Raw genomic sequence first — 72,089 nt, 5'->3', positions numbered from 1 at the left:
GGTTGATGTATTTTAATTAAGTCAAGTGACAAGTGCTCTACAACCGGACATTAACAAATTCCCATCTGCCTCATAACCGCGGGCATGGCTTTCGAAAGATAATACCCTGCAGGGGTGTCCCAACTTAGCCCATCATAAGCTCTCACGGTCAACAAAGGATAAACCTTCTCCCGGAAAGACCAGATCAGTCTCGGAATCCCGGTTTACAAGACATTTCGACAATGGTAAAACAAGACCAGCAAAGACGCCCGAATGTGCCGACAAATCCCGATAGGAGCTGCACATATCTCATTCTGAGGGCACACCGGATTGTCCAAGCTTCCGATAGGCGAGCCCAAAGTTGCCCCTGGTGGCCACCGGCGACTGACAGGTTGGACCAATACTCAGAGGAGCACTGGCCCGGGGGTTTAAATAAAGATGACCCTCGGGCTCGCGAAAACCCGGGGGAAAAGGCTTAGGTGGCAAATGGTAAAACCAAAGTTGGGCCTTGCTGGAGGAGCTTTATTCAAGGCGAACTGTCAAGGGGGTCCCATAAATCACCCAACCGCGTAAGGAACGCAAACTCAAGGAACATAAAACCGGTATGACAGAAACTAGGGCGGCAAGAGTGGAACAAAACACCAGGCATAAGGCCGAGCCTTCCACCCTTTACCAAATATATAGATGCATTAATTAAATAAGAGATATTGTGATATCCCAACATATCCATGTTCCAACATGGAACCAACTTCAACTTCACCTGCAACTAGCAACGCTATAAGAAGGGCTGAGCAAAAGCGGTAACTTAGCCAAACAACGGTCTGCTAGGAAAGGATGGTTAGGGGCTGACATGGCAATATGGGAGGCATGATATAGCAAGTGGTTGGTAGCGCAGCATGGCAATAGAGCGAACAACTAGCAAAGCAAAGATAGAAGTGATTTCGAGGGTATGGTCATCTTGCCTGCAAGGTTCTCAGAGTTGTCGAAAGCTTGATCCTCGTAAGCGTACTCAACAGGTTCCTCGTTCACGAACTCGTCTCCCGACTCTACCGAAGACAAGAACACAAGCAATGGAACCACAATCAATCACGGGAAATGCACAAGCAACATGATGCAATACATGAATGATATGCAAGATATGATATGCGATGCGTATGCGTGCTCCGGGAGGAAAATGATGAACAAGGCAGTAACTTGGCAAACCAAGCATGCCACTGGAAAGATGAGATGATTTCGGTTGAAATCGATATAAAGATCACCGGAAACGGATGCACGGTTTGCAAATGGCAAGCAAAACAAGAATGACACAAATCTGCGATTAACAGCCTGATAGCACATAGAATGCAAAAAGTAAGTATGCTACAGCACTCCAACATAGCAGAAAAGCATATGGAAGTAATCTACAGGAGATGCTTGACAAAAGATGAACACTGATCTACGGCTAGATCACAACATAACAAGCTCAAACAAGCATGGCAAAAGTGCAAAAGATAACAGGTTCACAGAGTTGGCGAAATTACTGGACATGCCTGAAACAGCATCAGGTAGCAATGTTCAGAGCCCGAAAACAACATGCTACAGGAACTTAACATGGAAAAACAAGGCATGAAAGTATTCTACTAACTGCATATGACAAAAGTCCCTTACTGACCATAAGCCAAAAAGGAACAGAAGATATGATGGCAACCATGTAAACGTAGCAAGTTTCGTTAACAGGTTTCAGACTTGGCAGAAAACAGAGCATGGCAGAAACAATAATATGAAGTCATCTTGGTGAGCTTGATGCACTCACCACAAAGAAATGCATGACAAAAAAATCATACCTACAGCAAGATGGCATGTTTATGAAGCTATCCATGGCAATAAAAAAAGCATAGCATGTATGGATCAACTACAACAAGCTTGGCAAAATTGAATAACACGTAAACAATATGCCAGAAATATTTTATAGCAAAATTAGAGCAAGATTGAGTCATGCTATGGCACTCCATAATTGCAAACAAGGGCAGGAATGGATCAATTACAACAACATCTACAAAACATCCTTACTGAACATCTCCAAAATATGCATGGATCTCTCTGTAGCATCAAGTTTACATGGCAACAAAATAACAACAGACAAAGACTTGGAGAAATTACTAAGTCCCTGAAATCAGAAACATTACGGAGCCTAGTTTGCATGCTTGTGCTACTCACCATATAGATCACAAAAATACATGGCATACCCCACTGTAAATATGGCATGGCATACAACAAAACACAAGTAAAGCTCATGCCCCTAAGATGCACAGATTACATGATACAAAAATAACAAATCTCCAAGTTCTACTAAGTAACAGCAGACAACAGCAACTTGCACTATTGCACCAGAGATTTGGGCATCAAGACGAACTCTAATCAACATGGTGCAATGGAACAAAATGTAGAGCATCACGAGACGAACATTTCAATATATTAAACGCATGAAACGGAGCTATATGCAGAGAGTTATGTCAAGATGAACAGGACAAGATATTGTATAATAAAAGACTTGGAAGTTTCTGGGGGGGAGAGAAAAAGTCAACACACTGGTTTGGATCGAGATCTGGCGCTTGAGCTCGAGCTCGAAGCTGCCGGAGTGGAGGAAGCCGCGGTGGCCGGAGGAGAAGAAGGAGAAGGCGCGGGGCACGGCGCCGGCGGGCGGAGGCGACGGCGTGGCGCAGGCGAGGCGGCGGCGTCGAACGGGCGGCGGGGCAGCGCGCGGAGGCGGCGGCTCGCGGGCGGCGGGGCCGGCGATGGCGGCGCCGGCGGGCGACGACGCGGAGGCGGCGGCGCTCGGGCCTCGGCGGTGCAGCGCGCGGGAGGCGCGGGCGAGGAGAGGCCGGGCCGCGGGGGCCTGCTGCGGGCCTCGCGGGCTCGGCGGCGGCCGGCGTACGACCCGCCACGTGGCAGCTCCGGAGTGGCTGGGGGCGGCGGCGCCGATGTGTCCGGCCCTGGGCGGACACGTCCGGCGGCGCGGAGGAGCGGGACTAGGGTTTGGACTGCGAATGTTTTCGGGAGGGGATGCATATATATAGCTAGAGGGAGCTAGGAGAGTCCAAATGAGGTGCGGTTTTCGCCCACACGATCATGATCGAACGACCTACAGCATGGAAGAGAGTTTGGTGGGTTTTGGGCTGGTTATGAGGGGGGTTTTGCTGCAACACACAAAAGGACTATGCGGATGCCCGGTTAACCGTTGGAGTACCAAACAACCTCCAAATGGAACGAAACTTGACCGGTGGTATACCAAGGCCACTTGACAAGCCTCGGTCCATTCCGAGAACGTTTGACACCCGCTCATGAAAGAAAACAAGAGGGGTGTACCGGAGGAGGTGGGAGCGCCAGATTGCAAAACGGACAACGGGGAAAATGCTCGGATGCATGATGAACACGTATGCAAATGCAATGCACATGATGACATGATAAGGGATGCATGACATGAACAAAATACAAAACGAAAGACAAAACCCGACCACGAAGGGAATATCATAACACATAGCTGAAAATGGCCAGAGTTGGAGTTACAAATATGGAAAGTTACATCCGGGGTGTTACAGATTATCTCTAGAACAGCAACATATATTGTCATATAATTTCTTATTCCAAAGTAACAATTCATTCACAAGGTAAAGTATGAATTAGAAACTACATTGAAAAATAACAAACTATGATCTCAATATTGAAGCAATTGCAATTTGTCATAACATTAGAAAGAATCAATACAAGAGCTTTTCAGCAACTCCATATACTCAACTATCATCACAAAGAGTCAATACAAGCACCATTTGTTTTAAACTTTTTCTTTTTGGCAAGCACTATGTGTTGGACAAAGATCCAGATAAAGTCCACATATATATGGATCTTTCTCCAACACATAGTGCTTGCCAAAAAGAAAAAGTGTAAAAATGAATGGTGAAGATCACCATGACTCCTGTATAAGGGTAGAAGATAAAAGTAAGAGATAGGTCCTTCGTAGAGGCCAGAAGAGGTTGTCATGCACTTTTATGGTTGGATGCACAAAATCTTAATGCAAAAGAACGTCACTTTTTATTGCCTCTTGTGATAAAGAACTTTATTATGTAGTCTGTCGCTTTTATTTCTTCCATGTCACAAGTTCGTATACAGCTTATTTTCTCCACACTAAAAGATCATACATATTTAGAGAGCAATTTTTATTGCTTGCACCGATGACAACTTACTTGAAGGATCTTACTGAATCCATAGGTAGGTATGGTGGACTCTCATGGCAAAACTGGTTTAAGGGATGTTTGGATGCGCAGTATCTCTACTTGGAGCAAATGATTTGGCTAGCATAAGAGGGAAAAGTAAGCTCAACATGTTGGAGGATCCATGACAATATAACTTCTATTCGGATATAAGAAAACATAACCCATTACGTTGTCTTCCTTGTCCAACATCAACTTTTTGGCATGTCATATTTTAATGAGTGCTCACAATTACAAAATTTGTTTAATATAGTATATTTATATGTGAAACCTCTCTTTCTTTATTGCTTTCTATTAATTGCAACAATGACCAAAATTATGTTTGTCAACTCTCAACAACTTTTATTCATCATACTCTTTAAATGTGAAGTCATCACTCTCCATAAGATCATTATATGATCTTTTTATTTTTTTCTCTTATTTTATTCCCTCAAGATCATAGCAAGAAAGCAAAGCCCTCAACTCAAAACTACTCTTCATTATATACAACTCACGTACTCGATTACATAGATAGATCTCAAAACAAAATTCAAAGCTAGATCATATGAAAACTTTATTCTACTAGATCAAGATATAACCAAAAGGATTGAACTAAGAAAAAAGATAAAATTAAAGGTGTGATGGTGATACGATACCGAGGCATCGCCCCCAAGCTTGGCACTTGCCAAGGGGAGTGCCCATACCCATGTATTCATGTCTCTTTCTTCAAAGGTGGTGATGATGGAGTTGTTGATGATGAAAGAATCTTATCCTCCGTCTTCCAAGGCATAGGTTCAGCATCATAAAAAGACGAACGAGTCTCCGTGTAACGCCCCAGGACCGACGCTCCAGACGCCTTCCATGTATTTCGAGTTTCGTTGTGTGTATTTATTTGTTCGTTGCATTTCATCATGGCATCATCCGCATTGCATCGGCACCTCGTTGCCGTCATTGTTTTTGAAACATGCATCCGCTCGTAGTTGCCGTGTTCCCCCTTGCTTTCGTTGACCGTTCCGAGTCAAACCTTGTTATTCGTTTGCCCTCTTGCCTAAACCGGAGTCTCTCTGTACACTGCACAAACCCCCTTGTGTGCGTGTCCGAAGTTGTCCCGAACCCGAACCGGACTTTCGTTACCGTTGGGTCCGGATCATCCCCTAATATCTATAAAACATCTTTGTTTTATTTACTAGACTCCCTAACCTATTTATTCTCGACCGCCCGATTACGATCGTACGGACTAAACCCACTCTATTTATCCTATATATAAACCAACCCCACCCAAATCAGACCAAACCCTATTTTCTAGGGATCCTCCCCTGTCCAATCCCCGCCGCCACACTCCACCTTGTCGTCTCCCACCTCGGGATCCGTCTCGATCCCGCAGCCAATCCACAGCCTCTCCTCGATTTCAGCCGTGGGCCAATCTCCATCGATCCCCTCCACAACCACCGAAGCCCGCAGCAGCTTCTCCTACTCCACCAACCAATGCAGCCACCTGCCTAAACTCTGAGACCCCCCACGATCCAACCAGCAGCCGCAACACTGCACCACTCGCTCCAGCGTGCCCGTGCCCGAGAGCCTGCCTGCTCGCTCGATCTGGGATCGAGAGGGAGCTCCTCCTGTTTGCTCCTCCCTCCGTGGCGCTGTCGCCGCCGGTGAACCCAACACCGGCCTGCCGCGCTCTACAACGTTTTCGTCCAGCCAGGTCGCCCCATCGCGTCCCCCCTCCTTCCATGGTTCTCCTTTCTCATCCCGGTGCCTCGCCTCTCTCTTTCGTGGGTTTCTGCAGGAGCAGCAGCAACCGCCATGGATGGCCGCCGCCCCGGGCGTCGCTCGGAACCTCCTCGTCGGTGTGATCCCGCGAGTCTCCACCGCCCGTGCTCCACCACTTCCCCTCGAGCTCCTCTAGTCCACACGAGCGCCGTTGCCCCGCGCCCCTGTCTCCCTGACTCGCGCCGTCCAAACACCGGCTGCCAGGCCGGCGTCGATCTCCACCACCGCTGCCCTGATCCGGTCGCTCCGCCTTGGATCCGGCCGGTTCCGTGTCGCCTCCCCATGCCCGATAGCCCGCGCCGGCCATCTTCCCCGCCGGGGTGCCCCACCAAGTTCCCTCTGTTGCGTCGCCTGCCTGCGTCCTCCTCTGCTTCGAGCCGCATCCTGCATCAAACGAACGCTCGTCCTTGAGTGTTGACTGCACACCCTCCACCTCCTCGTTCGATTCAGCAAGGCCCAGCGCGTCTCCAGCCCCACTTCGCCCTGCCTCCTCCTCTCCAGCAGGGCTTGGCCCATGGGTGAGCAGCCCCAGCCATCTCCTGTGCACTGCTGGGCCAGCCAGATTCGGCCCACGCATATTTTTTTCCGTGCCCTGCGAATTTTGCCATTTATCCCAAAAACTGCATATTTACAGATTGGACCCTAAACTTCATGCGTTTAATAACTCCACAACCGTGCATTGGATTAAAATGAATTATATATGTAAAATGCTTAGAACTTTATCTAGTTTCCTAATACGCCGCTTGCATCCATGTTTAAAATGTTTAAAATGTGCTGTTTGATTTAATCTGCTTAAATGCCATGTTAAAATGATTTATTTCATAACTAATTAACCGTAACTCGGATTTAAATAAACTTTATATGTAAATGGGGTAGAAAAATGCATAGATTAACGTGGTGCACTTTATTTTGCTGTTTATCAACATTAAAATTGTGTTTATGGCAGAAAAGTACCAAATCTAAAATATGCACACGGGGATTTTCCGGAATTGTTGCTTGTTGTTCCGGCCTCATTTAAACTTGCCTAGATAGATAGTCTTACTATGCTTCACCTCTTGCCATGTTTAATAACATTTAATATTGTTGCGTACATAAACAAAAGAGAACTAAATATTTGATGTGGTGTTTCGTCAATATGCAACTCGTGGCATATCGAGCTCCACTTAATTTGTAGTATTGTTTGTTGCACTTTGCCATGCCATGCTCATTAAAACGGACATGCATCATACTTGTTTGTGTATCATGCCATGTGTATGTGATGGTTGTTTACTATGTTGTTTGTTTCTTTCCGGGTTGCTTCTCTCGTTAGATTCGGTTTCGTTCCGGAGTTGTGAAGATTTGTTCGACTACGTCCGTTTGTCTTCTTCATGGACTCGTTCTTCTTCCTAGCGGGATTTCAGGCAAGATGGCCATACCCTCGAAATCACTTCTATCTTTGCTTTGCTAGTTGTTCGCTCTATCGCTATGCTTGCGCTACCTACCACTTGCTTATCAAGCCTCCCAAATTGCCATGAACCTCTAACCTTTGTCACCCTTCCTATCAAACCGTTGTTTGGCTATGTTACCGCTTTTGCTCAGCCCCTCTTATAGCGTTGCTAGTTGCAGGTGAAGTTGAAGATTTCTCCATGTTGGAACATGTTTATGTTGGGATATCACAATATATCTTATTTTAATTAATGCATCTATATACTTGGTAAAGGGTAGAAGGCTCGGCCTTATGCCTGGTGTTTTGTTCCACTCTTGCCGCCCTAGTTTCCGTCATACCGGTGTTATGTTCCTTGATTTTGCGTTCCTTACACGGTTGGGTGATTTATGGGACCCCCTTGATAGTTTGCTTTGAATAAAACTCCTCCAGCAAGGCCCAACCTTGCTTTTACCATTTGCTACCACCTATCCCCTTTTCCCTTGGGTTCTGCAGACTCAAGGGTCATCTTCATTTTAGACCCCCCGGGCCAGTGCTCCTCTGAGTGTTGGTCCAAACTAGAGCCACTTGCAGCGCCACCTCGAGGAAACATGAGGGCTGGTTTTAGTTGTACGTAGTGTTCATCCGGTGTGTCCTGAGAACGAGGTACGTGCGACTCCTATCGGGATTGTCGACCCATCGGGCGGCTTTGCTGGACTTGTTTTACCATTGTCGAAATGTCTTGTAACCGGGATTCCGAGACTGATCGGCTCTTCCCGGGAGAAGGTTTATCCTTCGTTGACCGTGAGAGCTTGTAATGGGCTAAGTTGGGACACCCCTGCGGGGTATTATCTTTCGAAAGCCGTGCCCACGGTTATGTGGCAGATGGGAATTTGTTAATATCCGGTTGTAGAGAACTTGACACTCGACTTAATTAAAATGCTTCAACCGCGTGTGTAGCCGTGATGGTCTCATTTCGGCGGAGTCCGGGAAGAGAACACGGCTTTTGGGTTATGTTTGACGTAAGTAGGAGTTCAGGATCACTTCTTGATCGTTACTAGTTGACGACCGTTCCGTTGCTCCTCGTCTCGCTCTTATTTGCGTATGTTTGCCACCATATATGATTAGTGCTTGCTGCAGCTCCACCTCACTATCTTCTCCTACCCATAACCTTAAATAGTCTTGATCTCGCGGGTGTGAGATTGCTGAGTCCTCGTGACTCACAGATACTTCCAAAACAGTTGCAGGTGCCGATGATACCAGTGCAGATGACGCAACTGAGCTCAAGTGGGAGTTCGATGAGGACCTTGGTCGTTACTATGTTTCGTTTCCTATTGATCAGTTGTGGAGCCCAGTTGGGACGATCAGGGATCTAGCATTTGGGCTTATCTTCTTTTCTTTTGGCTTTGACCGTAGTCGGTCTAAGTGTGTATCTTGCATGATGTATGAATTTATTTATGTATTGTGTGAAGTGGCGATTGTAAGCCAACTCTTTATCCCATTCTTGTTCATTACATGGGATTGTGTGAAGATGACCCTTCTTGCGACAAAACCACAATGCGGTTATGCCTCTAAGTCGTCCCTCAACACGTGGGAGATATAGCCGCATCGTGGGCGTTACACTCCGGGATCCACAAATCTGCTGCCAAACTCATCTTCTTAAATCTGTATTCATACTCACAGTTTTGGTTTTGTAGGTCATAGATCTGGGCTTAGAGATGCTCGATTCTCTCATGAAGCTTGAAGATGGCCTGTCAGATGTTCTTGGCGTCCAGCTTGTGGTCACGGGCTAATTTCGTGATCATCAAGTGATTGGCATTGAGTCCACGTTCCACCATCCCTTGGCAGTTGAAGACTTGCTGCTCCATTTTTTCGAGACTTGCCTCCACGATTCGGTCTTCTTTCTCCCTTCAACATCGCGGATGTGCAGCACCCCCTCATGCATCTCAATGGTTTGAGGGTGTTGCAGCACCTCCGCGAGGTAAGGGTTGATGACCTTCTTGAAAAACTTGTCCTTGGGGGCGCTTGGAGATGTCATGATATCTAAATCTATCAGAAAAACAGCTCAAAAAAAGAACAAAGGATTTTGTCGTGGTACCGTGGTCAAAAGTTTTGGGAGATTATATAACGAATTTTTACCAACCAAAATAATTATTTTGCAAGAAAACGGAGTCCTGAGGGCACACGAGGTGGCCAGAAGGCACAGGGGCGCGCCCCCTGCGTGCCGCTTCCTCGTGCACTCTTCAGACTACTTTTAATTTTCCTATTTTTTAAATATTCCAAAACAGAGAAAAATTGCCATTAGAACAATTTTCGAGTCGGTTTAATTACCGTACCACATACTTATTCCTTTTCGGAGTCTGAGATGTTTTGGAAAGTATCCCTTATGTACTCCTCCGGTGTTATGGTATTAGTAATACTTGTCTCAACATTTATGGTAGTACCTGAAATATAATATTTGATTCTTTGACCGTTTAACACCTTCGGGTTAGTGCCTTTGGCGTTGTTGATCTTGATGGCACCGGAACGATAAATCTCCTCGATAATGTAAGGACCTTCCCATTTAGAGAGAATCTTTCCTGCAAAAGATCTTAAATGAGAGTTGTATAGCAAAACATGATCACCTACATTAAACTCACGCTTTTGTATCCTTTTGTCATGCCATCTTTTAACCTTTTCTTTAAACAACTTGGCATTCTCATAGGCTTGGGGTTCTCCATTCATCAAGCGAGCTTATGTCAAATAACCTCTTCTCAGCGGCAAGTTTGAAATCATAATTGAGCTCTTTAATTGCCCAATAAGCTTTACGTTCTAGTTCAACAGGTAAGTGACATGCTTTTCCATAAACCATTTTATATGGAGACATACCCATAGGGTTCTTATAGGCAGTTCTATAAGCCCATAATGCATCATCAAGTTTCTTAGACCAATTCTTTATAGATCTATTAACAGTCTTTTGCAATGTCAATTTAATTTCTCTATTGCTACATTCTACTTGACCACTAGACTGAGGGTGATATGGAGATGCAATTCTATGGTTGACATCATATTTAGCAAGCATTTTATGGAAAGCACCATGAATAAAATGTGAACCACCATGAGTCATCAAATATCTAGGGACTCCAAACCTCGGAAAAATAACTTCTTTAAGCATTTTGATAGAAGTGTTATGATTAGCACTACTAATTCTAATAGCTTCTACCCACTTAGTAACGTAATCAATAGCAACTAAAATATGTGTATACCCATTAGAGGAAGGATAATCAAAGCCCCAAACATCAAATGGTTCAATTAGAAGTGAATAATTCATAAGCATTTCCTGACGTCTACTAATATTGCCAATTCTCTGGCTTTCATCACAAGACAAGACAAACTTACGAGCATCCTTGAAGAGAGTAGGCCAATAAAAATTAGATTTTAATACCTTATGTGCGGTTCTATCTCTAGCATGGTGTCCTCCATAAGCCTCGGAGTGGCACTTGCATAGGATCTGTTCCTGTTCATGCTCAGGTACACAACGTCTAATACTACCATCTAATCCTTCTTTATAAAGGTGTGGGTCATCCCAAAAGTAATGTATTAAATCATAGAAAAACTTTTTCTTTTGCAGGTATGTGAAATTAGGTAGTATAAATTTAGCAACAATGTAATTAGCATAATCAGCATCCCATGGAGTATTTCAGGAAGCATTTATGACACCTAATTGCTCATCAGGAAAGCTATCATCAATAGGCAGTGGGTCATCAAGAACATTTTCTAACCTAGACAAGTTGTCTACAATGGCATTCTCAGCTCCCTTTCTATCAATAATATGAAAATAAATTCTTGCAGCAAGAGAACCCATCTATTAAGTCTAGGTTTAGCATCTTTCTTTTCCATAAGATATTTAATAACAGCATGATCAGCGTGAACCGTTACTTTGGAATCAACAATATAAGATCTAAACTTGTCACAAGAAAAAACAACCGCTAAAAATTCTTTTTCAGTAGTAGCATAATTTCTCTGGGCACTGTCTAGAGTTTTATGAGCATAATGAATAAAATTCAATTTCTTATGAACTCTTTTCCCTAGAACAGCACCAACAACATAATCACTAGCGTCACACATAATTTCAAACGGTAAATTCCAATCAGGTGGTTGAACAATAGGTGCAGAGAGCAAGTCTTTCTTAACTATTTCAAATGCTTCTACACAATCATCATCAAAAACAAAAGGAACATCTTTTTGCTCGAGATTTTAGAGTAGTCTTTAATAAACCTCCAATACAAACCAACATGACCAAGGAAACTTCTTATACCTTTGATATCTTTAGGACACGGCATCTTGTCATTAGCATCTACTTTAGCTTTATCAACTTCAATACCTCTTTCAGAAATTTTATGCCCCAAGACAATACCTTCATTAACTATAAAGTGGCACTTCTCCCAATTCAAAACAAGATTAGTTTCTTCACATCTCTGCAAAACTCAATCAATGTTGCTTAAGCAATCATCAAAAGAAGTTCCGTAAACGGAGAAATCATCCATGAAAACCTCAACAATCTTTTCACAAAAGTCAGAGAATATAGCAGTCATACATCTTTGAAAGGTAGCAGGTGCATTGCATAAACCAAAAGGTGTACGTCTATTACAAAAAGTGCCGAAAGGGCATGTAAAAGTGGTCTTTTCTTGGTCCTCTTTTGACACAGGTATTTGAGGAAAGCCAGAATAACCATCTAGAAAGAAAAATGTGTATGTTTGAACAGTCTTTCTAGCATTTAATCAATAAGAGGTAGAGGGTAATGATCTTTTCTAGTATCTTTGTTTCATTTGCCAAAATCAATTACCGTTCTATAACCTGTAACAATTGTTTGTAGAATCAATTCATTCTTATCATTAGGAACAAGAGTAATACCTCCCTTCTTAGGGACACAATGAACATGACTTACCCATGTACTATCAACAATAGGATAAATTATACCTGCCTCCAGAAGCTTTAGTATTTCATTTCTTACCACTTATTTCATCTTAGGATTTAACCGTCGTTGATGATCAACAATTGGTTTAGCATCAGGCTCCATATTAATTTTGTGCTGACATAGAGTGGGACTAATGCCCTTAAGATCATCAAGAGTATATCCAATAGCAGCACCATGCTTCTTCAGAGTTTTCTATAATTTGTTTTCTTCATGCTCTGAAAGGTTAGCACTAATAATAATAGGATATATCCTCTTTTCATCAAGATGAGCATATTTCAAAGTATCAGGTAGTTGTTTAAGCTCAAAAACGGGGTCACCCTTGGGTGGAGGAGGATCCCCAAGGATTTCAATAGGCAAGTTGTGTTTCAAAACAGGCATTTGGTTAAAGAATATTTCATCTAATTCATGTCTTTCATTCATAAACATATCATTCTCATGGTCCAGCAAATATTGTTCTAAAGGATAGGTAGGAGGCACGACAATAGAAGCAAGACCTACAATTTCATCCTTACTAGGGAATTATTTATCATGGGGTTGTCTACGAAATTTAGAGAAATTAAAATCATGAGACACATCCCCAAAACTTATAGTAACAATTTCTTACTCACAGTCTATCTTAGCATTAACAGTGTTCAAGAGAGGCCAACAATAGGTCTATGTTTATCTTTAGTATCAGGTTTAGCAATTCTAGCAGCCTCATCACATAAATAAATAGCATGCCCATCAATATTATCGACCAAGAGATCTTTAACCATAGCAGTACTAGGTTCAACTTTAATTTGTTTAGGGGGTGTAGGTGTTCTAGTATAACTCTTACGAACCACAGCTGAAGCTTTAGCATCATCCTTTATCTTAACAGGAAAAAGGTGGTTTCTAAATATAAGCAGTAGGAACTATAGGATCAACATTATAAGTAACAGTTTCTTCTTAAACTCTAATAGGTTCCACTACTTTTACTTCAATGGGAGGATGATATTTAAACAACTTATCCTTGGGGAGATCAACATGAGTAAAGAATGATTCACAAAAAGGAGCTACTATCTCAGAGTCAAGTCCATATTTAGTGCTAAAATCACGAAAAGCATTGGTATCCATGAAAGCTTTAACACAGTCAAACTTAAGGTTTATACCTGACTCATTACCTTCATCGAGTTCCCAATCTTCAGATTTGCATTTAATTCTTTCTAATAAATCCCATTTGAATTCAGTAGTCTTCTTCATAAAAGAATCAGTACAAGAAGTATCAAGCATGGATTGATCATTACGAGAAAGCCGAGCATAAAAATTCTGAATAATAATTTCGCTTGAGAGCACAAGATTGGGGCTTGAATATAACAATGAATTAAGCTCCCCAAGCTTGAGCGATACTTTCTCCTGCATGAGGCCAAAAATAATATATATATATATATATAATTCTGATCACGATGAACCAGATGCTTAGGATAAACTTCTGATGAAATTTCAATTTCAATCGGTTGTAGTTCCAGGATCCAATATCATCACATAGCCTATACCATGTCAATGCCTTTCCCTTCAAAGATAAAGGGAAGACATTATTCTTCACATCATCCTCGGGCAAACCTGCAAGCTTAAATAATCCACAAACTTCATTTACATAGATTAGATGCATATCAGGATGTAGTGTTCCATCTCCTGCATAAGGATTAGCTAGTAGTTTCTCTATCATACCCGAAAGAGTTTCATAATAAATATTTTCAGTAGGTTCAATAGGTTGAGGAGCAACTCTTTGCTCTACCAGTCGAGGTGAAGATACCCCGAACAAGCCCCTCAAAGGATTATTTTCCATAGTGACAAGTGACAGTAAATTTTAGCATGTAATATAAATGTTTCCTTACTAAATTCCACTCGCCAAAGGCGCTTCACTCCCCGGCAATGACGCCTGAAAAGAGTCCTGATGACCCACAAGTACAGGGATCTATCATAGTCCTTTCGATAAGTAAGAGTCTCGAACCCAACAAGGAGCATAAGGAAATGACAAGTGGTTTTCGGCAAGGTATTCTCTACAAGCACTGAAATTATCGGTAACAGATAGTTGTGCGATAAGATAATTCCTAATGGGTAGCAAGTAATAAAAGTAACTAAGGTTCAACAAGGTGGCACAATCCTTTTTGTAGCAAAGGAAAAGCCTGGACGAACTCTTATACAATGCAAAGCGCTCCCGAGGACACATGGGAATTACTGTCAAGTTAGTTTTCCACATGCTCATATGATTCACGTTCGTTACTTTGATTATTTGATATGTGGGTGGACTGGTGCTTGGGTGCTGTCCTAACTTGGACAAGCCTCCCACTTATGATTAACCCCTCTCGCAAGCATCCACAACTATGAAAGAAGAATTAAGATAAATCTAACCATAGCATGAAACATATGGATCCAAATCAGCCGCTTACAAAACAACACATAAACTAGGGTTTAACCTTCTGTCCCTCTAGCAACCCATCATCTACTTATTCCTTTCCAATGCCTTCCCCTAGGCCCAAATCATGGTGAAGTGTCATGTAGTTAACGTTCACATAACACCACTAGAGGAGAGACAACATACATCTCATCAAAATATCGAACGAATACCAAATTCACATGATTACTTATCAGAAGACTTCTCCCATGTCCTCAGGACCAAACGTAACTACTCACAAAGCATATTCACATTCATAATCAAAGGAGTAATCACTACTAGGGAAAACCTTATACACAGAAATTTAGCAGTAGCGCGTGTCAAAAATGGGCGCTAGTGCTAAATAGCAGTAGCGCGCGTGCAAAAACCACGCTACAGGTACAACACTAGCAGTAGCGCATGCACATGAAAAAGCGCTACCACTAATATTCCCATTGCTAAAACGATAGGCTACGCATAGAAGTAGCGGTCTTGAGAGAAGCGCGCTACCGCTAGGACATAAGTAGCAGCGCCTTTTGCGCGGAGAGCGCTACTACTAATGGAAATAAAATAAAATGAAAAACAAATGGAAAAGTAAATGAAAAAAACAGAAAGAGAAAAAGGAGATAGGAAAAAACTAAAATGTAGAGCAAAATAAATGAAAAAGCGAAAAAAGGAGAAAGGCGTAGCAGTAGAGTTTTTTCGTAAGAGGCGCTATAGCTAACATAGCTGCAGCGCGTTTCCTAGACCCCCGCTGTAGAAACAGAAAAGGAAATAAGAAATGTGAAGGAAATTACATAGCTATAGCACTAGCGCGTTTTTTGAAAATCGCTATAGCTAACTTAGCTATAGCGCGTCTGACGAAAAGAGCTACCGCTAAGTTTGAATTAACCAAAAAACCATTTCCCCCCGGCCACCACTGCTCCCCCAAATCCCTCGACCCATCCCGCCGCCGTTTTCCCGATTCGCCGTCGCCCCACTTCGCCGCCGTCTCGTGCCGACGTCGACGCCCCCGGAGCCACCAGAGCCGCGGGCCATCGACGCCACCGGAGCCGCCCCCAACGCCACCGGAGCCGCGCGGCCTCATCAACGCCACCGGAGCCACAGTCCTTCGGAGCGCTTGGGGACGTCATAGCGATCTAGATCTATGACAAAAACAGCTCGAAACGAGAACAGAGGATATTGGCGTGGTACGATGGTCAAAACCTTTGGGAGATTATATAATGAATTTTTACCGACCAAAAGGATTATTTTGCAAGAAAACGGAGTTCGGAGGGCACACGAGGTGGCCACAAGCCTGGGAGGCGCGCCCCCAAGGCTTGTCACCTCCTGCACTTTTCAGACAACTTTTTATTTTCCTAATTTTTTAAATATTCCAAAACGGAGTAAAGTTGCCATTGGAAAAGTTTTGGAGTCGCTGTACTTACCGTATCACATACTTATTCCTTTTCGGGTGTCTGGAGCATTCTGGTAGGTCTCCTTATGTGCTCCTCTGTTGTTATGTTATTAATAATACTGGTTTCTACATTTATGGGAGTACCTGAGATATAATGTTTGATTCTTTGCCCGTTTACCAACTTCGGGTTATTGCGCTTGGTGTTGTTGATCTTGATGGCACCGGAACGATAAACTTCCTCGATAATTTAAGGCACTTCCCATTTAGAGAGAAAATTTCCTGCAAAAAATCTTAAATGAGAGTTGTCTAGCAAGACATGGTCAGCTACATTAAATTCACGCTTTTGTATCCTTTTGCCATGCCATCTTTTAACGTTTTCTTTAAACAATTTTGCATTCCCATAGGCTCGGGTTCTCCATTCATCAAGAGAGCTAATGTCAAATGACCTTTTTTCACTGGCAAGTTTGAAATCATAATTGAGCTCTTTAATTGCCCAATATGCTTTATGTTCTAGTTCTAGAGGTAAGTGACATGCTTTTCCATAAAGCATTTTATATGGAGACGTACCCATAGGGTTTTTATATGTAGGTCTATAAGCCCATAATGCATCATCAAGTTTCTTAGACCAATTCTTTCTAGATCTATTAACAGTCTTTTGGAAGATCAATTTTATTTCCCTATTACTCAATTCTACTTGACCACTAGACTGAGGGTGATAAGGTGATGCAATTCTATGGTTAACATTGACTACAAAAAAAGACACATCCGTGACATTTTGGGCCGAACGAAAAAAATTCTGTCATGCTTATGACACTTCTATGACAATAATTTTGACAAAACCCGGTGTCATCATAGATGTTTTGGGATCCTACTTCTATGACAAAAAACCATGACATAAAATGGGCTTTTCGTCCTGGGCGGGGTGGAGACGCAGCTGCATGACATTCTTTGGGTCATCCATGACAGAACAAACCGTGGTTGAAGCGAGGGCGAGGAAAATATCGGGTAGTTCCCGGTTACGGTGGGTGGTGGGGGCCGAGTGATGCACATACAGATTGCGTGTTTCTCCCATACACGTACGCGCGTGGGTGCAAGGCGTTGGGCTCTAACTGAACCTGAGTGAGACTTTCGCCTACTGAACCCGAGCGATTGCACTACAGGCTACACGTTACTAAACCCGACCGATCGATCGATCTGGGTGTTAACTGAACCCAATTGAGCGATTCCTTTGCTACTACTGCTAACTGAAGCTGATCGAAGCTGCTGCCTCTTGATGAACGGTGAGGGTTGTTGGGGGTTGGATGAATAGTTCCCGGTGGGTGTTGGATGAACAGGACCCCGTGGTAGTAGAGGCCGTTGTTGTTGGATGAAGAGGATCCCGATCGAGCCGGATGGGAGTCGTTGAACAAGACCCCGTGGAGTATGTGGTGTGCCACTGCTATATAGCAGTGGCGCACCATGTATGTGGTGTGCCACTGCTATATAGCAGTGGCGCACCAGATACAGGTGTGCCATTATTGACATATTACTAATGGCGCACCTGATGTGTGGTGCGCCATTACTAGTTTTGAAAAAATGTTAGCAGTGGCGCACCAGGGGATAGTGCGCCATTAGTAGTTGACATAGTAATGGCGCACCTGTACAAAGTGCGCCATTACTATGTGTATGACTGGGTCAAACCTTGGTCAAACTTAGTAATGGCGCACTTTGCATAGGTGCGCCATTACCATGTCAAACTTAGTAATGGCGCACCTACACAAAGGGCGCCATTACTATGTCAAACTTAGTAGTGGCGCACCTACACAAAGGGCGCCATTACTAACTTTGACCAAGTCATACACATAGTAATGGCGCACTTTGTGAAGGTGCGCCATTACTAACTTTTTTTGCACCCCCCCCCCCGTGGACCGCCTTTTCAGTTTAAAAAAATAAAATAAAATGATGGAAATGTCAAAAAATAAAAGAAAAAAAGTTTAGCATGTGATATGTGGTCTAGTTGTTGGGAAATGTACAAATATTAATTTCGACTTTATGTGCAAAATCTCTCTGGAATTTAGTAAAATGGGCATAACTTTTGCATACGAACTCGGATTAAAAAGTTTTATATGAAAAATCATCTACTCGAAAAGTTACATCCGAATTCAACCGGGGGAACCCCGTTGAAGATTTTCAGAATCCCCAAAAACCTAACAGAACGAAAGATACGGGGCTTTTAAGATCTAGAGGGGGAAAATGGAAAAAGTTTCAAACTTAGTAATGGCGCACCATTTGCTAGGTGCGCCACTAGTAACAGAAAAAAAAATTGGTTTCAAATTTTTTTTGGAATTTTTTTCAAAATATGATACATAATATGACCGGGAAGTTTGAAATATTTTTTTAAAATTTCATCACACTAATGAACATGAACAAAGTCCTAGACATCAACAAGGTTTAATAGGATTGATATGATAGATATATCAACAAGTGCCTATTAAGTGAGGTGGTGCTGGGGTTGGATAGAACTGCAAAGTTAAGCTTGCTTGGGCTGGAGTAGTGTGAGGATGGGTGACCTTCCAGGAAGTTTGACCACGAAGTGCGATTTGACTTGAGATTAAGCATATTGACCCGAGATTAAGCCATAGTGACCCGAGATTAAGAAAAAAACAAAAAAATTAAAAAAATTGTTGAAAAAAAATTCAAAACAAAATTTCTGAATTTTTTTTGAAAAAAATTGTTAGTAATGCCGCACTTCTATGTGGTGCGCCATTACTAAGTCAGACAGTAATGGCGCACCGGATATGCATAGTAATGGCACACTACAGGTGCGCCATTACTATCTGTGATAGTAAGGGCGCACCAAATGTGCGCCATTACTATTTGTTACTAATGGCGTGATAATAGTGGCGCATCTATAGTGCGCCATTAATGGCAAAAATAGGTGCGCCACTAATAGGCCTTTTTCTAGTAGTGGTGGGTGGAGGGATGGTTGAACAATAGTCGGTGGAGGGCTGGATGAACAGTAGCTGGTGAAGGCTGGGTGAACAGTGCTGGTGGAGGCAGGAGCGAGACGTCGTGGATGAACAGTCGCAGGTGGAGGCTGGAGGAGGTCGACGGTGGATGAATAGTAGACCGTGGAGGCTGGAGCGAGGCAGTAGACGGTGGATGAACAGTAGCCCGTGGAGTCCCGTTTTGCGGTACACCACACCCCTCCCGATGAACAGGACCCCCGTTTCAACCATAGGAGGTCGAAGAGAAGTCTGTTTCCTTTGTTTTGCGGTACGCCACACACCTCCCGATCAACAGGACCCTGTTTCGACCGTTGAAGGTCGAAGAGAAGTCCGTTTCCTCCGTATTGCGGTACGCCAGACCCCTCCCGGTGAACAAGATCCTGTTTCGACCTTAGGCGGTCGAAGACAAGGCCGTTTCCATCGTTCTGCGGTATGCCAGGCCTCGTTTCGGCTGTTCCGTCCAAGCCGGTTGGCTCCCAATGAACACGACACATTCTGTTGCCTCCCAATGAACACGACGTAGTTTCTCCGTTCCGACTGAGCCGGTTGGCTGCCGATGATTAGGACGCTGTCGCTGCTCTCTGCTGCCTCTCCATGTACACGAGCACTGGCCGTACGTATGCGCGAGTAGGCATTCGAGACCCCGCCTGTATGTACATACGTGGACATATTTACTTTCTTGCACCCTGGCTATACGTACGTGTACACGATATTCACGGGACTGCGTCACATGCTACGTCCGCGCCTCTACTACGACACGTGTCCTTCCTTACTCGGCCACGGTTAATCGCTGCAGCCTGCAGACAGACCGATCGACCAGTATGTACGTACACATTCGCGACCATAATGACAATGCTACATACGCTTCAATCCTCCGGTGGGTCCCGACTGTTAGAGAGGATAAGGAGGCACTTCCTTGCGTGTGAAGATATAGCTGGCGGGTCCCAGTTGTCAGGGGGACAATCATATTTTTTCCCGTAATATGGACGCATTTCCTTGCGTTCCAAGATGTAGCTGGTGGTCCTAGCACTCAGGGGAAATGTTTTTTTTTTTGCAAAATACGGTGGCCCGTCCGGTGGGTCCCTGCTGTCAGGTCGAGGAATCAATATTTTGCGCGTAATAAGGAGGCACTTCCTTGCTCCGGCCATGGACCCAGCTTTCAGCCTCTCCACGTACAGTACTCTTCCGATGGAAGTCGTCCTTGACCACATGAACCACGCCGCGCAGAGAGCACTAAGGCAGTGGACGACGGCGAGGCCTAGGAAGGGGATGACGCGGAGCCGAGGAAGACGCGGCAGCGGATGCGCACGCGGACAGGAGTACGAGGGTTGACTGGTTCGGCTGCGGTGTGAGGCTGCCGTCGCCGCATAATAACAGACGGTGTGAGTGAGTAGAGGGATGAACTGGCCAGCGGTGGGAGTAGTAGGGAGCGGTGAGGCCACCGCGGCAGCACAGCCGACCACGGAAGGCAGGAGCAGGCGGCATGACCGGCGCTGGTTTGGGCGGCTGGAGCAAGAAGACCAGAGGTTGAAGAAGAACTACGGCCGTTGGATGGACATCGTACTATCACTGGAGCTAGAATCGTTCATATTGACTAAGTTGACAAAGCCCTTCCTCCGTGTCAACTTAGTAGAACCACAAGTCAGCCTCCCACTATGTTGGGTCCCGGTTAGTAGGGGGATTATTCATTTTTTTGCATAAAAGAAGGCCCTTCCTTGCGTGCGAAGATATAGCTGGTGGGTCCGAGCTGTCAGTGGGGGGAACGTTTTTTGTGAAATACAGAGGCCCTTCCGGTGGGTCCCATCCATGACATGGAGGAATCATTATTTTCTGCGTAATAAGGAGGCATTTCCTTGCGTTCGGCCATGGACCTAGCGGTCAGACTCTCCACGTCGGCGCTTGTTTGAGCGGCTGGAGAAGGAAGAGTAGAGATTGAAGAAGCACGACGGCCATTGGATGGACATCCAATAGTCACTATGCTCGTGTGTTGACTAAGTTGGCATGGCGTTGCCTGTGCGTGAACCTTTTTTTAGGAAAGCGTACGCATCAACCTATAGTAGGCGCACAATTCAGCCTCAAATCTGTGGAAAACAGCATACAACCCATCTGCCATTATTTCTAATGAATTACAGCCCATTTTCTAATTCTTAAGATTTTTTGGAGCCCATATTCTTTTTGTTAGCATTACAGCCCATATTGTGGCCACGGTTAAAAAATTAGACAAAATTTTGCATATTTCGGTGAGGCCGAACTGGTTTTAATCCTGAAATTACGAGTCACATTCAAACTAATTTTAAAAATAAATTTATATCAATATAAAATCCAAAAAAATGTCCATGCATAAAAATCAACGGAATTTAAAATCTCGAAATGAAAAAAAATGAAATTTGAAACTAATTGCTAGTTTGATGTGTTTTAAAATGTACATCCCATTTCTCATTACTAATAGCCCATTTTCTAGGCAAGCCGAATGAAGCTCACTTCGTCTTGAAAGATCCGCAGCCCAGCAGGGCTGATAAAGCAAGTAGGTCTCGGTTGGGTATTCTGCAAAAGCACAAAAAAACTAGGATAGCCATTTTCAGAAAGAAAAAAAAACTACTAGGCTGGTCTTGTGATAAACATAAAAGAAAAGGTTGGCTAGACAGGCCAGAGTGCCTCGCACAGCCCAGTTGAAACCCTGCTTCCATCTCAAAAACAAAAATAACTGGGCGAGTAGCTGGGTCCCTGGTGTCAGCCGCTCGTTGTGCAATTCTCTCGTTTATTGACTACGTTGACAATGGCATGGGACCCAGATGTCAGAAATCCATTAGGAGGAACCATTTTTTTGCCTTGAAATAAGGAGGCACTTGCTTGCGTACTGCCATGACCTTGGTGGGTCCCTGCTGTCATCCTCTCCATGTACAATCATCTCATGACTGTGTACGCGTCAACCTAGTAGGCCCACAAGTCAGACTCTAAACCCGTGGCGGACAAATACAACCCATTTAAAAAATAACAGCCCATTCCATATGTTCAAACGGAAAGTTCAACATTCAGAGCAAAGTAACAGGTCTAATCCAGATATAGAGTACTGAACTTCCTTGTTGACGACCATCATAGCCAAGTTAACTATCTACTCCCACTAATACTCTAGTAGTGTAAAAGTACTAACATACTCTTAGTTAACTAGATGATGCTGGCCGCCATCTGCGGTACTTGCTAAACACGAGCACCGACGTCCTCTGCCTCGCCTCGGACGTGCCACAGGTGCGATAGGGCCTGTTGCTCAGGCGCGTTGGCCCTTTCCATGCCAGCGTGGTCCACCGAAGCTTCGGCTTCTAAGCGGGAAACCCATTTGACAAGCTGGTAGTAAAATTCCGTGTCGCAAATACATGCATCCCCTAGAGCCTCCAGGGCTATTTGCCGGGCGCCGACGTCCAAGTAGTCATCCTAGTTGCGGGCGCTCTGCTCGCGAATCAGAGCGTCTGTGCGCTGCTGCTCATGTCCCGCTGGCAGCGCGAATCGGCGATACGCTGCTCCTCTGCCAGGCGGTCGTGCTCCAACAAGTCCTCACACTCCGCATTACCATCTAATGACCGATAGAATGCCTCCTCCCTCCGTCTGCCTTTTGGTGAAAAACCAAACACTAGTTCCGGTGGTGACCGCCTCCAGCATCGCCTATTGCGGACGGGCGGGGGCATGACGGACGTGGCGAGAGCAAGGATAAGTGGCGAGCGACGTCGGGCCAGTGGGGACTTATAAGGATAGGGTGGGTTAGGTGATGGTGCCACCAGAGAACGCTGGGAACTAGTAATTATTGGAGGAAGGTAGGTGAACCAGCGTGTCTCGGGAAACTTGACGGTCATCGCGGTCATCAGAATTCAGTGCATAAGCATGCATGGCTTAGCGTGCCAGCTTGCCGTGGAAAACTAGAAAAACCAAAATTATGACTGTGCCATCCTGTCCCGTCCCATCAGTGGTGTGTCCCGTTCGTGCTGGGTCGCATGTCGGCATGACGGTGAAACAAGAGCGCTTGATTCATCCAGATGAGGTACATGTGTGATCCGCTGGTTATTCGCGTAGGATCGAGTCGGTCGGATAGTGTACGTGTAGGATCGCAATAGCGGATGAACGTTCCCATGAGGTAGGCATTTTCTTCAGAGGTAGGCATTTATATTAAAAAACCTGCCACTTCGGATCTTGAGTCGCAACTAAAACTGATAAGAGCTCATTAGTAGGCTAGCTAGTGATCGATCACTAACTTGTAAACATTGAGCAAATAGATATAAGGAACTGTTAGTAACTTGTAAACACTGAGAACACAAAAATAAGGATCATGCTGTGCATAGTAGTAAGAGTCGATCCATTCGAAATGTTCACACAAGACTCACAGGCCTGGCATTGTAATATGTTCACATTAGTAACCCAGATTCACAACCAACCAGTACGATTCCGATACATAAGATCAACATGTTAATGCATCTCACTGATTCACAGATCATATACAAATATGTACCTCCAAAAGCAATGATACAGAAAAAAATATGTTCTTCCTACTAACATGAATGCTTCTCTTGGCAAACATTTAGTACAGAGTGAAAGACAAATTTGTGTGTGAAGTCTACAATTCCTCTTGCAAACGTAAATGGTTTCAGCAACAGCTGGAACCATGACAATGAACCACACATGATGGAGGAACATCCACTGCAATATGATTCGATCTTCTCTCGATCACACAGCGATACTATTTTTGCAATACATAGTTTAACTTCGGCCAAATGATGCCCTTTGTATAATCAGACCAAAGCAATGAAGCACCTAGTGTTTGCCAATAAATAGTACAGTACTACTTTTGTGCAGTCCATGAAGTGACTATCCAATCTTTCTGTGTCTATTTTCAAATGGCACTGCATGCAGTGACTATAATATTCTCTTGTGCAGTTCCACCAAAATTGCGGTCACTATGTTTGTTTGCCAAATAGCAACGGGCAGACATATGTCTGCACAAATATCAAGCAGCTAGTAAACATATACCCCACCTTGTATTTTCAATTTAATCATGTCTCTTCCGCTTAGCATCTGTCATGTTTTGCGCTAGACAATTTGATATTGTCATGTTTTGCCCTGGACAATTTCGTATTGAATTGATTTGCTGGTACAGAGCAGAAATATAGCACCTATTCTTCATCAGACTAAGGATATCCATGTTCGCAATGATGGAAGAGGAGAAATCGATACAACCGAAATTGAGCATCCAATCATTGAATCATGTCCTGCACCTCCAATGTAGGTCCACCCTGCCAATAAATTCACATGCAAACCACTAACATTACTATCTAATGTCAGTACAAAAAGAGTAGCAAGATAGTAGCAAACCATGTACCTTCGTATGAACAGCTCATGGTGCCACCAATTGGATATAAAGGTTTGGAAGAAAAGATGCTCCTAATGTTGAACCATTTGGACTTTTTGTGTAGTTCCATTAAAATCGAGCATCCCTGTTTGCATAGATATTGAAAGTGTGATTACTATAAAAGTGGCACTAGTTGAAGCATAGACTCACAAATATAAGCATTCCAATTTCTTAATGGGAAATGGTAGCAAGACTGTTTCTAACCACCTATTCGAAGGAATAAATAAGGAAACAGTGGTTGATGTTAGGAAGGCATACATAGTATTTTCTTAATAACTGAACCATTCCTGACCTTTCCTCTTCTTTTAAGCATATTTTTTGCAGTTCAACTAAAATAAAATGCCATCACCGCCTTGAGAATTCAGTGACACTGTACAAAAGGAAATGACTTAACAGTACATCGTGATGTCAGGTATGTAGCGGACATGCATTAGAGACAAACATATAGACCTCCTCTGATAACAAAATGAACATTAATTTTAACAAAGGTGTGACTAGCTTTACCGGGATAATTTGAGTGAACTCTACACCCTCTGTTCCTTAATATAAGACGTTTTCACAGGTCAATTTAAAGTACCCAAATGTCTAGTATTTATAAAAACAGGTAGTAGTTTTCTTCAGCACATATCTGGGAAAGCTTGCCACAATTTATATATGTAGATACGCTAATGCAACACCATTCGGATCGTACAATTATATACACTAATCCAGTGGCTAGTGCAACAGTAGAGTTGTTTTTTATTACGGGGTACAGTACTATGGTTTTACTGAACAGATTTCCATAAGCTAGCACTGGAAGATTTCTATAAGCATTAACAATACAAAATATAAAGATAACAAGTTTCAGCATTGGTATACTAGCTGTGCAACAGCATTAAGCCAAATACAAAAGTCTGAAGGTAACTAGCATTATTAACTAATGATAGTATAAAGAAAATTGCAAACCATGTACCGTCAAGGTAAATATCATTTCGAACTCGAGGGGACATCAAAATTGCTATCCCAATCTTTATAATCGATCAAACATAAAAACTTGATCGAACGGATCAAGAGAACAGCCGGAGGAGGAGGTGCCCACTCATGACCTTTCCTCTCGTGTTCATAATTTTTTGTGCAGTTTAACAAAAATAAAATGACATCAGTGCCTTGGAATTTTGGTGACATTGTACAAATAAATTGACTTATCTCATGAAAGTGAGGTATGTAATCTATAAGCACTAAAGTGCAAAGATCTGAAGGTAGTAACAAGTTTCTCGTTGGTATACTGGCTGTGCAACAAAATTAGAATGCCTTAGCTGAAAAATCTTTAATACATCCATAATCAACAGCTAACCCTGAAATAATCCAGTGACATTAAATGGCATTGCTTAAAATTATCGGTGGCATTAGACTGAGTGCGACATTAGTTAAATGGGGCATCACTTTAGTAGTAGCATTGCTTGACTTTACCGCTGGCGTTATGCTAACAACAAAAAAGTGGCAATAAGAGCATGGGAGGCCCATTCGGACAGTGGGCGCACCAGTACGATGTACCTCCACGGACACATAGAGTGGTGAGGGAGGTATGGTTGCCTAGAGCAACAAATATCCAGGCAGCATATGTGGATTACGTCCCATTTGTGTTCTCTTTGGCCACATTTTTCCTATGTGAGGACAACAAACCGATCGAGCTGGTCATTCTCTATTGCGTTGTCATGCCTTTCTACCTTTTTCAACCAAGAGACACGAGACTCGTTCCTTAGCTACTGATTTTCCCCTTTTCAACCTAGATGCAAGTTCTATGCCTAATCTCTTGGACAGTACTTTCTCCCTTCCTTTCCTTATTCAACCCAGACATGGATTAATCTGCATGAAGTAGGGTTTCCTTTGAAAGTGCAAATTAAGTTTTTCGTCTGTGTGACCAGCAGAGCAGAGGGTAGCAAATTGGGAAGATGGTGGAGAGGAAAAAGATACACATGCAGCGACGTGGTAGATGCGGCAATAGAACAAGGGTATGGTTCAAGAAGAGGTAGCATACCTGACGGTTGGCGAGAAGTGGCTACGCTCGTGGTTGTCGTCCTCCGGACACACTACGGCAGCGAGCTCTGGGACGGAGGCCATCCCGCGTGGGCGCTAGTTCTGAGAGGACGGCCTTGTCGTCAGTGCGTGACCTTGCCCGCTGACGACGAATGCGTCAACGCTGCAAGTCCTTTTCTTCTCCGGCGGATATGTGACCACCGTTGAGGAGGGAGAGAGAGAGGCCGTGTTTTTTAGATATGGGGAGAGGGTGATAGTGTGAGAAGCAAGTGGGCAGCCCTTAACAAGTAAGCGTTGAAGCTCTATGCTATATATCTTTTTTGATACTAGTACTAGAGGTGGAGTAGTGTAGAGAAGTTTATATTTTCTCTGCATACAGTACCAGTTAGTCATGCTTCAAAACTAAACAGCACGCCATTAAAAAAATAAAGTCGAGAAATAATGTGGCACCTTGGGCCAACGCGGCCAGATCGCATTTTGCACGAGAAATGACACACCATGTTTCGTTGACATGTGGTCCCGTTCCAACATGTGAGTGAGACGACGGCGAGTCCTTTTGTAAAATTTCTGAACGGACGTCTATGTAGGGCGGTGCGCCTCTTCATGTACCGTGGCAACCGTCCATCGCCTCTTCGCCTTTCCCTCTCGATTTGGAAGTGTTGTCGCACACTCTTCCTCCCACCTCCATTTGCCTTCACCCTTCCTTCTGCCAATGTTCGATCGTCTTCTCCATGGAGGGAATAGGCCGGAAACGACCCTGTTATTCTTGACCCAATCTGAAAGATGATGTGGTGGAGGAACTTATTGATCAATGCGACGTCATCACCTCGGCAGCCTGGCAGGTTCGTTCAAGACCATTCTCAACTCAACTCATAATATCATTACAAAGAACACTTTTTAATGTAGAATCAACTGTAGAAATTTGTCGGTGCAACAGACCCCGGGTATGTTGCCCAACTGTGCACAGGCACAAGGTCAAGATTGAAGCACCAGCTCAAGACAAAGATCGAAGAACCAAGAGAGTTGAAGAACCAACATGCAGCTCAGAAGAGATCGAGATCGAGCCAAAGGAACAAAATATCGACAAGAGAAGGGCCTCCCTTGCTGGGTATGTGAGCCTAGCAAGGGGCCAGGCCACCACCATAAGCAAGTGACCAAGACTCCCCGGCAGCGCCTGCCGGGGCTTGCGGGGCCTAAACCACCCCGCCAACCGTGCAAGTACGACCCACGTCGTCAATCAGTGCAGTGTCAAGCCGCAAGGTGATTAAGTGGAGGCATTTGGCACTTGGCAGCCATCTCCTACAGAACAAACCCACGGGTGACACCCATCCAGCGACGTGTCAAGAGAACAAGTGCGGAGCTGGCGACATAAGCCCGACAGGCCTTGCCGGGCAGCTAGTGATGTGACGCTGAGCGGTGCATTTAATGCACCCTGTCGGCCCGCAGAGTTAGGTATGATAGCACTGTTTGGTATCATATCAGTGGGTAATGACTGTTTTGCCACTGTGGTGACCCCTTAATCTATAAAAGGAGGCCCATGGCAATCGTAGGAGGGGTTAGAGGGTTGGAAACTTGACAAGCACAAGCCACCATACGCTTGTCTTGACCGTAGCCCTGAGGCAGACCTTGTCGGGCAAGTGTACCACGCACCACCACGTTCATTTCCACCATCAATCCACCAAAGCAGGAGTAGGGTCTTATGCCTCGCGGCGGCCCGAGCCTGGGTAAAGTGCTTGTGTGCTCTATGCCGTGTTGCCGTGCGCTGGTATGCTCTTTGTGCAACGCGACGTACACCACCGAACCAGCAAGGGGCCGCCCGGTCCCATAGGTGGCCGCGGATATCCCGCGACATCTTTGGTGCGCCGGGTAGGGGGGTCGCTTGTGCAAACCTGATAGCATGCGCAGCGCATCATCTTCATCCTCGACGACGCCATCAACCATGGCGCCCAAGAAGAAGAAGTTGTCACATCCCTAGTTCTGGTCTGCCTAGTGCTAGCATCTGGTGTTGCATCATGTTTACATCTCCCAGAATGTTGAAATGGGGATGATAGAAACCCCCAGCACCACTTAAACCAACTAGGGTTTACTAAAATCATTTTCAATGAACCTGAAATGCCCTTCAAAAATGTTCATCATCTTTGCCTTAGTCTAGAACCTCTAAAAAAATGGTGCACAATTTTCTAGGAGAGCAAAAGGTCACTGGATTAAATCATACTCTATTTGCATTTGGGCATTTAAATACTATAAAATATTTTAAATGTCCAAATAATCATAAACTAAAATGTTTACTATTGGAAATATTCCAAACAGTGGGCATGAGAAGTTTCATGATTTTTGCGTTAGTTTTAGTATTTTTAATAAAGCTCCAAAGTTGCAGAAAAATAGAAAATCAGAAACAAAGTAGTAAAGAGAGAGAGTGTGTACTTACCTGACGCAGCCCACCCAGCGGCCCAGCTGCGGCCCCGCACTGTAGAGGGCCCAGCCCACCTCCTCACCGCGTCATCTACCCCCTGCCAGTAGGAGCAGGGGCGCGTGGTCGCTGCGCGCGCGCCAGCTCCTACTTCACCGCGACGCCCGGCTCTTCTGAACGCGCCACAGAGACGCCCAGAGACCTCTCCACCTCCCCCTCACCCGCTGCTCTCTCATGCCTCCTCTGTTTCTCTCGCACGCAGCCACCAAGCGGAGCTCATCGCCGCCGTCCATCGCCACCGCGGCCACTAGCCCTCCCTAGTCAAGTCAGCGTGACCAAGAGAACCACCTCGGCCCCGTCTTCCTCCTCGACGCCCCATGCAACCGGGGACGCACTACAGCGCCTGCATCGCCCTCTTCTTCAACCTCGGTACGCTGAGATCGCCAGCGACCTCCCGCCATCACCAGCCCTTCCCCGAGCTCGTTGAGGCCACCGCTGCACTTGCCGTGAGCTCCTCTTCGTTTTCCCCCTATCCAAGTCGCTCGAGCTACCCCCTAACCTCATTGGCCATCACGGCCGAGAGCTCGGCTCCGCCGGCCATGTCACCGCCATGGCCACATACGCGTAAGCTCGAAACCGAGCGCGTCACTGTGCTTATCACATCACCAGGAGGCTGTAGCACCCGGCTGTTCGCTCCGTCGTGCCCCACAGCACCATTTTCAACCTCGCTTGAACTCCGGCGGCCGCAAAAGAGCTCTCCGCCGTTAGCTCCACCATGCCAGCCCCTTCTACTTGCAGTGCTAGTTGCGCACGAGCCTCAGCTGCACGTAGCACCAATCCGCCGTCCAAATGGTCGCCTGTGGGCGATTTCCGACGTGCTCCGCCGTGTCTGGACTCGCCGGCGTCGAGTCGACGGTGGGTTTGACCCCGCTGACCAGGGTTTGACCCCTGTTTGACCTCTCCTAGGTCACTGACAAGTGGGCCCAGGCCGCTGCTAATTTAGGTTACTCGTTAACTAGACTTAATTAGCCCTGTTAATACTGACATGTGGGCCCAAGGCTTTAACTAGTCTAGTTTAGTATTAGTTTAGAGCTAATTAACTTAGGTTAATTAGTTAGACACTGACATGTGGGTCCCAGCCGTCAGGTTTGACCTGGGCTGGCTCCTTTGACCTGCTGACATCACACCGACATCATGCTAATGCAGTTAACCATTTTCTGGATTAAAACAATTCAGGAAATTCCAGAAGATGCTCTAAACTTCTAAAAATCATAGAAATTCATCTGTAACTCCAAATGCAAAGTTTTATATATGAAAAATGATCAAAAAATCCAATATTTCCATATGTACTAGTTTCATGCATGTTTAAGAAACTTAACCTTGCTGTTTAGTGCAAAACATGATAAGGCACTATTTAAATTCATAAATTCAACTTTGGGATTGAACCTTTGGTTTAAAATGACTCAAACCCAGATGGTTGTAGTTGCATTAGCCCAACACACTCATTTTTCCATGTCCTGATCATGCATCATATTGAGCATTGCATTGATTGTGTTTTTCCTTGTTTGCCGGTAATTGTCCCCTCTGAGTAGACGACGTTCCAACGATGTGTTCGATGACACCTATGAAGAGCTATATTATCTTCAGAAGTGTCAGGCAAGCAAAACCCCCTTTGTTCATTCTGATACAACCCCACTCTCTCGCTCCTGCTCTCTTTTACTGCATTAGGACAACAACGATTCAACTGTTACATGTTGCGGTAGTTGAACCCCTTTCCTCTGCATGACCTGTCATTGCCACAGTAAATAGATGAAACCCACTAGCATGAGTAGGAGTTGTTTGAGCCTTGATGTGCCTACTCATTCATGTTTGTTGTCATGCCTTCTACTGCTTCGAGTTGAGTTAGGTCTAATTCATCGGGGATGAATTGGAAAGTTGTGAACATGTCCTACTGTTCAGAGCTAAGTGTGTGAACACGATTTGGTAAAGGTAGCGGTGAGAGGCCATGTAGGAGTACATGGTGGGTTGTCTCATTGATACCGTCCTCAGGAACTGAGTTCTGTGTTTGTGATCCATGAACAGCTACTACCACACATTGGGATCCTTAATTGACTCTCTCGACTTATTAATCGCCTTGACCTCTGTCCAAGAGTTGCAACTAGTTTCTAGTGTTTGTAGGATATGTGTTGGAGGCGGTGCGTAGCGCTGACCCTAGGGGTGGGCTATGATGCGGTAGATACACCGTGGCATAGTGTACCGAGTCGCCTGTTTGGTGTCTCGGGAACCCTGCACACATCGTTTGGGGCCGTGAGCGACACCCCGGCCGGATCTCCTTGCGGATGGAACCCGAATAGGTGATAAACCTGGACTAGAGACTTGTGTGATTAGTCAGGTCGTGGCCGACACCCTCGCCAGGCCTCCGCTTGAAGGTTGCTGAGATACATGACGTGTACATGGCGGTAAGTGGCGAGAGCGTTTGTGAAGAACTACACCCCTGCAGGGTTAACATCATCTATTCGAATAGCCGCGTCCGTGGTAAAGGACCTCTGGGTTGCATGTTTGTCACAGTAGGTCACACTACAAAAAAAAATACACTTCTGTGATGATACGTGTTTGTCATAGTAGGTCACGTTTTCTGTCATGCATGTACATCCATGACAATTTTATGACAGAATCAAGATAGTCATACCTGTGCTGTCGTAGAAGTGTTCCATGACATTACCAAAATTATCATCATGGAAGTGTCCACTTCCATGACGATAAATCGCGCGTCACAGAAGTGCTTTCTTCAAGGGTGACTGACACGTGGCATCCACCGTAACGGAACGCCGTTAAGCTATTGGGTCCGGTTTTGGATCTAATAACCCGTTAACAGCCCAGACCAATGGGGATTTTCCACGTGTAAAATTCTGTTGGCTGACGAAAACACGTGTCAGCTCCGCGTTGGCACAGGTGTCACTCATACAATGGACGAGATGCGCCTATGATATGTTGACACGTGGACCGGCCCAAAACTGGCCCATAAAGTTTAAATGGGCCGGCCCAACTAAAGGCCCGCAAGATTTTGCGGACCATAATGGGCCGGCCCAGCTAAAGGCCCATGAGATTTTGCAGACCATAATGGGCTGGCCCTGCTAAAGGCCCACAAGATTTTGCGGGCCATAATGGGCCGGCCCAGGTAAAGGCCCACAAGATTTTTGCAGGCCATAATGGGCTGGCCTAGGTGAAGGCCCACAAGATTTTTGTGGACCATAATGGGCCGGCCCAGCTAAAGGCGCATGAGATTTCGCCGACATTAATATGCCGGCCCAGCTGTATGCCCACAAGATTTTGAGGACCCTAGTAGGCGACCCATAAAATGGCTGCCATGTTTTGGGCCAAATGCTGGACCATATTTGATCAGGTCCATTAATGGCCTGCCACATTCCGAGCCTAACAATGGCCCATATGAGATCCGGCCCGTTAAAAGCCTACCACATTCTGGGCCAAATTACCGCCCAGATCAGGTCCAGCCCTTTAAGAGGCTTTGTGCTAAATTATGGCCCACATCAGATTCGGCCCATCAACTGGACGCTATGCTTTTGGGCCCACTTGCTAAAGCCCCATTTAGTAATTCGGCCTGATATTAGTTTCGGCCTATTAAGGGCCTGTTTAACATTTTGGCCCTATATTAATTTCAGCCTGTTAAAAGCCCGTCATATAGTTGGGCCTAACTACGGCCCGGTTTGCATCCGGCGTGCTCGCAGCCGATAATCTAATTGGGCCAAACAAGTACCGAGACAATTCTGGCCTGTTAAAAGCTCGTGATTTGATTGGCACAATCATGGGCCGGGGTCCATTTCGGGCTGCTGCCGTCTCGTGAGCTGTTCGGCACGTTTCAGGCCCAACCTACTTCTCAGCCTCCTAAAAGCCCATTGAGTTTTCTTGCGAAAAGAGGGCCGGCGGTTTACTCGGCCTATTAAAGGCCTGAATCTACTAGTGGGCCACTTTACATTTAGGCCTTCTAACGGACCAAGATGACGGGGCCCATGATGAGGATCATACATCGTGAATAAGAAAAAACCTACACTATACAATAAAGAAATTACGGCATATTACATCCACTGGGCATCAAAGTTCGCTACTATGATAATAAAGCAGAAGCAGACAGCAAATTACATACACGAGGCATCAAAGATCGCCACCAGTGCAACTAGACATGCCGACAAAATAATATACAAAACCGACAGCACTTCAATAGAGTTCAAGAAAGGTTAGCCCTGCTGGGGATCTGCAGCGCAAGCAGCTGAGCAAGCTGATGAGACTGCGCTTGTTTAACACTTATATCATCGTCGCTCTGAAAGATAAACAAGCAAACAGGTGACAGGTTTTGCACATAAAAGTATCACTTCTGACAATTCATCACATTTATTACTGATGAATAAAGTGACACAGTTTAAAATTGCATTAACACAATATGGTATTGTTCAGGTCAAGACATGGCAGGAAATGACATTGTGAAGGAGTTGGCAGCTTCACGACACCACTCGATTATAGATCAAGAACTCATAAGTATCAATGGTTAGTGTGCTATCATTTTATCCCATTTCAAATAGGCAAATAAAGAGACGGTTTAAATAATAGTAGAATGATATGACATTGTTCATAGTTAAGACATTGCAGAATATGACATTGTCTTGTAGTGGGTAGGTTCCCACACCACTGGATTACGGATCAAGAACAGAAGCATACATGCAGTGCAAAATAAGATCACTTGCTCTGTATAGTTTAATTTACATGGTATGAAGAAGGAACTTGGTTGTACAACTGAACACTACTAGGAAAAGGGCTTTAGATGATATGGCCACTAATGGCGCACCAGACATCTGGTGCGCCACTACTATATACTAATGGCGCACCATGTGTCGGTGCGCCATTAGTGTCCAAATACTAATGGCGCACCACATCCACGGTGCGCCATTAGTAACAAATTTTTTTTCTTTTTTTTCAAAACTAGTAATGGCGCACCACATCCACGGTGCGCCACTAGTAATTTTTTCAAATTTTTTTCAATTTTTTTTTCAAAACTAGTAATGGCGCGCACCAGTGGATAGTGCGCCATTACTAGTTAAACTAGTAATGGCGCACCACATCCATGGTGCGCCACTAGTAAATTTTTTCAATTTCTTTTTCAAATTTTTTAATTTTTTTTCAAAACTAGTAATGGCGCACCACTCCCACGGTGCGCCATTACTAACTTGGCCCAAAAATTCCACCAAACGCCCCCCCTGTGGACCGCCTTTTCAGTTTAAAAAAATAAAAGAAAATGATGGAAATGTCAAAAAAATAAAAGAAAATAAGTTTCCCATGTGATATGTGGTCTAGTTGTTGGGAAAATTTACAAATATGAATTTCGACTTTATTTGCAAAATCTCTCTGGAATTTGTAAAATGGGCATAACTTTTGCATACGAACTCGGGTTAAAAAGTTTTTTATATGAAAAATCATCTACTCGAAAAGTTACATCCAAATTCAATCGGGAAACTTTGTTGAAGATTTTCAGAATCCCCAAAAACCTAACAGAACGAAAGATACGGGGCTTTTAAGATCTAGAGGCAAAAAACTTCAAAAAATTTCAAACTTACTAGTGGCGCACCGTTTGCTAGGCGCGCCACTAGTAACAGAAAAAATATTGGTGTTGAATTTTTTTTTGGAATTTTTTCTCAAAAAATGATACGTAATATGACCAGGAAGTTTGAAATATTTTTCAAAATTTTATCATACTCATGAACATGAACAAAGTCCTAGACATCATCAAGGTTTACTAGGATTGATATGGTAGATATATCAACAAGTGCCTGTGAAGTGAGCTGGTGCTGGGGTTGGATAGAACTGCGAAGTTAAGCGTGCTCGGGCTGGAGTAGTGTGAGGATGGGTGACCTTCCGGGAAGTTTGACCACAGAGTGCGATTTGACTTGAGATTAAGCATATTGACCCGAGATTAAGCCATAGTGACCCGAGATTAAGAAAAAAACGAAAAAATAAATTTAAAAAAATTTAAAAAAAATCTGATTTTTTTTAAAAAAAAATTGTTACTAATGGCGCACTTCTATGTGGTGCGTCATTAGTATACGAGATACTAATGGCGCACCGTGGGCTATACTAATGGCGCACCTGTGGTGCGCCATAGTATACCAGAGACTAATGGCGCACCAGTGGTGCGCCATTAGTATTTAATACTAGTGGCGTGGTACTAGTGGCGCACCAGTAGTGCGCCATTAGTAGGCAAAACTGGTGCGCCACTAGTAGGTCTTTTCCTAGTAGTGGAAAACTTAAATTGAGAAGGACAAACTTTTGTTTATGAACTACATAATAAAATTTAAACATGCAATTTAATGCAAACACCAAAAATAAACAGTTGTTGCAGTCATGCCTAACCAAATATACACAACAACGTTTGAAGGCTTGAGAAGGGCAAACTTACATTATTGGTGAAGGCAGGCTCTATAAAGCCCTTGTCCATGCTGATGGGGGGGCAATTCAAGAAGTTACCACAGAATCTTCTTCATAAGCATTGCATTTATTCAACATTTTGTTAAGTGTAAATATAGATGTGACAATATAAGAAAAAATGGAGAATATTTAAGATAAGATGAAGAGTGATGCTACATAACCAAGTAGCTATAAATGTAAGTACAACGATACAGGCAAAGGGTACAACCAAGAGCAATGCAGAGCTAAACTTCTTCAGTACCATCGGTGTTATCCAACCTTATGGTAAGAGTAAATATAGATTTATGTGTAGAAAATGGAGGGTAAAGGAAAATAAGCTGCAGAGTGATGGTACATGAACAACTACCTGTCAATATAAGTACACTGATAAAGGACAGCAAGTACTTACAAGAACAATGCAGAGCTAAGAAATTTCATTGGCATTGGATATATTCTACACTAATGTAACCATTCATACAAATCAGATAATTTGGAGCGAACAATTGATAAGCAAGCTATCATGCATACTGTTGTCACATAATGAACCAAGTATGTATGCAAGTATAGTGATTCAGGACAACGGGTACTACCAAGAGCAAAGCAGCGGGCAGCATATTTGCGATATCATGTCGTTCTTTTCAAACCGGAAATCTTTTTCGAGCAGATTTCCTGCAAAAAAGATCCGTAAGGCACATGCGGAAGAGTAGAAGTTCAAATTGCCATGTGATATCGTAGACAGTAACTCATCCTCGGAACGAGACCAGTGCATAACAAGGTTTTTCCATTCAATGTCTTCTCAATTTAGCACAGGAGACTTCACCAGAAATTCGTTTATAGACTTGCCATCAAAGTGTGATTTCCTCAGGTAACACCAATATTGCTGCAATGCTTCCTTGAAAAGCGCAAGCAAGCTTTGCTTGTCATTACTATCCAAATTGACCCTCGCTTACTTACAATAATGTAATGTAAATCATTGATGTGTTCAATCAGCAGAAAATAGGAAAACAATCACCATGAATAATAGCACTTACACGTAAGTGGCACAGGAAGATGTGAAAATGGTGTTTGTCTTCACAATAATCTTCCCATGATGGGAATATATGCACATAGTCCCTAACAACATTGAAAGCATTGTCTTTTAAACTGGGAATAACTGGAATGGGGTTTCAATCTGCAGGAATTGGCCGTCTCTGCAGTTGGGATAGGTCTTCGGCCGGTGGACTTGCTGTACTTTTTGCTGGAGTGGGATTTTTCTGTGGTACGGCTGGTGCTATGACAACTGAAATCGGCATACCTTTTGCTGGGGTGCAGGTCCTGTGTGGTGGGGCTAGTGGTGTGGCCAGTGAAGTATGGGCACAGTCTGCTGGAGTCGGTCCTACGTTTTGTGTCACTGGTTGTACAACCAATATAAGTGGGGTGCTGTCTGATTTCTTCGGCACAACCATGTTTTTCAAGGACTTTGCTGGTGCTCCTTCTGGTTCGGCAATCACCCTCTTCCTTTTTGATGTCTGATGCACAAGAACAACATTTGAGTGAAAAAACATGGTATGATGACATATGGAATATGTATTGATAATGGATGGGCATGGCATCTCGACATATATGATGAGTAAACTAAGCAGATGGCGGTGCAACAAAGTAGAAGAAATGCAAGACAACATATGCAAGATACACGTAATCAATAAAACCTTGCCAAATTAGAACAGGCACCTTGATGGGTGAACAGGACAGGCCATCTGCCTTTGACTCCTCGAGGTTTAGGATCATATTTTGAACAAGAATCAACAGGTAGGGAGCGTATGAGTTTCATTGCATCCAGAATGGCACTCAATGCCTTGGTGCCAATTTTGTAAGTCATTGCGGTGTTTAGCTTCAAGAGTGGACTGCTGCTAGTGCGACACAAAGCAGCTACACAGATCATAGTGTAGATATAACGGGATAACCGTAAGCATCAGAGTAAAATCAGCAAAGTGGAACTTGCTGGAATATATGTGCTAGTATTGCCAGTACGGCTAGAAAGGCTTTGGATACCAGCTCTCTTCAACTGAAGGTGAGGTACTATTAATATCAGTGTAACTCTCAAAGGCGACTCAGCTCCCCGCATTTCCTTGCTATTCTTATAGGATTCAAGTGGGCAGGCCAGTACAAATCCTATTCCCATGTTTACAAAATCCTTTGAATCAAAGAGGCCCGAAGAGTTCAAAGTGTCCATCAAAACCGACCGTATAGACCTCTACACTGCAAATGTCCCTGCTCATCTTCACTATAAGGAACATATTGTACTACTATCATACTCCCTCCGTTCCAAAATATAAGTCTTGGTAGAGATTTCCACTATGGATCACATAGAGATGTATCCAGATACATTTTAGAGTGTAGATTCACTCATTTTGCTCCATATGTAGTCCATGGTGGAATCTATACAAAGACTTGTATTTAGGAACGGAGAGAGTACTTATTAAAGAAGAACGGAAGAGGAACATGCTAAACAAGAGCAAGCAGATTTTGGATAATAAAATGTTCGTTGCGCAGTGCCCACACATGATGAACCAGAGCGCATTAAGAAAGCATCTCCCTGCTACCTCTCTATATGTGGTGCACGTGCTTTTCGAAAGTAAAGTAGGAACATTAGCTGACCAATTAAATGTTATCTTTTTTAGTAATATCATCATCATATTAGATTCGTACTTGAATAACAAGTTTGGAATTATGAGTGGCACGTTGTTTAGATTGATGGATTCAGGAGCTGTGCTAAGCAGGTACGATGATGGTACTGAATATAAAGGCATGTCTGCATGCAAGTCGCGTGACTTTTTTCATTTGTGTCAGTCGACCATTTCAGGCTGTTGGATGAAGATCGTACGTCTCATGACCCTTCTTCTTCCTCATCTCTGCTTCTTCCCATACAGAACACCGCACGGGCCGCCGGCCCCCACCGCCTGTGTTCCTCCACCACCCCCACCCGCATCGAGTTTTCTTCGTTCGGTGTGGCCCCACCACCGCCCCCCCCCCACAACCAAAGTCCCCACCCGAGCCCCTTCGTTCGCATCGACGAACTCCAGCGAGCTCTGAAAAATCGACTGACCCAATTTTGAAATTTAGTCTACTGTGATTTAATTAGTGTGGAATATAAAAGGGGAAAACCATAAGCATTGGGAGTATAGTGTTGAGCATGCTATGGCGGATCTGAAGGTGCAAACCGGACAAAGGCAACTTCGCAACCAATGTTTACTTTCAACTACCAAGTAAGTGATGGACAAGAAATCAGAGTAAAGCAGTGGCGATCTATTTTCTTGCTGCAATAAATAAGTTGAGCAGATACGAAAGAGTACCGCCTCTGGTGCGGCGCCGTGTATGCACTTGCTGAGAATTTGACGGTGCTGCGGTAGCGATGGTTGTTGGCGGCGTGGAAGCAGATCTAGGAGGGTAGACGGTGGCAGCAGCGCCCGATGGACGAGGCGGTCGTAGGAGCGACGCCGGGAAGGTGGACGACAGCGGGGATGAAGCGAGAGGACGGGATGCAAGGATCCGGCCGGTCCGAAGCTGTGGATGAGAGAGGTCGATCTCTTGTAATGGACGGCGGCGTCGGGGTATCAGCTCCGGCATGGTGGAGGAGGATGGCGGTGGATGGGGTGGCGGACGGAGGAGGCTGGGGTGGAGAGGGTGTTTTGGCGCCCACGGAGTACGAATGGGGAAATGGAGGTGAAGAGGAAGCGGGAACCATGTCTTCAGGGTGCGCTTGTCTCAAATGCGAGGAAATTTACAAACTTAGCCCCGGTTTCAAATTTCCTACATCACAGCAATATTAGTCGGTTGGGGATAGGACGGTAATCTCGCATACACCAATATTTGCCGACGAGAGTTTGTTTTTGGCGCCCACCGTGTATGAATCGGGGAGGGAGTCGATTTCGGCCGAGCATACACTGTGTTTTGGCGCCCACTGTGTATGAATCTGGATGAGAGGCGGTTGTGTCACGTTTGAGCGAAATTACAAACCTACCCCTATCGAAACCTATAGAAATCGAGCAGATATGCTTTTCGTGGCAGGGATAGGCAGTAGTAATTTCCATCTAGCAGATTTTGGTTTCGGGCGGTTACTTCGACTTTCCCCACTTTGTTCAAATTTTGCAGAGTGCACGTTTACCGTGCCAACTCAATTCGAATCCCGTCTGTATTCTTTTTTTTCGGGCGGGATCCATTTTCGATTGGAATAAAATTCTATATACATCATTTTTTATATATACTTTCAAAAGAACGACAAAGAATTCCGCTCCTTTATATGTATAATATGATTTACAAATACAATGATCTCAAAATCATAAGGCTGAATTCAAAAAATTAAACCAAATTATGTTCTACTAAAATGTATGGATCAGTAATATCTACATATTATATAACATAGATGCGCGTGAATTCATATGAGTATGCATGTTTGATAGATCAATTTTGGTTTGAGTATGGATTACATGTATCATCATCTCGAATTCAAATATTTGAATCCCTTTTATGTTCACTCCTTTCACGCCCATCTCTCTCGCATGCATGCTCCTTCATGTAGCTATCACTCTCTTTTCTCCAGCTCACCCGCAAGCTCACTTCATGTTTCTTCTATCCTCGCAAACATGGTCTCTCGACGTCTCCCTTGAGAAGTGTCACGCTCTCCCTATCATTATACATTACACGGTTTTCATTATCTTTCACGTCTCTACCGTTCTCTCGTATCACTAGGTACCTAAGCTTTCTTTTTCACCACCACACACACAGTCTCCACTCATCTTTCACTTTGTCTTTCTCTCTATGGGATTCTCTCACACACCCTATATGTCTCTAGATATGAATCATACCACTAAAATTACTCTCTCTCCTGTAGACACAACATTTGTTGCGTTCTCCTTTTCGTCACCATCCCAGACTGACATTATTCATTTGTTTACCGATCAGACAAAATCCCCCCTCTCTCTCTCACACACACACAACTCCTGCTTCCACTCCCCTTCCCGACTACCGTCTCTCTCTCTCTCACACAAAACTCTCGCTTTCTCACCCCCGACTCGTATTTCTCTCACAAATATTTATCGACTAGCCTCTAGATAGGTTTATACACCCGCACAATCGTGCTCCACTATCGCATACATGTCTCTCTCCCGCTCCTTGTATCTATGTAGATTTTTCTTCCCTTCTTGAGACACGCCCTCTCGATTGTGCACACACGCACTATCGCCTCATTTTAAGCTGATACCTCTCGCACACACACTCTTTGTGTCTTTGTCACACATGCACTCCGTCCTCCTCCCCTCTCCCTCTCTCTCTCACACACACATGGGATTTTTGCAACAACTAGCAAGATGCCCATGCGTTGCACAGAACATCAAGATGCATTTGTATTAGTAGTTTATCTTGTGGGAGAAAAGGATGAACAAGGGAAGGCCTTATTTGCAAATGTGGAGAGGGACGTGGGTATCTTTTTGCAAAATTGCCATAGTTTCCTTCCTATCCGTCAGATATAGATCGGACGGCCTATATTGCAGGATGGCAGGCACACGATCATCACCGACTATGCTTTTTATAAGAGCAAGGATAAAAAGTAGAGTTGGTGATGATGGTGGGCCTACCATCCTACAATATTGGCCGTCCGATTTATATCTGACGGATAGGAAGGAAACTATGGCAATTTACCCGCAATCCTCTCCACATTTGCAGATAAGGCCTTACCTCGTTCATCCTTTTCTCCCACAAGATCTTGATGTTCCGTGCAACGCACGGGCATCTTGCTAGTAAGAGTAGAAATTAGACACATACCACTTCTCGAATCCTGAAACCAACAACATTCCTCCCTTATCTCATCAAAACCGCCAAAGGAATATATTTTGAGTGAAACATAACATGTTTTTAGTGATATGCGTATTTCAAAACTAGACTTTTTTTCTATCAAATCGGTGAATATGCATTAATGTACTCAGATCGTGTGGCAACGCATTGGCACATTGCTAGTAGTTATTATAATTTTTTGGCCACCAGACAAAAGGTGGAGTACATATACGAAGAGAAGAGGCGCACGCATGCAGTTGGTCTCTCGCTATCTCGCACACATGAGTGTTACGTAAAGGCAACGTTAACAAATAAACCCTAAAACCCTAGGTGCACGATTGCTGCATTCGCGGGTACCGGGTACGTGGTGGAGCACACCTTTGTAGGAATAGTCAGCTCGCGTGATAATTTGATCCGTAGGTGTTGATGGTCGGGACCACAGGTGAACGACTTGGAGGCGGTGGCTCGCCAGTTGCCACAGATCGAGTAGCCACGTTTAAAATATCATTTTTAGCGGGGTTAAGAGATCCGATTTTCAATGGAATTCATAGTACTACGTACCTCCTTGGCGTATGGTTGTATGGGTTTATGTTGCGAGATGTTGAACCTGGTAGTTCTAGGGAAAATACTATGGTTCATATTTAGATGTTGGTTTTCAGTAATGAAAATCAGAAGGGGAAACCCTTCTTTGATTAGAAAAACCACTACCTCCGTTCTGCTTTACTAGTCCCCATCGTATTTTGGGTCAAAGTTTGTCCACGAATTTTACTTGTAAAATGTCAATGGAAAATGAGATTTTGTTATACCCAAACAAAAAAGGACTGGAGGGAGTGATTGCTCTGACACGGAGGCATTGAACTGGCGCGCCGGCCAAGCGAGCCCCACTCGCTGCAAGCCCGGCTGAACACGCCTCCTCGCCGCATGCAACCGGCTTCAGACTGCCCCGCCTGCCTTCATTGAATCCGCGTGTGTGCTGGCAACACGTCCTTCCGTGAGCCGGCCGGTATTTTAGAACACAAAAAATGACCAAAATATAATTAATTACGCATGGTCTTGACTTGTTGTGCTCGCATTGGTAGCAGGAACTAGAGGTTTTTCTTTATTCATAACTCTCCTCAATTTTTTTGGCTTTGAAGTAAATCATGGTTGTGGACATTATGTATGAATGTGCAGATATCTATGAACATGAGTTTGATGTGGAAGTTGAACATGGAATGTCGGTCTTGCGCGTGACCTATACCATCTCCAATGCTTCGTCTGTTATTGATTCGAAAGTAATTGTTGTTATTACATGACCCGAAAAAAAATATTTTGTGCCACATCAGTAGATGCATGGACATCACAACAGGCATGCAAACTGGATAAACATTTGAACCTAGCTACTATGAAGGAAATTTTGTATTGACAACAGTTGTAGATAGCAGGAGACGCATAGCCAGCTCTGCCTGTGCTAGCTTATTTCTGGCTTCTTCCATCTCTTCTTTGGCATGGGTGAAGAGAGCATCTGATTGCTCTTTTCGCTTCTTCAGGAACTCAGCTACATTCTCAAGGGCTGCTGCACACTTTCTTTTAGCCTTTACTAGAGCCACGAGGACACGAACAGCTGACGACTCCACCTGGCTTGTGTGTAATCCAGCATCATCTGGGAATTTGCACCTTGTGTCTAATCCAGCATCATTAGGGAACTGGCACCTTGTGTGTAATCCAGCCTCATTCTGGAAACATGATCTCGAGGTTGACCATACTTCCCTCCTCGCAGGAACTGCATCCTGACATGAAGTTACTTCTTTTTTAGATCAATACTCAGAGCAACCCAGGTCCATTTAGGAGAAGCCAGATAAACAGAACTGGGAGAAGTGAATTCAAAAGGAAAAAATATAAAAATAGACTACAAGGTGAGAACACCCACTTCCTACATCAAGCTAAAAACGAAAGCATTAGGACAATTAAGACTCTTCTTATTACACATCGAAGAACACGAGGCTTAAGAGAAACAGAAACTACAACATATACACATCGAAGAACACGAGGCTAAACGAAAGTAATTGAAAGGGTGTTCCTTACCAAAGCTCATTTTACAGATTCGGTGCAGCTCCTCTTTAACTTTCCACGCTCCTTGAAGATGTCCCCAATATCCCGTGTTTGGTCTTCATTGCTCCTCTGCATGTTCGCACTCGTGGTTTTAAAATCTCAACATGGCAAGAAAAATATACTACTAGTAATACTCACGCATCTTGTGGGCAACATTAAAGCACTCGTCTACCATGTTAGAGCATCTCCAACAGAATCGCAACGCGCGGCGCTTTAAAAAAGCGTTTACAGTGCTGAGATCAAGAAGTAGAGATAGAGAGTAGAGACTAGAGAGTAGAGGATAGTTCTCAGCATAGATAGATAAAAAAATAGATTATTCAACTACTCCTCGTCGTCCGACTCCTCCTCAGTGATGTCCACCTCCGATGTCTGACTGTATGCGTGAAGATACCGATCGTCGTCGGATTCCCAGGGCGACGCTTCTCCTAGCCTCATGTTGAATTGAGCGTCCGCTTTTCGCATACGCTTGTCCTCGCGATAGGCGGCGTGCTCCGCCCTCCTCTTGTCCCTCTCTGCCCTCCTTTGCTCATAGAACTCGCGCTCGTTGATGATGTCCTACGGGAAGCATTGGTGCCATAGCGCCATGGCTTCCTTGTCCATCTCGGAGATGCCTAGATGGTGCTCCCACCTCTGGTTGTCGCGACGATCCTCGTCGGTGATAAGCCGCGGCAGAGGGACGAGCTCCTCTGCCCGGTCCCGCGTCGGCACGTTGGGGAAGTTCAATGTTCTATGAGGCCACCGGAGGCGCCACGCTGCCGCGTCGTACGCGCGGGTAGCCTCGTTGGCGGTGTCAAAATTGCCGAGGCCGAGGCGCATCCCGCGGAACCGGATCTCGGCGGAGAAGCCGCCGGAGGGGCGCGCGCGGACGCCGCAGTATCCCCAAGTTTCCCGGCGACACGGCGGCATGGTGGCGCGCTGGAGGCGAGGCAAGAAAGAGCGGGGAGAGAGCGGTGGCGAGGCACAGAGTGGTGGGAGGGCGTTGGATTTTATAAAGCGCACCGGACGCCGCGGGCCAAAACTAGTGCACGCCCGGCCGCTTTTTCCCGCGCACGCGCAATCCTTTCCCGACGTCTGCTATCTCTACTCTCTTCTCTACTGTTATATTTATTTTATATTTAATATTTGTCTCTACTTCTCTACTCTCTACTTTTTTTCTCTACTTTTTTTTTCTTATAAAATCTTATAAAAAAGCAGAGTTAGTGATGATGGTGTGCCTCCCATCCTGCAATATAGGCCGTCCGATTTATATCTGACAGATAGGAAGGAAACAATGGCAATTTTGCAAAAAGATACCCACACCCCTCTCCAGATTTGCAAATAAGGCCTTCCCTCGTTCATCCTTTTCTCCCACAAGATAAACTACTCATACAAATGCATCTTGATGCGTGCAACGCATGGGCATCTTGCTAGTTCTAAAAAACATTCCATCATTTGCCACACTACAGGTTGCATATGAAAAACCTACCCAAGCACAGCGCGATACAGGAGCGACGCGCAATTACAAGCTGATATTCTATTGGACAATGGAGGCTATAACCAATTACTTTTACGAGAACAATAGCACCCAAGAAATTTGAAGGGTAGGTATGAAAAAAATTGGAACTACACATGTACTGCTAAGTGATTCAATACAAACATTACCAATCGAGGAGGAGAACGATGGTCGCGGCAGCCTCTGTGAGTCATGGTCGCCAACGGGAGTCGGTTCATTGTCCACGACGGGGTGCTTCTGCACTTGGCGTCGTCTTCCGGGAAGCAGATCCGAGACCGTGGAAGACGGTGCCGGGGAAGAGGCTCTGTGTACGACGACGGTGGACCGGCTCCAGTGCGGCGTACGAGGTCGTCGATGAGGCAGATGCGCTGCGGTGGATGAGTGCGCCGATGTAGAAGGGGAGGAGCACGAAGGCTGTGGTGCCGTGGAGAAGTCTATTTTTCGGTGGGTATAGAAAATGGTGAGTATTCAGGTGTACTACTCTGGGTGCCGGGGTGGGGTCGGCTGGGTAGGGTGAACCTGAAGTTACAAAAACAGCCCCTACCAACCGTCATCCGTACGGCTGTTTCGAAGGCTACGATGGTAACTTCCCACTGCTCGAATCAGGGTCACGGGAGATTTTCCCGCCAACCTCAAAATTTTGTGACACTGAACTCCCCGTGTGGCATGTTGTGTGATTCGGCTAAGCAACTAGCGAGTAGTACTAGTAAACTCTGCATATTAGGTTTGACCGAAGTCAAACTTCCTAAAGTTTAACCAACTTTATACAAAAATATAAACATTTACCATAACAGATATGTATGATGTGAAAGTACATTCAATAATGAATCTAATGGTATTTATTTGTTATTGTATATGTTAATACTTTTTGTTATAAACTTTCTGAGAGTTTACAAAACTTGACTTTGACCAATGCTAATACGCGGACTTCAATAAAAATGGAGGGTGTACACATTTGTTTTCTTAGTATGTAGTGAATTAATCATTTGTTGAAATTGTGAAATAAATATATTGGGCTACTGACTTCGAATGTAATGGTCTATACAATTCAATAGTTACAATCATTGTCGAATTCCAAGATGTATATGAGGTCTATAGTACTTCACAACATGCTCAAACTCGCATAATCCCAGTAAAATGACAATCAAAATGCATTTCATAGTTATTACTTTGTAGGATGCAACAGAACCAACAATAACTCCACATCAGCCATTATAAAAGCAACATTTTGAACATATCCCAATGTGTGAATGAAACGTGTAGAGAAAGCTTGCGAAGATGGAGCAGATAGGGCAGGAAAGATTGTATGTATGTGGACGAGAGAGTAGGAGACAAACCTAAAGAAACAGAGAGAGAGAGCGATAGAGAGAGAAAGAGAGAGGAAGCAGTTAGGTCTGTGAGAAAGATGGAGACATGTAATATACGTGAGATGCGTGTGCATTCGGATTCTGTACACGTGGAAGGAGAAGAGACAACAGGTTTGATGAGAGAGCCGGAAAAACATGGACGAGAGGGGAAGGATCTCGTGGGTTGAGGGATTGATAAATTTGTGCGGGGGAGAGAGGGATTGGTAATTTTGTGCGAGAGAGCGAGGGTGGGGGGAGGAGTCAGTCGGCCGTCGTCACATCATCCTGCTTCCAAATGGCCCCGCATGCTCTAGCGCAGTGTGATCGCCGTCTTTGATCTCCTTGATGCCCTCTTTGAAGACTGAGGTGTTGTGCATGCTGGGGTGCAGAGAAGCACAAGCGAGAGTGGTCGCCATGTAACCTTGGATGGGGATGAATTGTGTGATCGGGGGAGGGGGTGTGTGTGTGTTGTGTGCTGTGTGTTTGTGTGTGTGTGTGTCAGATATTGAGAGAAAAAAACCTAAGGAGAGAAATGTGTGTGTATGTGACGGAAAGCTACATGCTAAATAGGGTATTCACGAAGAGATTGTGCGTGCGAGATAGAGAGCGATGTGCGGGCCTTGAGGTGGGTAGGGGCCGGGTGAGGGTGTCAAAATGTGCGCGTTGATGCATGTGTTACATGCGATCGTGCGAGGGACGGACGAATCGAGAGAGATGGTTGTTGTGTTACGGATGCTCCTCTCTCTCTCACACACACACACACACACAAAAGTAAAATAGAAGACCGTTCTCTCATGTATACACAACGTATCGGCATCTGTCTATGTTTCACTCATGCATGATCATTTGCACATTCACACCTCTCTATGTCTCTATCACACGCACACCATCTCCAGATTGCCCTTCCGCCACAACGCACATATGGACACATACACACGTTCTCTCTCAGTCACACACACAAAATCAGTATTAAAAAAAACTAGGGCGCACCTAAAACGTACAAATCCAAATAAACACGAACTGGAGCTAAATTCAAATATATGGAAATATTGTAGCGTCAAGATTTTTTCCTGGAAAAAAAAGTTGAGTAATATTCGGCGATTGTTTTCACACACACAAAACGGTTCGGTGGATGTCCTTCGAGCGTGACACGGTGACGCACCGTTCGATCGACCGCGCGGCCACGGTTCACACGCTTGCACATGATTCCATATCGTGGTTGTGGTAACTAATAAAAGCGCTGCTTAAGTCTAATGTTTACGTGTACTAGTACGGTTTTCTTTTAATTTTGACCAACCCTATATAAAACTAAACTAAGCTCCCATACGCGCACTCATCAATACGCCGCCACCGCCGTTGCGCATGCCGGCACCCGCCTGCTCCGGCCAACAATTTCTCGCCCATCACCGCCGTGTCGCCGCCATCCCTGTGCCATGAAGCCGAAGGCTCGCCCACTCAAGTCATCTGCAGTCCCTCCTCGCCATGCCGCCACACTGCCAAGCACGCGAGCAGCTGGTGGAGCCGCGTCTATGCACGCAGCATACGAAGAGGAGTACGAGAGTGTGCTCCAGCACGCCGGCGAGGAGGAACTTGCGTCTCATTGTCGTCTCCGCCCGCGTAGAGGAGGCGCGCATGGTGGCTGTCGCGGCGGAAGCCGGTCGCGCACGCGTCGAGCCCGCAAACCGGGTGCGGACGCGGGATCTACCTTTGAGACCTTGAATGCCACATGGATCCTGCAATCTGAAGGAGCAATTTGGGTCAGTCGACTCTTGTGAGCCGTTTGATGCAACATGGATGGCTAGAAGGGCTTCTTCAACCTCCGAACTTGATGCACGGTTCATCTTCTCAGCCCGCCACACGCCTAACCGCCTGCCGCGGCCGCCGCGCCCTCCCTTGAACCGCCTGTCACCGCCATGCTCCCCACACCCCCGCCATCCGTTTAACCCCGGGCTCATTTTTTTTTCCGGCAAACTGCATTCCACACCCAACACTCATAAGATAGATGATGGGCACCCTGCCACCCTAATATAGATACTGGGGTAGCTTCTCTATCGTCTTCTTCCTTCGCTCCGTCGAACTTCTTTCACAAAAAGACTGACCCAAATTATACTACTAGTACGAACGTATTAAGTACAGTAGGAACACGAAGATACGAGCAGTAGTACCAACTGCAAGAAGAACAGTAGTAAGACATAGTACTAGTACTACTGTACGTACTAAAGAGTTCAAATAACATGAAAGAACAAAAACATAGTTCTGCTGGGGCCTCAGCACAACACACCCTTGAAAATAAACTAGGCAACTAGTCCACTTGACACTGCAGTAGAACCAGCATGAGCGACGGCACTGCCACCTACTTGGAGTCCGAGCCCACGTCCTCGACTTCGTCCTTGTCCCTCTCCCTCTTCTGCTTCGCCGACGCTTCTTTGCTTGAACCGGACACTGGGCTCTGCTTCTTCATCCAACCCTTGTAGATATTTAAACAAAGGTAGGCATCCATTGCTGCGTGCAGGATGTGATCTTCATCTAATGTCTTCGACTCCCATGCATGATGAAACTCGTGGTGAGGTTTCTTCAGTTTAGCGTACGAAGGATCAATCATGGTTGCTGCCAGGGTTAGCATTGAAGGCTGAGAGGAGGTCACCAGGCTTGCCTTCTGGAGATTGAAGGGCTGGCCTACAACGAGGCCTATCCGACCCAGGACATCCCTGTCGTTCCTAAAGTCTACAGTAACGAATTTCACTCTTTCGTCCTTGAGGAAGTTCTTAAAATCCTGGCACTCAACATCGGCATGGCATATGTGGTAGACCAAGCACACGTTATGTACGCAAACCTGGATCACGGCGGGCTTCTTCTTCTCTGGCTCCTTTAGAATCTTCTCTCTTTGCAGGACTGTGGTGTACTCAACATCTAGCCTAGCGACCCACTCATCCGTTGAACTGTTGAACATGCGTAGGACGAGAGCAAGGCATGCTTTCACCGTCGCGGATCCACGTGTGTAGATGACGATGAACTCATCGCCGGTGATGGCTCTAACCTGGTACTCAGCGGCGACCATGGAGATTTGGGAGGCCATGGATTTTGGAGGAGGGTTAGGAGAAGTTGAACTGGTGTAATGTGAAAGGACGGGACGACAGGGAGCGAACTGTTGTAAGGTACTGTACTAGTAGAAGACGGGGACGAGTAGAGCGTGCGAATGACGTGGGGTTGCTGGATTGCCCAGTGGATAAACGGCTGCAAGCCCTCAAAGAGTTCTCGAGAACTATGCGGGACCCACTAGATATCATGTCTACTAGACCCATATCATAGGCCTGACGGTATAGCTTCTGCCGGTTCGCACGCCATGCCGGCGCGTGGGTAACTTCACTTAATTCTGTCAACCGTCGCGCCTCCCACGACCTTCGCCTCCCTCGCGCGGTCGCGCCCTTTGAGACTTCGACCGGCTATAAATGAGCAATATTTTTGCCTACTCCGCATGCATGATACTCCCTCTAGTCCTTTTTACTTCCGTCAACCGTTTGCAAAGTGTTTGACCAAATTTATACTAAAAATATCAATATCTACAATACTACTTATAATGAGTATAAGAACTACTATTAGATGAGTTAGATCAGTTAAAGATTCTAATCCTGAACTAACCCTGAAGTAACTCTAGCGAAAGAGGTGTTTGGATGACAGGGTTAGATGGAGCGCGGATACGGCGAGGTGCCTTCATGGGCGGTGCGAGAGGGAGGGAGGGAGAGGACGAGAAGCTTCGAAGAAGTGTGGAGGGATCTGCTGCGGGGAGAGCGAGAGTGGGTTAGTTGTTTGAATGGGTTAGATGCATATAACCCAATCTAACCCTCATGTTTGGATATTTTTGGGTGAGCTGAGTTCAAACTAACCCAAACTAACTCTAACACATGGATCCAAACAGGGCCAAGGTTAGCTATTAGAGTACTACTACCTCCCTTCTAGTTTAAAGGGCTCGATTCAAAATTTTCACCTACTCTTAGCAAGATAGAGGCGATGGAATAGTTTTTGTAGTCTGCAAAAGTACTCAACTAATGCTGTCATTTTTCACAAAAAAATGTATTTACGAATGTATGCATGAACACTAGTTACTCTAACCCCCCTCTCTTCTTTAATTCTTTGCCACATCAGCATGTTTGCCACATCAGCATGTTTGCTATTCTTGGCCAGCCTTAATCATCACATGCAATAATTTAGTGCACCTTGAAATATGAACATGTGTGGGGCGTGTATGTTTTCAATGACTTGAGACTATACCTAGCCCGGCATGCAATATGAGACTTATTATGCACCGTTCCCCATACCTGCAGGAAGCCCGTTCGTCTCCAAATCTTTTCCTCTCCATGTTTGGAAAAAATATGCCTGCCAGACTCTCCTTCTCCCTCCGGCGGTCCCACCACTCCACCCCGTGTGGAAAAAATCTGCATGCATGACTCTCCTCCCCCAGCGCTCGTCGAATCCGTTGTGACCAGCAATATTTCCACCCCTTCCCTCCCCCGTAATTTACTCCAACAAATATGCCCACGTAGCTGTTACTCCCTCCTTTATGGTTTACAGGGCTTATATCACAATTTTAGTTTTTCAATTTTAGAAGGCTCAATTTGGTTGTTTCCCATCACATGTTCAGATTCCAAGGTGCATTAAATCATTGCATGCAAGTATTAAGAGAAAATTGGCCAATGCATGTAATTTATGCATGCATGCATTGCAATTAATGCATTGGTAAACATAATTTTTTGAGGAAACAAGAGCATTAATTGGGTGCTTTTGCAAACTACAAAAAGTATTCCACCACTGACCATCTACCTTGGTTGGTAAGATTTTTGAATTGAGCCTTATAAACCGGAAAGGAGGTAGTACGTTAATCACGCAACATATCTTCAGGGACTCTCCTTCAGTTACTTAACTGCAGGTGCATTGGGTCACTGACATATGGGCCCAACAGGGGTCTAGCCCACATGTCAGTGACACGTTCAAGGTCAACAACTTCCATGCCAAGCACAGCCAAGGAGGCTATGGCGCGGGCCCAACTGCTACTAAGGTTACCGCCGAGCAGCCGAGCAAGCGATGACGACTGCTCGTATTGCTGGCTGAGCAGAAGGAGTTGTCCCCACCGTGCAGTCCCCAGCATGGCAGCAGGCGCGGGCGCAGCAAGATCAAGATCCCGACGATGTCTCGATGGCCTCTTCCGACCCTCGAGCACGTCTGGGCCAAAGGCGAACCCGGAGGATAGGCGGCTGGGAGACGCGCGTGTCATCGTGGGACAGCCTCTCGACGACCCGCGCCAGACCGATGTGTGCGGCGGTCTTGACATTGACGAGCCTGCGTTCGGTGTTGGCGGGAGCCTACCTTTCGAGGTCGGCTGTCCTGCCTTTACGCGCGAGCTGCAGCAAGTCCGTTGGCCGCCTGTCCACACATTCAAGCCAGAGATACCCGAGAAGTACGATGGGAGACTAAACCCGGCAGAGTTCCTGAGCAACTACACCATCGCTGTTCCGGCTGCAGGGGAAGAGACGAGAAGGTGTTCGCCAACTACTTCCCATTGGCTCTCAAGTCCAACATGAGATCCTGGCTCATGCACCTACCGGAGAACTCCATTTCATCATGGGCGGACCTGTGCCACAAGTTCATCGGTGCCTTCACCGGTGGTCACCAGGAGCCCGGCAGACCCAGCGATCTACATCTTCTCCAGCAGAAGAAAGGAGAAACTCTCTGTAAGTATTTACAATGATTCAGTAAAGTCCATAGGAATATTTCGAATATCCATCCAACAACTGTTATAGCCGCCTTCCAGTCCAATGTGTGCAACCGTCGCATTCGTTCTAAGATGAATGCGCGGTTTCCTAAGACCGTGAAGGAGCTGTACACAATAGTGGATAAGTGTGCTCGGATGGAGGAAGGAAGGAAGTTGCCCGGGGAGGAGGATTGCATCAATGTTGATTCAGAGGAAGAAGATGAATCAACTAGTCAAAGAAAGGGCAAAGCGCAATAAGAAGCGAAGAGATAAGATAGTAATGACTGTGGAAGGTCCTGGCATGCCTCGTACCGGCAAGAAGGCCAAGGTTGAGGCCCCCACCAAGGAAGTTGCCGCGTGCACTGCTTGCCGGGAAGCCGCTGTCATGGAGAAAGCCAGGAAGGGTGATGGGCCGTATTGCAAGATCCACCGGACCAAGGGCCACGACCTTCATGAGTGTTATCAAGTTGAATAGCTCGTCAAGAGACAGAGAGTAGAGTATGATAAGCGCGATAAGGATAAAGGTCAGAATGCTGCTGGCGAAAAGGGCCGAGCCGGTGAAGCAAACCATCCCTGCAAACCCTTTCGGAACCAAGGAAAACCCGCCAGGGGCAAAGAGAAGGAAACCTGTGATGATTTGAGTGATGGAGGGAATGAAGAGGAAACCAGTGAGTAGGAATTTCAGAGGGCCACTGACGCCCTATGCATTGATGGAGGTGCATCTTTGCACTCCTCCCATCGCCAGCTCAAGCGATGGACACGAGAGGTCAATGATGTGGAGCCAGTGCCAGAGGCCCGGCAGCCACTCAAATGGTCCCGCACGCCCATCATCTTTGATGAGGAGGACCACCCTTCCCACACCACCGCGGTAGGGTGTTTGCCGTTGTTGGTCTCCCCAACAATTTGCAACCTCAAGGTCACAAAGATGTTAGTGGATGGTGGGGCTGGATTGAATCTGATTTCCCCAGTAGTTATTAACAAGCTTCAGATAGGAGAGGAAGTGTTGGAGGTTACCGGCACGTTTCAAGGAGTCAATCCCGGCAGTGGCATCCCACGGGAAAGATTACGTTGACGGTGACATTTGGGGGAGAGCTGAACTATAGGACTGAGAAAATTGTTTTTGATATGGTTGAGCTCCCCCTGCCGTATAATGGGATTTTGGGACGACCGGCCATGGCCAAGTTCATGGCATCATCCCACTATGCTTACAACACTTTGAAGATGCCTGTGCCGTTGGGAGTCATCACCATCCCATCAGATGAGAAGGATGCAATTATCTGTGTGGATAGGATGTATCGGGATGACGTCGCATCAGAGGCTGCAGCAGCAAGGTTCCCACCAAGGAAAGCAAAGGAAAGAAGAGGGATTGTAGGACCTCTGGCAAGTAGTCCGGGAAGCGTGCCCCTCCGAGTGCACAGCATGCGTTGACGACGTGCCGGTGTCCTCCAACAGCAAGATATCCAAGGTTGCAGCACCCCAAGTGAAGAAGGTCCCGGGAAGGCTGGCTGGTGTTGATAGTACTTTCACCATTAGCGCCACCCTTGATGACAAATAGGAAAGCGCGCTTGCTGCCTTCCTGCTGGCGAATATTGACGTGTTTGCCTGGGAACCATCTGATATCCCCGGTGTTCACAGGGTGGTAATTGAGCACCACCTTGTTGTATGCCCGCATGTCCGACCCGTCAAGTAGAAAGTTAGGAAGCAAGCCTTGGAGCGGCAGCGGTTCATTGCCGAGGAAATCAAGAAGTTAGAGGCAGATGGATTTGTCAGAGGAGTACTGCACCCTACATGGTTGGCAAACCCAGTGGTAGTTCGGAAGGCGAATGGGAAATGGAGGCTTTGCATCAATTTCGCGGATCTCAATAAGGCATGCCCGAAGGACCCACTCCCCTTGCCGCACATTGATCAGATTGTGGACTCAACTTCAGGGTGCGACCTTCTCTCCTTTTTGGATGCATACTCAGGATATCACCAGATCTTCATGTCCAAGGAAGATGAGGAGAATACATCATTCGTCACTCCATGTGGTACGTACTGCTTTGTCCGCATGCCTTTCGGATTAAAGAGTGTCGGGTCCTCTTTCGCAAGAGCAGTATAGATTGGTTTTGAGCCACAGTTACACATGAACATAGAAGCCTATATGGATGAAATTTTGGTCAAGACCAAGGATAAGGCCACCCTTATCTAGGATTTGGAGGAGACATTTGCTAATTTGCACAAGATCAACTTGAAGCTAAACCTGGAGAAGTGTGTGTTTGGTGTTCCCTCTAGTAAGCTACTTGGATTCTTCGTGTCCCATCGGGGGATTGAAGGCAACCCCGACAAGATCAAGGCCATTGAGCAGATCCAAGCCGCCAAGGACAGTTAAGGATGTGAGGCGCTTGATGGGATGCGTTGCCGCACTAAGCTAATTCATTTCCAAGTCTGCCGAGCGTGCCCTGTCGTTCTTCAAAATTTTGAAGAAGGCAGGGCCTAAGAAGTGGACCCCGGAAGCAGCTGCAGCCTTGCAAGAGTTGAAGGCTTACCTGTCATCAGTGCCTACCTTGGTTGCACCCAGACCTCAAGAGTCGTTACTGCTTTACTTAGCAGCAACCAAGCAAGTGGTCAGTGCAGCCTTGGTAACACAGCGAGAAGTGGATGAAGTAGAGAGCAGCCAGATCGCCGTAGAGTCAGAAGAGGATCAGAATAGCAGTAAGAACGGTAACGAGTGCAACCCCGAGGACGCGCCAAAGAAGAGAGTGGTGCAGCGCCCAGTTTACTTCGTCAGCTCCTTGTTACAAGGAGCTAGATCGAGGTACTCTGGTGTGCAAAAGTTGATCTTTGGCCTCGTCATGGCCTCAAGGAAACTGCGCCACTACTTCCAAGCCCATGAGATCACAGTTGTTACTCGTTTTCCATTGCATAGGATACTCCGAAACCCTGAGGCTACTCAGAATAGTGGAGTGGGCTTTGGAATTATCCAGCTTTGGTTTGAAGTTTGAGAGCACTTCAACCATTCAAAGCAGGGCGCTGGCAGAGTTTATTGCAGAATGGACGCCAACCTCTGATGAGGAAACAACAGAAACAACTCTCCCCGGCAAGGAATCACCCTAAGAATGGATTATGTATTTTGATGGTGCTTTTTCCATACAAGGTGCAGGAGCTGGTGTGCTTCTTGTTGCCCCCTCCGGGGAGCACCTAAACTACATTATCCAAATGCACTTTGCCCGAGGAGAAGCCATCAACAATACAACTGAGTATGAAGGGCTCCTTGCCGGGCTCAAGATTGCAGCAGAATTGGGAATCAAGAAGTTGATCTTTCGAGGAGATTCATAGTTACTAGTGAGACAAGTCAACAAAGATTACCAAAGCCCATTGATGGAAGCATACCTTGAGGAAGTAAGGAGGTTAGAGGAGTGCTTTGATTGATTGCAAACATAGCACGTACCCCGTGCGGAAAACAGCATAGTTGATCACCTGTCAAAGTGTGCTGCGCAGAAGCTTCCTATGGAACCAGGAACTTTTGTTCTCCACCTCTCTCAACCCTCCGTATCACCAACCACAATGGCCTGGAAAAGGACAAAGCTGGACTACGGTAAGCCTCTCCCAATCGAGCCATCCGCTCCCGGCAGAGAACCTGCCAGGGACAACTCCTCACAGCCTACTAGACCACCCCCTCCAGTCGGGCCTATGGACCCTGCGAACGAGGCTGGTGCTCCCACAGCCGAGGAGGTGCCGCTTGTCCTCGTTGCCGAGCCTCAGGCTTCAACTTGGGCAAGGCACATCATCGACTTCCTCCAAACCGGAGAACTCCCCGGTGACCCAGATGAAGCTGAGAAAGTAGCCCGAAGGGCTAGTATGTATCAGTTTGCCGATGACACTCTGTACAGAAGGAGGCCCAATGGTGTGAAATTGAAGTGTGTCTGCCGTGAGGATTGAAAGGAACTGCTGGCTGAGATTCATAGAGGAATGTGCGGCTCACACACTGGATCAAGGGTATTAGTTGGGAAAGCATTCCGGCAAGGATTCTATTAGCCCACAGCACTGCAAGATGCAGTTGAGCTCATCACGACAGGTGAAGCCTATTAGTTCCATTCCGAGAAAAGACACCTGCCTGCCCAAGATCTTTAGTCAACCCCTTTGTCATGGCAATTTTCGGTCTGGGGGCTCGATATCGTCGGCCCCTTCCCCCGAGCAATCGGGGGCTTTGAATTCTTGTTCATCGCTATCGACAAGTTTACAAACTAGACGGAAGTGACTGCCGTGAGGAAGGCGACTGCTCAGTCAGCTATCAAGTTCTTGAAAGAATTGGTGTGTCGTTTTGGAGTTCCGGCGAGGATCAACACTGACAACGGCACCCAATTCACGAGCCACGCCATCATGCAATTTGTTCAAACCCCCGGATGCAAGATCTCATTTGCTTCGGTGGTGCACCCCCGGAGCAATGGACAAGCCGAGAGGGAGAATGCTGAAGTGCTTCGTGGACTCAAGACAAGGACTTTCGATACGCTGCAGAAGCACGATAGGCCGTGGATCAAGGAGCTGCCGGTAGTTCTATGGTCCCTCAGAATGGCACCTAATCGAGCTACTTGGCAGACTCCATTCTCCCTCATCTACAGGGCAGAAGCAGTTATCCCCACGAAACTCATTTACGGGTCTCCTCGGGTGCTTGCCTTTGATGAAGTAGTGCAAGATGAGCACTGCGTGACGACGCTGTGCTACTCGAGGAGAACCGTCTCCGGGAAGCTACTCGTGCTGCACGCTATCAGCAAGCCCTGCGTCGCTATCATAGTTGCAGGGTTGGTGCCCGGTGTTTTCAGGAAGGTGACCTTGTCCTTAGGCGCGTTCAGTCCGCCAAGGGTACACACAAGTTGTCACCGAAGTGGGAAGGCCCTTACTGGGTAGTATGAGTCTCCAGACCCGGCGCAGTCCGTCTGGAGACCGGAGATGGCACACCGTTGCAAAACTCATGGAATATTGAGCATCTCCGTAAGTTCTACCCGTAAGGCGCAGAGGCTGTCGGGCCCTGCCCGGCAGCCACCCATTGTACATGGAATTGCCCAAGTTGCATGTAACCCCTTGTACAATCCGGGGCGATGACCCCGTGCAAGAGAAAATAAAGAAGCGTTGTAGGGGGTCCCAACTAAGATTGTATGCATGCACAAGCACATCCAGATCACTGCATACACATTTCATGAGCATTTGCATATGCATATAGATAGGGTTGCATCCTGCTTTCATTCTCATCTTCATGGAGTTACAGGTTCTTGCCGTGAACCTGGCTTCGACAAAGGACGAGAAGATTGCACGACACGGCAATCCCCAGCAAGCCAAATAGTAGGTCACCTCTAGTCCATTAGTATTCTGTAAAGCTACAACTTTGCATGAGAAAACCTCGCCTCCCTCTTTGGAACTTACGTGCTCCCACCTATGACTCGAACGCTGCTTCGGTCGAGGTGGTCGCAGTAGCCTTTTGGAAAAAGGAGTTGGCGGGGGGCTGGCCCCTATGTCTGTTCCCCGGCAAACGTAGTTCTCCGGTAGACAAAAGAGGTTGCCGGCAAGATATACTGTGTGGGAAAACTCGTTTATTCTATTAAAGAGGAACTTTGCCTCTGAATGGACATACACATGCACGACCTCCCGACAAGGTTCATCTTTTTCATTCATATGCAGTTACAAGTACAAGCATTACAGAATACAAAGATGGACTCGAGAGATTATGTTATTTGAATTAAAATTTGGCAATCGCCGGCAGGTTTAAGAGTGAAAAAAGAAAAAAATCCTATAACCCCTCCTTTCCTTTCTCTGCTCTCTTTCCCAAGATGGTTAAACCCGAGGGAAAGGAAAAAAATAAGCAGTTGGGGGAGGGTAGCGACGAAGTGACCGGCGGAGCAGTCATCCACCACGGTCCACAGGTGACGTGCACCCCGGAGCTGCGCAAGGTGACGAGCAAGGCCGGTCACCCGTCCTCGAACGAAAAGAGGAGAGGAGGAAAAGGAGGAAGGGGCAGAGACGGGAGCGGCATCACCCACAACGGGTGTACGCCGCTACCATCGTTCCAGCCGACCGGAAGGCGCACGCCTCATCGACAACGGCCCCAAGGCCTCCGGGAGGGGAAATGATGGGATTACCAATGATCTCCAGCCCTGCCTCCCGGTCGAGCTTCGAAGAGACCAAGAGATTCACAGCACCAAGGACCAGGCTCACTCCCCGAGCGTCAACACCAACATGGGACAACAATTGACCCGAGCAGAAGCCCCGGGGCTGGCCCGGGGCCCTTCCCTTCAGCATTACCAGAAGAAGCAGAGAACCAGTAAAGAAGGAGGAGAGAGGGATGTAGAGGTCGGTGACTTCTCCTTCCTCCACCCCTCCTTTTATAGGCCGGGCAGGGAAGGGCAGCTGCTCCATCAACAGGAAACCGCCGCCCTCCTCCGCCTATTCAAGGCAGAGGGGCCCTCTTCAAGATGATCTTCCGCACCAGCGCCTCCGTTACCTACCCCGTGCTATGCATGCGACATGTGTGGCTACGGATAAGAGCGCACCATGGGAAGAGAATTTGGCGATTTCTACCCCGTGCGTTAAAGTCATTCATGGGCCATCACTACCGCTGCCCCACCACTGTTGGCTTTACACCACGAGCGGGGCAATCAGAAACTGCCCCCAAGATCAAGGCTAATGAAGCGGCCAAGGAAAACTTCAAAGGGGCCAACCCCTTCAACAGCCATGCCTATGCACTTATTAGACCCTACCTCGTTGACGCTCCGCGGCGTGATCGGGGCAGGCCCTGGGGCTTCTGTCGGTGCAACAGACCCCGGGTATGTTGCCCAACTGTGCACAGGCACATGGTCAACATTGAAGCATCAGCTCAAGACAGAGATCGAAGAACCAAGACACTTGAAGAACCAACATGCAACTCATAAGAGATCGAGATCGAGCCAAAGGAACAGAATATCGGCAAGATAAGGGCCTCCCTTGCTGGGCAGGCGAGCCCAACAAGGGGCCAGGCCACCACCAGAAGCAAGCGACCAAGACTCCCCGGCAGCGCCTGCCGGGGCTTGCGGGGCCTAAACCACCCCGCCAACCGTGCAAGTATGACCCACATCGTCAATCAGTGCGGTGTCAATCCGCAAGGTGACTAAGTAGTAGCATTTGCCACTTGGCAGCCATCTCCTACATAAGAAACCCACGGGTGACACCCGTCCAGCGATGTGTAAAGACAACAAGTGCGGAGCTGGCGAGATAAGCCCGGCAGGCCTTGCCGGGCAGCTAGTGATGTGACACTGAGCGGTGCATTTAATGCACCCTGTCAGCCCGCAGAGTTAGGTATGATAGCATTGTTTGCTATCATATCAGTGGGTAATGATTGTTTTGCCACTTTGGTGAACCCCTAATCTATAAGAGGAGGCCAATGGCAATCGTAAGAGGGGGTTAGAGGGTTGGAAACTTGACAAGCCCAAGCCACCATATGCTTGTGGGGACCGTAGCCTTGAGGCAGACCTTGCCGGGCACGTGTACCACGCACCACCACATTCATGTCCACCATCAATCCACCAAAGCAGGAATAGGGTCTTACTCCTCGCGGCGGCCCGAACCTGGGTAAAGTGCTTGTGTGCTCTCTGCCGTGCTGCCGCGTGTTGATCTGCTCTGTGTGCAACGCGACGTCCCCCGCCAAACCAGCAAGGGGCTGCCCTGTCCCATAGGTGGTCACGGATATCCCGCGATAAAATTGCATTCTTATGTTTGTGACTTTCAAAACTTCTGCACTATCTCTACGTCTACGTATACGTAATACAACAAGTTTTAATCTTGATACCAGCCATCCACCCCCACAAAGAACACTTTTTAACCTAGCATAGACTATAGGAAAATTGGCCAAAGTGTGAGGTGGGCCATATATTATTGTGTTTGCTGTACGTAACCAGCACCTCGAATTCTTGATATATAGTAGGGTGGCATGGGCCAGAACAAGCATTCACGTCCAGGTGTACGGAACACACCACTAGCACGACTTCCATCTGACACCATATTTCTTGGAGTCCGTGCTACAACTATCTCGTCAACCTCCTTGTTTCTCTAACTCAGCCATCGCACGGCGGGCGAGGTGGGGGTTTGCCAATAGTCTGTTTCCTTAACTGCGATCCCACTTGTAAGGCCAACTCCTGCGCACGAACCCAAACAGACGTCCATTTTGCCCGGATTTTGTCCATTTGGGTAGGGCAATGGGTCGTGTCCAGGCCATTTCTCGGATGCAGTGGTTGTGCACACAACGCGCGGCTGCATCCCATCCGCGTACATTTTTCCTTGCAAACACATATCTTTTTTTCATCATTTATTTTTGGTAGATGGAAATACGTCACCAAATATTGACTAGAAAAGGAAGACCAAAGAAAACAAGAACCGCAAGAATACATTTTAGAAGATATCCAACTTCCATAACTGCTCATGTAAGTTGGATTAGTGCCTTCTCGATGCATTCATTGTTGATCTGCGGAGGCTCGATCTTGCGTCCTTCTTTCTTCTTCGAGTGTAAAGAAGTAGACGTTGCTTCCTCGCATCTAGTCTCATGTCTAGCCTCTATTCTATCAACAAGTGCGCTAGTCTCATCTCTAGCCTCTATGATAGCTAAAAGTGCATGAACATCTACTAAATTGCGCTCTATCAATATATCGATGTACTCTTCTTCCCAATACCAGAACTTGCATCCATTCTACATAATAAAATTTTAAGTTAGCACAACTAGTCATATCTGAGAGCACAACCGAAGCTAAAGTAGCACATACCCCATCGGTTGAGCACTTGATGAACACCCATCCGGGATGTTCCGGCGTTGTAGACACGCGGCGCAAGACCTTCTTTGGGAAGTCATCGCATGTAATGAGTGGCAACGCTGCACTGACGAGCTTTTGGGCCAGCAGCGAGCCCGGCCGACCGCCATTCATGTATCTGTCGGCGGATCACCGACGGTGTAGATTCGAGCGGCTAGAGGAGGAGTTAGTACCTGCATGCTGCCTTCCAGCCAGGCCGGGGCCTTTCGGCCTGGTGCCTGACCAGTCCATGGCGCGGCGCGGCCTTCCACAGCCGGGCGAGCTCATGCCTGACCAGATCCGCTCAAATTCCTGTAGCCGGGTGCGCAAAATAGGTAGCCGTGGTTGGGGAGCTCGGCGGTCTCGAGGGAAAGGGGGCTAGGCGAGCGCGCGTCCAAGCTACATGCACTGTAGTTGGCTTAAGTGAAGATGCAAGACAACACATGTTTCCCTAGCGGCCTGGCAGACCAACCGTGTGGGGGTGCGAAGTATCTTCGCTCTTGTAGGGGATGGAGGCCATCCCGCGTGGGCGCTAGGTCTGACAGGACGGCCTTGTCGTCAGTGTGTGACCTCTGTGACAACCATTCGCTCCCCACTAGCCTCTTAGTGTACCATGGCAGCCGTCCACCGCCTCTTCGCCTTTCCCTCTCGATTTGGAACTGCTGTTGCACGCTCTTCCTCTCTCCTCCATTTGGCTTCACCGTTCCTTCTTCCTTTGTTTGATCATCTTCTCCATGGAGGGAACAGGCTGGAAACGACCCCGTTATTCTTGCCCCAATCTGAAAGATGACGTGGTGGAGGAACTCATTGATCAGTGCGCAGTCATCACTGGGCTAGCATGGCAGGTTCATTCACGACCATTCTCGACTCAACTAATAGCATCATTACAAAGATCCCAAGGGTCCAGGAGCGGTTTGATCTCCCCTATCTTTTTTGCCATGACCTTGCTCGCTGGCACGCAGACGATGGAAGCCATGCCTTGTGCAAGTTGATGCCGCTTGATAATGATACATGTGATGTTAAGACGCCATCGTTTAAGGATAAGGATTGGGCAAGCACAAATGGAGATTGGGTTGTTTATATGGGGCACAACTGCGAGTGGGAACTTGTTAATGTGTACACTCGTCACCGGGTTCCACTTCCAAAAATCTCAGAGTGCCCAGAGTTTGAGAACACATATGGTCTACGTATATACAAGTACGATCATGGTGACTGTCATCTAAGAAGAGAGCAATTTGTTGTGTTCCCGGCCGCTCTTGGGATTACGCGAACTATCAAGTTGTTGCTATCTTCGACAAGCTTGTTGCCGTCCTTACTTCCACACCTCCATGGATATTGCTCAAAAATCAGTTTCTGTACACGGATGTGAACTGTGATGCAATTCAATACGAGGGTCTTGTGTTTGCTGCCACCACTCATGGCACTATTTTTGCATGGAATCCTGATGATTTCGGTACGTTTGTGTTCCACCGTAATTATAATTATTTCATCCACATGTGTGTGGGTTAGCTAGTTTCCCTTTACTAATTAAACTTCTTGTGTTTCCAAGGTCCTGTGAACATTACACCACCTATACTTGAAAAAATTTATAACCAAGGGGGAGATGACGATGGTGATGACGAGCATGAGGATGAGGTGGACTTATATACTCAGTGCTGCTTGGCAACTTATTTCGATGGATCACCTCTTCTTGTCTGTATACAGGGCACTACTGATGTTACTAAGGAAGCAGGTGTTGTCTCCCATGGTCAGACTCTCTGAACCTATTCCAACATCCCTTGCAGGGTATTCGGGATGGATACTAGTGTGCTACCGCCAGCACCTTCTCCCTAGTTCAATATTGATAATCTTGGAGAAAACTCGCTCTTCCTTGGACTAAACTATCCACTGATGGTGAAAGGCGATCCAGCTGCTGTTGGCACACCGTTACTAACATTTATGAGAAGCGACTATATCTATACCTTGGACATTGCTATGGTTCCCTACCGTGGCTATCACAACATGCGTCCTAATATAGGCCGCTCTAGCCTGGATAATCAGTCCTACGTTGGTCTCGAGATTGACAATAGCTGGCCCTTCCCAGAGGCTTACCTATGGTTCAAAGCAAGCATTTCCAACGCCGAGGATTGGTTGAGCTAAAGTTCATTTCATTGCTTGTTATTTGTTGTGTGATGAAAACTTTAGTATTTACTAGAATGTTTTGTTGGAACTAATCTATAATCCAACATGTATCCTCATTATCGTTGTGTGTTGATGACTTGTTGTATGTAATGAATGGTACATTTGCATATGCATATCATAAACTCAATTTCTGAATGGTTTTCGACTCACTTCTTGGAGTGTGAGTACTGTAGTAGCATAGCCAGCATCCGGTTATATGAACTTGCCACAACACATAGAGCCAACCTAATATTGGAGTATGCAAGCATAATAGTTAGATCTAGTTAGATCAACTAGAGCTAGGCGTCGCATGGAGGCCAAGAAATATGGTGATAGCATGACTGCGTGAGGTGGGCTTGTACATAGTATGATGTAGGCACAGGGCCTGCCGTGTTTCCTATTCCTCCGCTCTAAATGTGGAGAAGATTTGGTCGAGTCCTTCCTCCTTTTGCCAACACGTGGGACATCCAACATCCATGTCGTATCATGCATGAAAATGGAGTGCTAGTTGAAGCCACGTGATGTGCATCTTGGGTTAAAGTGTAAATAGAATCTTGCTCTTGAGTAACTCCAAAATCAGCCACCGAAGATCTTTATTGGAATTGTTTTTCATCACTAGCACGTCGAGGTGAAATATGTCCAAGTTCAGTGGGTCATCTTGCGTTTTCAGTGACATGTGGGACCGCATGTGAGCAAGCAGACGATGGGCTCCGCGCGTCTACTGGATGGCTAAGAAGAGAGAGAGAAGGGCTGAGCACGAACTCCAAGAAATTTTGCGACAATGTGAGTAGTACTAGTGGTGTACCATACTCCTGGAGAGATAATGTGTTCGCTCTACGTAACCAGCACCTCGATATAGTGGGGTGGCATGGGCCATAACTATCATTCAGGTCTAGCAGTACGGCATAAGCCAGCCACACGAGTCCCATATGACACCAATTTTCTTGGATTCCATGCTACAGCCATGTCTTCTCCCTCCTATTTTCTCAGCCATCGCGCGGTGGGCACGGTGGGGGTTTGCCGATAGTAGGTTTTCTCAACTGCGGTCCCACTTGTAAGTGAAAGTGCAACACAACACGCATTCCCCCTTGAGCCGCGTGCCGGACCAACCGTGTGGGGGTGCGACATGAACACGGAAGGCTTTTCCTTTTGAACTTGTAACTTGTTAAATTTGGTTCTGCTGCATGGCGCAACCGATAGATATAAATAACGATTTTTCGTAGAGCAATGAGAAGTTTGCTTCTGGCACGGTTCATGCATGGAGTACGTACGAAAATTATGAAGTTGATGCGAAAGGTAAGATAATTACTAGTAGTAGCATATACTACTACATGGATTTGACGAAAAGATAAAGATACATACGGATCCATCAACGACATCCTCACGCCTGTCGGTGTCAAAACCGGTGGATCTCGGGTAGGGGGTCCCGAACTATACGTCTAAGGCGGATGGTAACAGGAGGCGGGGGACACAGTGTTTACCCAGGTTCGGGCCCTCTCATGGAGGTAATACCCTACTTCCTACTTGATTGATCTTTATGATATGAGTATTACAAGAGTTGATCTACCACGAGATCGTAGAGGATAAACCCTAGAAGCTAGCCTATGATTATGATTGTTGTTGTCCTACGGACTAAACCCTCCCGTTTATATAGACACTGGAGGGGGCTAGGGTTACACAGAGTCGGTTACAAGGGAGGCGATCTACATATCCGAATTGCCAGGCTTGCCTTCCAAGCAAAGGAGAGTCCCATCCGGACACGGGACGATGTCTTCAATCTTGTATCTTCATAGCCAACAGTCCGGCCAAAGTCTATAGTCCGGCTGCCGAGGACCCCCTAATCCCGGACTCCCTCAGTAGCCCCTGAACCAGGCTTCAATGACGATGAGTCCGGCACGCAAATTGTCTTCGGCATTGCAAGGCGGGTTCCTCCTCCGAATACTCCATAGAAGATTTTGAACACAAGGATCGTGTCCGGCTCTGCAAAACAAATTCCACATACCACCGTAGAGAGAACAATTTCCCACAAATCTAATCTGCTGACAAATTTCATAGTGTGACATCACGCCATGGCCCGGTCATTATTCGAACCGTTTTTCTCAACCAGCTACTGCACATATTGCGAGGCGGTTTTCCTGGCACGTCTTATCGAAGGAGAGATCGTGTGCCCTTATCACGGGATTCTCATCAATACGGGGTGTGGGTAACCCAACCGCGCCATCAATCACGGTGCTTGGGGAATAAGCGAGTTTACCAAGCAAGTGGGGAGGTGCAGAATCCCTGCTGCCTTTATAAGGGGATAAGGACTCCCTTTTGCACCCACGCTTTCTTCTTCCCGATCCATTCCCCTTCGCTCGAGCTCCAGCGCCCGAGCATTCGTCTTCTCCGCCCACAAAGGCCTACCGAAAATGTCCGGATCCGGAGCAGGAGGCAGGTGGATGGCCTCTACCGTCCGGGAGAAGGATATCAAAAAGCTTCGGGAGGCCGGGTACCTAGCCAAGAAACTCAGCCACCGTCTCCCGACGGCAGGACAGATCGTCCCTACTCCGGAACCCCACGAGGGGGTTGTATTCCTCCCTCATTTTGTCCGCGGGCTAGGGTTTCCCCTCCACCCATTCATTCGCGGCATCATGTATTATTATGGGATAGATTTTCATGATCTATCCCCCAATTCCTTCCTCAACATCTCGACATGCATCATCGTGTGCGAGGCTTTTCTCCGCATCTCACCACACTTCGGCTTATGGCTTAAGATCTTTAATGTGAAGCCCAAGGTTGTGAGCGGCGAGCACGCCGAGTGCGGGGGCGCTATGGTGAGCAAGATACCTAACGTCACATGGCCAATAGGTACTTTTAATGATTCCATCAAAGAGTGGCAACAGCAGTGGTTTACATCACTGAGCCGCGCGGCACGGAATGGGCCGCTGCTCCCAAGTTCCGATCCGGAGCACCTCTGCGGCTTACGTCCTGGGCCAAGATGGGCCTGAACTAGTCTTCGTCCAAAGAACTGTCGATGCTCCAGACGAGCGTTAAAGATATGGAAGACAAGAACATCGAACTTGTCAATGTAGTCCGGGTGATGTTAGTTAGCCGGATCCTGCCTTGTCAACACCGGACTTGCAATCTACGGGAATTCGATCCGGCCAAGCAATAGACCCTGCGAGAGCTCTTTGGCTCCTCGCACAAAGACATCTGGAAGGTGCTTTTCAAGTCCGACAAATCATGGCCGGACTTAGCCGAGGACCGCGGGTACCAACTGTCCCGCCTTGCAAGCTCGGTAAGTCATCATACGTTTTATCCGCATAACCCAAGGGAAATGCTTAATGTGTTTTCCACAACTCTCCTAGCGCTGGACGAAGAAGGCGGAGCGGATCCACTGTCCGGCCCCGCTGCCCGAAGAACCGACCGGCCCACTTCTGACGAAGATGCTGGTCCCGGCGCCTTACAAGGCACCGAAGAAGAAGGCCGAGAAGGAGGACAAAAAGACCCGGGGCGGCCTTCGTCGCCGCCACACTTCGGACAAAATATCCGAAGGCTCCAATGCCCGTTCTGCCTCTGAAGAGGACAAGGAGGAGGAGGAAGACGAATCCCCAGCGGGGGGGGGGGGGAAGAAAGAAGAGGACAGCCTCCATACACTTTGAGGCCGAGTCGCCTAAAAGGGGAAAAACTTGTAACACCCCAAAAATTTTGACCTTGTTTTATTAATTAAAATTTTGCCAGGAAATTAAATTTTTCTGGATTTCTCTCTTGATTTCAGAACCCCTCTTCTCTTTAATATTGTGGGTTTTTAACTCAAGTGGAAACTTTCCAAAAGTATTATTGGACTTGTATACACTCTCAATTAAACAATTCTCTATCAGTGGATTTATTTGCATAATTGTTTTGGCTGAGTTTTATTCTTTTAAAATGATCTTCCAAAAATTTGGAGCCTCTTTTGCACTGCAACCATTTGATTAATGCATTTAAAATTTTCACCAAAATTTGGGGATGTCATGTGATGTTTCCACATCACTTTTATGCAAAAACATCTTTTGGCCATTGGAGATTTTGAGCTCTACATCAATTTTTCAAATCTGGTCGAGTAGGTATTTTCGCACTACAACCTATTTAAATATTTCCCTAAAAATTCTTCCAAGTGTTTGGAGATGTTAGTAGATGCACATAATTCAGCTTCATGCAAAAACCCAGTGATGTTCTTTGAAAAATTTGAGTGAATCAACCTCATCTTCATTCTGGTCCAGTTTGGTGATTTGTACTACAACCCTATTTTATTTTGCTCTAGTGCCCATGAGCTTTTTCCTGCTAGTAGTCCTCCCTACCAAACCCTTAAGTCCAAGAGATTGGACCCATTGGAGGATTTTTAGTGCGTGCATTGATAGCTTTTAGTTTCTGCCCAAAACTGGTTTTCTCAGAAACTTGCACTAACAAGTTTCTGTTTTTGCCAAACTAACCTTACCACCTTCTTTAGCTCCTAAAGAGACTAGGGTCTGGAGATTTTGGCCACCCCAAGAGTTGCATAGATGCCCATGTCATTCTGTCAAACACCCTGTGTGCAGGAACAGTTTTGGCATGTTTTCTAGTTTGCATTATGGACTTGAGCCCCTGACCCATCGAGCTTGTCCACTAAGCTCCTAGCTATCCCTAACCCTGGCCTGTTAACTACCAGCATCACCCTAGCCCTCTAGCACGCGCTGGCTTTTCGTCGAGCACCTGGCGTGCGTGCTCTGGGCGCGGCCGGAGCGCGCGTTTTGCACGTGCGTGCGCACGGGTCGCCGCGTCACACCCCTGGCCCTTGCTCGGCTGCAGAGCCACGCCCTGCCCTCGCCCACTCGCCAGAACCCTCCAAGCCCCCTGGCGCCCTACAGCGCCGCCGTCAGGGCTCCCTTGGCGGCACGCCGGCGTCGGCAGCGGGCTCTGCCATGGACGGCGCCGCCCAAGCCACCCGCGCGCGCCAGCTGCCCCCTGGGAACAGCCCGAGCCTATCCACAAGCTCGTCGGCACGCGCTTGTCGCCGCCACGTCGCCCTGCAGCTACAGAACAGCGGTCGCCGGCGATCCTATCCACGGCCGCCGCGGGACCGAACTCGAACGCCTATATAAGGGGACCCCGAGCTCGACCAAGCACTCAGGAAACCTCGTTCTATCCCCCTAGTGCCCCAACACCCAGCAATCGACGTCGGGAAGCTTTCTTCCCCGTCTCCGGCCAGTTCGGTCGCCGCCACAATCCAGTGCAATGCGTCGCCACCAGACCCTCCCCCGTCCTTCCAACACCACCACCCGTCTCCCGATGGTCTTGCCGAGCTGCCCAGCGCCTCAGCCTCGACCAAGGACCACCATAGCCCGAAGCCCCATTTGCTCCCGAACCACCGTCCGCCGCGGAGCTCGCCGCCTGTGACTTCCTCCGTCCCCACTTGCCTAGCGCCCACCGGGAGGACCGCCCTAGACTGGCGGGTCCATCCCTGCCCTCGGGGCCCCGTGGGGAGCTGCCATTCATCGACGGTGATCGTCGGAGTCCCGCCTCCGCTCGGGCAGAGAGAGAGGAGGGACAGAGGGACTAGTCAAACCTGACCAGTGGGCCCCCTGGACCCACTGTCAGTGACCCACGCGCCACCCATGCTGGCTTTAGTGGAAGCGCAAAGTCCCGAGTACGTCTCCTCTGCTTCGAAAGCGTATTTTCCCCCGAAACGTTTTCTTTTCTGCTTTTATTAAAAACAGAACTTTGACTGGCTATATCTTTTAAAATAAAACTCCAAATGAGTTGATTCTTTTTCCTACCTCTCTCAAATTTCATCTAGTTTATTTTAAGATATATTTCAAAAATATTTAGGACAACTTTTTTTGAAATATATGTTATTTGAATATTTTTCAAGATAGGAAATGGAGAGAGAAGAAAACTTTCAAAAATGTTTTGGAATGCACACTTCCTCTCCACAACCTAAAGGCAAGCATTCTGAACTCTGGCTTAATATTTTCGTGTGGTGTTTTGATACGGTTACAACACTACTTTGACTTGGAGCATACGTTATTTTTTTTGTGACGATAAAATCATACGCATGGTTGCATATTGGAGATGCTTTGCTGTTAGAAATGGATATGCTGGTGATGGTAATCATCCTCGTAAGCTTCTCATGCATACCGGAAGGAAGCCGGGAAAGTCGCGGTCTTGGGTAGGCACGAGCTTGTCCCTAGTTCCTCGTCGAGACGAGTATGTCCGGTATGGCATGGTGAGGCTTGATGAGTGGTCAGTTTATCTGTTAATGGAAATATTGTTGGTTGTGCTAATCATACGGAGAATACTTGAACCTCCTGAGTCGGCCGTACATCGAGTCTTGTTCCAGTAACCCCCATACTTGCTTCGTACTACCACTTGTCCCTGCCATAGGTAGGGTACGGTTCAGTAAGTTGTCAACCCCTTTCTAGCACACACCGTACAGAGAGGCCGTGATGAGGGTCCCATGGCCATGTTTTAAAGCCAGTCATCCGGTCAGGGGGCATGGGTGTTCGGTTGTAGCCGAAGGGGTAGCTCCCGTAGTTTGCACGCGGTATAATTTTTGTCGTCCCATGCTACGTCGAGGTTGTAGCCTCCCCAGTTAGAGTTTTGCTTGACAGGTGTCGTGGGTGGTTCCAGACACCGGTAAGTTAAGCTGGTGTGTGCAGGTCAGGCGTGTTTTCAATTAAAAGACCGTAGACGGAATTAGTCTCGATGGACTAAAGAAATCCGTTACCCGTGGGTAAAGAGTACACCCTCTACAGAGATTATACATCTATTCGAATAGCCGTGTCCATGGTTAAGGACTACAGTCTGGGATGGGTCAAGTGTCGGTCTTAGTGTCGGTCTTCGGAGGAAAAACTGCTAAACCAGAACATTGATGATGAACCGTGACACATGTGGATTATGATTATTATTATTGTGGACTAACCATTTACTTTATTTGAATTATTGAGTATCCCTGGGACGGTTCTACCTCCTGGATATTCACTGTGATCATTCTTATATAAGCCCTCTATGTGGTGTCTCTCAGACGCCCGACTGCGGCATGCTTGTTATTTAATTATTATCTATAAGCCCTTTATGTGGTGTCGCTCAGACGCCCGACTGTGGCATGCCTGTCATTTCTATGATTTATAAGCCCTTTATGTGGTGTCGCTCAGACGCCCGACTATGGCATGCTTGCTATTCCTTTTATTTATAAGCCCTTTATGTGGTGTCGCATAGACGCCCGACTGTGGCATGCTTGTTATTTCTTTTATCTATAAGCCCTTTATGTGATGTTGCCCAGACGCCCGACTAAGGCAGGATTTATTTTATTTTCCCCTCGAGGCGTCACTTCAAACACTCGATCGGTGCATTCTATTCCTACTCCCGTAATGCATTTTACATGAATAACCTGCATGCGTGCATCATGAATTTTGTTCACTTTGTGACTGACGTTATGATCATAGAATATTTCGGAGCATGATTACCCCTTGTTATATTATACCCGTGTTCGTAATGTTTGCGAGTACATTCAAATGTACTCACTGGCTTGTTCCTGGCTATTGTCTTGGCCAGATTTCTTGCGTGCAGAAGAGCGTTACGACAACAGCCCTGGAACCCATGTAAAGGTGATAGCAGCCTCGCGAAGATAGGAGTTATCCTGGTCAGCTGTTCTTGTGGGAAATGGAGTCCCATAGGCGCAGATGAACCACAAACCGCTTCCGCCATAAACCACTAGAAACCAAGTGTTGTACTCATAGGCCACAATGGTCTTGTACTACATATTTTGTACTTTGCTTGGAATTTCTGTATCAAGTTAGTGCCTCATCAGCTAACAGTAATCCTGGGGCTGGTGACCACAAGGGCCATTTTCTGGAGAATTAATATCCCGAAAAAACGGTCCTGACAGACTTGGTATTAGAGCCAGGCTGACCATTGGCTAACCCTATCTTAGCCAGGTCAATAAACCTAGGTTAACCAACCCACCAGACCTTAACCCAACCCCGGCCAAGCTTCTCATGTAAGATAGCCACACAGTGACCCCGACGCTTTTGGCAGTCGGTGCCCAACCTATCAGCCTAGCCTGTCGATCACGCGCCAGTGACCGACACCTAAAAGGTCTCATTCGCAAGCGTGCGAAGGAAGACTCCGTCCCCTTTTTCTATAAAAAGGGCACACTAGCCTCAACACAGCACAACACAGCCTCTTTCTCAAACCAAGCCGCGATGCCTGGCCCCATTGTTCACAATGAAACCACAGCCACCAACCTTGGAGGTTTTGTGACCGTGCTCGCAAACCTGTGACACCCCAAAATTTTGGCCTCATTTTATTTATTAAAATGTTGCCAGGAAATAAAACTTTTCCAAATTGTCAAGTTCTACCTTTTGTGATTTTGGATTTTTGCCTCTAGTGGGAGAAACCTTCAACGGTATTGTTGGATTTGTTTACTCTCTTTTATAAAACCATTATTTATCAGTGGATTCAAATGTTGCAAGATTTATTTATTCAAAAAGCTTTATCTCTTTAGAATGATTCCTTTTGTATTTGGGGCCTATTTGCACTACAACCACTTGACAAATGCTTTTAAAAATTCCACCAAAATTTGGGGATGTCATGTGATGTTTCCACATCACTTTTATGCAAAGATACCTTCTGGCCATTGGAGATTTTGAGCTCTACACCAATTTTTCCAATCTGGTCCAGTAGGCACTTTTGCACTGCAACCCATTTAAATATTTCTTCAAAAATTCTTCCAAGTATTTGGAGATGACAGTGGATGCATACAACTCATCTTCAAGCAAAAACCCAATGATGTTCTTTGGAAAATTTGAGTGGATCAACCTCTTTTGCTTTCTGGTCCAAATTGGTGATTTGTACTGCAACCATATTTTTCCTTGCTCTAGTGACCCTGAGCTTTCTCCTACTTGTAGCCCTCCCTACCAAACTCTTAAGTCCAAGAGATTGGGCTCATTGGAGGTTTTGAAGTGCATGCCCTAAACCCTTCTGTTTTCTGTCCAGAACTGGAGTTTTGCAAAGCTTGCACTATCAACTTTCTGTTTTTGCCAAACTGACCCTACCACTATCTCCTGTGTCTAAGGAGGCACTGATCTGGAGTTTTTGGCCACTCCAAGAGTTGCCTATGTGCATCTGGCATTCTGTCGAACACCTGGTGTGCACAGCCACTTTTGGCAAGCTCTCTAGTTTGCACTATGGACTTGAACCCCTGACCTACCCACCTTGTCCACTGAGTGCCTTGCTACCCCTACCTCCGTCCTGTGCAGTG

The sequence above is a fragment of the Triticum aestivum genome, chromosome 4D (genome assembly GCF_018294505.1).
Source record: "Triticum aestivum cultivar Chinese Spring chromosome 4D, IWGSC CS RefSeq v2.1, whole genome shotgun sequence".
NCBI lineage: Eukaryota > Viridiplantae > Streptophyta > Magnoliopsida > Poales > Poaceae > Triticum > Triticum aestivum.
Note: the sequence above shows the minus strand (reverse complement) of the source record.